Consider the following 52,380-nt stretch of genomic DNA (forward strand, 5'->3'; position numbering starts at 1 on the left):
GACCTGGAAGCCGTGGGGTCAGGGGACCTGGCCCTGGGTGGGGTAGGTGGGAAGGGCCGATTGTCTCATCCTGCGGCTCAGCTGAGCCCCGAGCCCCTCCCAGGGGCTGCACCCAGCAGGCACCCTTCAGGCTGGGCCATCCCCTCAGGAAGCACTCTGCCCCCAGACTCAAGGCTCGCTCTGGACCCAGGACCCTCTGGTCCAAAGCCCATTCAGGCCCCAAATGCCCCAGCCCCTGAGCCAGTGTCTCCTCCAGGGTCCTCCCCAGGCTCTTCCCGTGAATCACTCAGGCTGGAATCTGATGAGCTCAGGCCTCCCCACCCAGCGCTGCCTGCCTCTGCCTCCTGCCTGGCTAGTGGGGTCACCACACCCCTCATGGGGTCTTCTCAGCAACCCACATCTCTCACCAGGGTCTAGCATGGGCTGGGGTGGGTGAGTGGTGGTGGGACAGGCCAGGGCTGGAGTGAGGTGACTCAGGAGAGGGCATGGACCGCTTCTGTGTGCTTCAAAATATAAAAGTCTGTCTGTGTGTGTGTGTGTCTCTGTGTGTCTATGTGTGTGTGTCTCTGTGTGTTTGTGTGTCTTTGTGAGTGTGTCTCTGTGTGTGTTTGCACTTCCAATGCTTGGAGAGTGGGAAGGGGCAGCCGTGTGCTGTGTCTCGGGAGAGTGTGCGCCGTCACGTCTGAGTGGGGGATGGAGTGTGCCAGTGGCAGTTCTGCACAGGTAGGTCTACTGCATCATGGGATCCCAGTGTAGGTGGTCACCATGTGTCTCTGTGTCAGCCTGTCCCCGTGTGTGTGTGTCCGGGAGTCACACTCTGAACACAAGAACAAGGGTGCTGAAATATTTCAGTGTTTGCAAATCCAAGGATGTCTGAGTGGGTGGCTGGTCTGTGTGAGGGTGTGTCTGGGAGGAGGGGCGCCAGTGTGTCCCTGCGCCCTATCCCGCAGGAGTGAATGGCTGACAGTGTCAGGGTGTGCCTGTTAACCCTGGGGGTGCCCCAGGGTTGTTGCATGTGCCCGTGGCTGGCAGGGTGTGCACCCTGTGTGGGAATGTGGGTCAGACAGTGTCACTGTGTGTTAATTGTGGGTGTGAACATGGGTTGCAAGGCCATGGCAGGGTGCTAGACGCTCTGTGTTGAAGGTGTGGCAGGGTAGTGTGGGTCTCAATGACTGCCTTCTGCTGCACCCCTTTCAGGCCACCCAGTAGGCCCCTGGTTCCTGGAGCACCCTGGCCCACAGAACCAGGGATATGCAGCCCTTCCCTCACCCCCCCATTCGCAGGGTCCCAGGGACCCACCGCCGGGCGCTTTCCTCCTAGCAGCAGGCTGGGAGCACTGAGTCCCCTGGGTCCTCCGCCTCAGCGGAGGGGACCCTGTACGTGGCCAGGAATGAGGCGCGCTCTGCCCCCTGGTGGCAGCGATGAAGGATGCGCCACCCTGCACCCCAGGAAAGCGGAGGGACGGTTTAGGCTGCGTCTTTCCGAATCAGTCATTCCACATAGACTTACAAGTGCCAGTTCTGGCCCGGGCATTGTTCAAGGCCCTTGAGATTTAGCTGCGAACAAGGCGGGGTTGGCTCTGGAATTCTAGTGAGGGAAACAGACAATAAACTTGCATACAGAACCACTGTGACTTTAGGAGTGATAAGGGCAACGTTTCCAAGTAAGGAAATGACCCGGCTGCTCTTTAATAGATCCAAACGTCAGAGTTCCAGTCTTGCCTTGCAGCAGTGGACGCTGGGCCAGGCATGTCACCTCTTGGAGCCTTGACTTCTTTTTCCATAAGGACAAAGGCTGGGGAAGGGGTGGCATGGAATCCCTAGGACACAGTGAGCTTTCAGTTACCACCCAGATCACACCATGCAAATGGAGTGATGCGACCTGTTTCCCTTTGGCTGGAGCTGGGGGTGCTTGGTGCTTGGTCTATAACAGACACTTTTGTTGTTGTTGTTGTTATTGTTTGATTTTGTTTTTGGAGTCTTGCTCTGTCGCCCAGGCTGGAATGCAGTGGTGTGATCTCAGCTCACTGCAACCTCCTCCTCCCAGGTTCAAGCAATTCTCCTGTCTCAGCCTCCCAAGTAGCTGGAACTACAGGCGTGAGCCACCCTGCCCAGCTGATTTCTATATTTTTAGTAGAGATGGGGTTTCACCATGTTGGCTAAGCTGGTCTTGAACTCCTGACCTCAGGTGATCTGCCTACCTCGACCTCCCAGAGTGCTAGGATTACAGGCCTGAGCCACCTCACCTGACCTATAACAGACATTTGATAGATGTGCTGAGTAGACATATAAATCAGCCCCTCTGCTTTGAAGGACTGCAGAACCTGGTATCTGAGCCCTTTGTCCTGTAACAAGGCACTTTCCCTGAGCAAGTCTGAGTTTTCTCATCTGTAAAATGGGGCTAATGAGACTGGTCTTACACTGGCCTATCATTGTCTGCCTTGCCTGGAGGCTCTGCCCCAAGATCATAATCTTGTTGATGCTGATTTGGCCTGGACCCCTGACCAATCAGTTTCTTTTTTGTTTTCTTTTCTTTTTCTTTTTTCTTTTTTTTTTTGAGATGGAGTCTTGCTCTGTTGCCCAGGGTGGAGTGCAGTGGTGTGATCTTGGGTCACTGCAACCTCTGCCTCCCAGGTTCAAGTGATTCTCTTGCCTCAGCCTCCCCCAGTAGCTGGGACTACAGGTGCCTGCCACGACGCCTGGCTAATTTTTGTATTTTTAGTGGAGACGGGGTTTCACCATGCTGGCCAGGCTGGTCTTGAACTCCTGACCTCAGGTGATCCACCCACCTCGGCCTCCCAAAGTGTTGGGATTACAGGTGTGAGCCACCAGGCCCAGCCCAGAGTTTCTTGAGAAGAAAAACCACAAGACCCAGGCAGCAGCAGCTCCCTGTGGTGCCTCATCACTGGGGAGGGCAGGGAGGGGGTCAGGTCATGCTGAGCCTGGCAAGGGTGGGAAGGGCTTGCAGAGGCCCCAGAGCCTCATTCCCATGAGACCAGTTTTACATCCGGCCCCTGGGATCCTCCGAGCACCCTCTACAAACATTCCAGGTCCTTCCTCTGGGACTGAGCTTGACACATCCTGTGTTTGATTCCCAGAACCCAGTCCTCCCTTATACTCCCCAGGTTTCTGCCTCACTGTCCCTCACTCCTGGTTATCAAACTCCAATCAGTGAACAACATTTATTGAGCACCTATGGCATTTGTGCTCAGCATTGGACTGCGTGAGGCACTAGGGGTGCGTGGTGAAACAGGGAGGAAGGACAGAAGAGCCAACAGGACAATTCCTATCAGCGAGAACCTTGGGAGGGCATGGAAGTGGGGAGGGAAGAGCTGCTGGTGACCTAGTTACAAAAAAAGGGGAGCCCTGCAACTGGGCTGTATCTGGACTGCTCATCTGAAAGTCAATGTCGGGCTGGGTGCGGTAGCTCACGCCTATAATCCCAGTACTTTGGGAGGCCAAGGCAGGCAGATCACCTGAGGTCGGGAGTTTGAGACCAGCCTGGCCAACGTGGGGAAACCCCGTCTCTACTAATAACACAAAAATTAGCCAGGTGTGGTGGTGCACACCTGTAGTCCCAGCTACTCGGGAGGCTGAGGCAGGAGAATCACTTGAACTGGGAGGTGAAGGTTGCTGTGAGCCGAGATTGCACCACTGCACTTTAGCTAGAGCGACAGAGCAAAACTCCATCTCAAACAAACAAACGAACAAAAAAACCCAAAAAGTCAAAGTCCACGATTTCTACCTCCCAGTTGTCATGTCTGACATTTGGGCTGACGTCCCCTCTGTGCTCAGTGCCCGAGGAGAGAGCCTCTGGGGTCGTCCTCCATGGGGGGACAATTCCTTCCTTCCTGGGGATGGCCCCCAAGGGGCTGGCCTTACCCAGATCCCAGAATCTAAGGGACCTGGGGGCCAGCAGCCTTGGCCCCTGCGCTCTCCCCAGGTTGCCTGACGCTGCGGGACTACAAGGCCTGGGACCCCCCGTGCTGCTGCAGCCTTGGAGGCGCCTTCGCCCCTGGGTGGTCACCCTCTCGGCAGCTTCCCAGGCCGTGCAAGCCCCCTCGTGGTTGGTCGTAGGCACTTTTCCTTGTTTGGATTTGCTGCCTGCTCTGGGCTTCCTTGGGGGCTGCCCTGGCCTTTGTGGGTGGCTTAGAATGGAGGGTGGAGTTGAAACCTGATGCCCTGGTTTGGGTGGGGGAACCCTTAAGGACTTGCTGTATGACATCCTGGGAATCACTTTCCTGACCCTCAGCGGGCCCAACAAGCCATGGCCAAGTAAAGCTTTTGTGAGGGCCAAGAGTTTAGTGCAGAGAGCATGGTTTCTGAGCCCCCTCTCCATTCTGGAAGCTTATCTGCCAGCTGGTGGATCTCCCCAGAGATGCTGGAGGGGCTGGGAGGACTCCAAATCTTGGGGAGAGACTGTAACTTGGGTACTTTCTCCCCAGGGCCTGATTTCCAGGGGAATAACCTCCCTGAACTGGGCGTCAGCAGGTGGGAGCCTTGTCTGGCAGAGAGTGGACTCCGGGAGAGAGTTAGCAGCCCATCTCTCTCCCTCCCTTTCTGCCATGAGTTCTGCTTGTAGCAAAATCACCCATTTTGATTACTGGGACACTTCTGGGAGCCGAGCAGGGCAGCAATAGTGTCCCTACTTTACAGATGAGAGTACTGAGGCTTGCAGGTGCAGGTCCTTCGGGTGTCCAGGACAGGGGTGGGCCCCGAGCCTTTGCTGCTGTTGTGTGGCCTCTCTAAATCCTCCTGACACCTAAGAGCCATTGGAACCTTTTAGGGTGTGGAAGTCCCAGCCTGGTGGGGGATACTTGGGTGGAGCCCTGCCTCAGCCATGCCCATGAGGGGAAGGGTAAAAGGAACTGAGACCATCGCCCTCCCCACGTCAGAGGTTGGGCATCCGTCGGATTCACCCCCACTTGGCACACTCCCCATTGCAGGCTGGCTCACCCTCAGCTGGGGGAGAAGAACAAGAGGCAAGGGGTCTTGGGCACACAGTCTGGGGGTCCCCCAAGCCCCCTCATCTTTATTCCAGTTCCTCAGATGTGGCAGTTCCCCCAGCTTCCCTGGAGACGAGCATCAGACAAAGGTGGTGGCAGACACAGGACAGGGCCCTGGGTGGGGCTGCTGGCGCTAAAAGGATTTCTCAGCAGGCTCAGGGTCTCCCGCCCCGAATGACCCTTCTGGCCACTTCAAGCTACTCCTCTGCTGCCCGGCTTCCGTCTGCCTCTGGTTCCCCTGGCTGAGCAGGGCCTTCCCGGGCTTGACCCTGGCCCCCTTCAGCAGTTGTCTCAGACTGTTCCCGAATGTCCCTGGGGCTGGCTTTGACCCCAGCGTCCCCATCTCCCTGGCACCCTTGCTCCTCCCCTCTGCTTCTTGCCTCTGACTGCCCACTGCCCTCTTCCTCTGTCGCAGCCCCCTGGGTCTCAGGCCACTCTGCCCGGCGGTAGACAAGGTAGCCAGTGGTGGGCAGCCTGTGGGCCAGGGCTCCAGGGGGCAGGCGGTGGTAGCCCTGCTCCTTGTACAGGAAGAGGCCAAAAGTGTTGGGCTGGGTCACTCGGAACTTGGTGGCACAGAGCTGGTTGAGGGTGGCGATCGAGGCCTGTGGGGGCACGGCCAGGGTCTTGGAGGTGCAGCCACTGCTGGGATCCTGATAGGCTACTCGGAGGAGGTGCTATGCAGGAGGAGAAGCAAAAACAAGTACTCAGCCCTGGCTGGCATGCATCTGGCTCCAAAGCTGAGCCATCAGCTTTCTGGGCTGTGCAGGGACAGGGTGGGGAGGTGGAAATCCAGTGGGAGAACCAAGCAGCAAAAGCTCTGTGAGCTCCAGGGGTCGGCTTGTGGGCCACAACCGCAGGTGCAAGGACAGCCCAGTAGGGAGCTCACAAGCCTGAGACGAAGCTTTGATAGTGAGTACTTTGTGCCCCAAGCGCTCTCCTGCATTAACTCATTTAATCTTCACCTCAACCCCAGGAGGTAGGTCCTATTACCCCATTTTACTGATGAGAAAACTGAGGCACAAAGTAGTTAAGTAACTTGCCCAAGTCCCCACAACCCAGTGGCAGAGCCAGGATTAGAACCCAGGATCTGGCTACAGAGTCTGGACTCTTCACCAAGGACAGGAATGTGAAAGGCGGGGATGGTGTCTGGCTCTGAGGACACGGTGGAGGGCCTGTTACCTGGAAGCAGTGGGTGGCAGGCAAGCGGCGCTGCTCCCAGAGGCTGAGGGAGCGCCGTAGCTCCTGTGCGGGGCTCAGTGGGAGGGTGTGGGCCTGACCCAGGCCACTCAGCAGGGCCAGGCTGGCAGAGATGCTGGTCAGGTAGTAGCCACCTGGGACACAGGGTGGAAGAACACGGCTCAGGCTGGGTGTGGGGCACCCCATCCCCTCTCCCCTTCCCTGCTGATTCAGGGCCCACCCAGACAGGGAAGTGGATGGGGGTCCCTCACCCTCTCCGGTGAGCAGGCTGGGCTCCAGCAGCTCCGACATGTACTCGGTCTCTAGCAGCAGCTCAGGAAGGTCACAGTGGGCCAAGACGAGGCTCAGCAGAGGCAGGAACTCGTCGGCACCCGCGCCCTCCCCTGTGGGGACATGGTGAGAGGCAGTCCCCCTCCCCTGTGGGGACTTGCTTTAGGCAGTGACCCCTCCCCACGACCTAGCAACCATTGAGGGACTTTGGAGAGGATGCGCTCCTCTCTAGGCCTCAGTTTCACCATCTGCAAGAGGGGAGGGTGGGCTCATTCTCTCCCTCAGGGCTGTTCCAGGGTCCTGGGGACCTGCCGCTGGGGGGCCCGCCTCTGACAAAGGGGCAGGGCAGGGTGAGGTGGTGGCAGGGACATACCTTCCTGGGTCCTCAGGGCCATGTAGAGCAGCTTGCAGGCCTGCAGGAGCCGCTTGACCTGGGCGCTGGGTGAGTAGGTGCGGAGCAGCTGCAGCAGCTTCTGGCGCACCTGCTCCATCTCTACTGGGGAGGGCAGGCTCAGGTGGGACCCGAAGGCTCCGGGGCCCTGGGCCCGGGCCAGGCGGAGGCCCTCAGCTAGGCGGCCCAGGGAGCCGTCTGCGGCAAGCCGGCGCCGCAGGCGGGCTGCCAGGATGGGCCGGAGAGGCTTGAGCACAGAGCGATGCAATGACTTCTCCAGGACATGTTCTGCCGAGGAGGGACAGGGAGGGGTCAGGGGAAGACTGGGGGTATGGGGGGCAGAGGCCAGGGGGAGAAGGGAGCAGGGGTAGAATATGGGAGGAGAAGCAAGGAAAGCAGGAGGAGGTAGCCTGGGTGAGACAGAAGAGTTGGGGGAGAGAGGGGATGGAACTCTCTCGAACAGTGGTAAGACAAGGTGGGTTTATAAAGCAGCAGAACAGAATCAGACAGGCTGGCGCTGTGGAGGGGAGCAGAGGGTCGGATGCGGCAGTGCTGGAGCTATGGAGAGACGGAGCCTCACCCAGCCTCTTAGGTGACAGCAGCTTCTCAGGGCCCAGCTCCGCGCTCAGCATGGCCCGGGCCCGGCTCAGTGCCTGACGGATGCCCTGCAGCTCCTGGGGCTCGGGCCTGGCCCGCACCTGGGTCAGTAGGTCCTGCACCAGCTGGCCCACAGCTGTGTGTCGGTCCTGCATCAGTACTGCCGCCGCCCGGCCCACCTGCCGTTCCGGTGCCAGTAGGGAGCAGAAGGCGGCGCTCATGGACCTAAGTAGAGGCCGCCGGCGACCCAGGTGGGGTGAGGTCGCTGGGCTCCCCCGGGACCCTGGCGCCCCCTCCTCCTCGGAGCTGCTGGGGGAGCCACAGTCCACCTCCTGGAGGGAGGGCATAGGCGGAAGGCTAGGGCCACCGCCTGCTGGCACGCGGTACCCCACTGAGCTCTCCCTCCGTGGCAGCTGGCAAGGGGGTAGCCGCTCTGTCTGGCTGGGGACTGCCCCTGGCAGCACGGGGATGGGGGGAGGCGGCACGGCAGGTGGAGACAGGGGGCTGGAGGTCTCTGTGGACACGCGCACTTTGAAGCTTCTCTTGAATTTCTCCCGCTTGGTGGGCCCTAGGTCCCCCGGGAACAGGGGGTTGAAGAAGCACAAGGCGGCTCCGGTGCCCTGGTCCAGCTCTTGAGGGGACCGGGCCTTCAGCTGGGGCAACACTGGGCCTCCAGCCGGGCCCCGCTGAGCCTTGATGTTGAGGGAGGAGCTCCAGAACTCTAGAAAACAAGAAACTGACTGGGGCCTCCAGGATTGGTTAGGGGAAGTTTCCCAACCAAGGCAAGGCATGGGCTTCGGGCGGTGTGCTGCGAGCCTTCCCTTCCCCTCAGCCTCAGCTTGTTCGTCTGTGCAATGGGTGGCAGGGAGCCCTTACCAATGCCCAGATGTGAGATGGCCTCCAGCTCTTTGTGGGTGGCTGCGCGGTGGATGGCTCTGGGGAGCTGCAGCGGGAGGAGAAGGATGTCCCTGAGGCCAGAGAGGGGAGCAGAAGGGAGTGAGGGCCAAAGGGGGTGGGGAGGATGGGCTGTCCCAAGGAGCAGGGCCCGTGGACACCAGGCACCCTGCGGGCAGACTCACCGGGTGTGGCAGTAGGCACAGATGAGCTGGACTAGGTCCGGGAACATGAGCTCCGAGCCCTCCAAGGAGACGCCTGAGAGAGGAGGGAAGTGAGGTGCTTCTCTGGGGAACCTCCCTGCTTCCAGCCCCTTCCCGCCAGGCCAGCCCCTCACCGCCAGGGCTCTCCAGGATGTAGTGGCTGGAGACGAAGGAGGGGCCGCTGGCTTCAGGCAACCGCATGCACAGGGCCTGGCACTGGCGGGTGTTAGATTTCCGCACGAGGAACGTCTGCAAGTGGATAGGGCTCAGGCAGCTCAGGACCTTGGCGTCCCACCCCTCTCCCTCCCACCCCTGGCTGGCCAGTCCCTGAAGGTTGGGGCAAGACTCACCCCTGGGGGCTCGGTCCTCAGCATGTGCAGTGCGGCCGCTGCGTTGGCTTGCAGCTGCAGCCACACGGGCCGGGTGAGCAGCAGGCGCTCCCGCAGGCTCACAACGCGCCCTGGCCGCTGCGGCCCGCCTGCCTGCCCGCCGCTGGCACTGGGCACGTCATACAGTGGGTCCTGGGCTGGCCTGGGGGCAGGCACCCAGATCTGAGCATCGAGCCAGGGGCTGGGACCCTTGCTCTCCTCTTCCCCGCTCCCGGGTTTCCCACCTTCTCTATCCCCGGATAGGCCCTCCTCTCGCAGCCCCTCCCTGCCCCACCTGGCTGCCCTGCCAACTTCACTAACTTTTCTCTCGCCAGGTGCCCAGTAGTGAAGCTGGACGGGCTGGGGGCTCCAGGAGAGCCCGCGCCTGACTCTCCAGGGCTTTCCATGGCTGGGAGCTCCTTCGCTTCAGGAAGAGAATCCAGTCCCAAGGCAAGGCACGCACATCCCCAGTGAGTAACACTTCCTGAGGGCGGTCCGCCTGTCACACCCGCCAGTTAACTCTTGTGTGTCCACCCTGCCTGGCCAGTGCCCGCCTCCTCTGTTCTGGACCCTGCTTCAGGGGTCAGGGGTCCCCTCCATGCTAGCCCTGCTCTGAGGGCCCCAGCTGGGGGGATGCCACCTCCACACACAGCCTCCTGCAGCCTCACCAGCTCCTCATATTGCACAGGTGGGCGGGAAGTGGTTAAGCGGCCTCAGTCCCCACAGGCCCCAGCCATGCTCTGGGGGCATCTCTGGGTCTGTGGTCAGTTGCTCATCTGCCCCTGGCCTCAGGTCAGCCTTGTGGGACAGCACCCTCTACTGCCCATAGATGACTCATTCCTGAACCTGGGTTTTAGGATTTTAGGTTGCCATGGAGAAAATATGCCATGTCTCCATGGAAACCAACCTATTTGCTTAACTGAGGTTCTGGGGGTGGTTCTGACACTCAGCGCTAACCAGGGGGAGTCTGGCTGTGAGGTCGTCAGCACATGGTGGTGCTGCTGGCTGCCTCCCACGCACGCAGGCTCTGTCAGCCTGCCTTGCCAATCTGCCAGGCAACTGGGACAGGTGCAGACATGACCCAGGCTCCAAGCACACGCACCCACCCTCCCCACCGAGGCACTCTCCCGGTGCCATATGTTGACTCTGCCCAGCGCCAGGCAGCCCAGTGCCCACCTCCCCCTCCCCAGCCTGGCCCTACGCACAATGCTCCGGCCTCTGCTGGATAGTGCGAGGAGTGGCAATCTGCAGGCACCCCAGAAGTCGGCCTGGTTCAGGTGCTCCCCACGGAAGCCCTGATTCTCTTGCAAGGTAAATCACACACACACGGAGCATGCCCAGGAAAGGTTTTAATTCCAGTCCTTGGAATCTGAGAGGCAGACACCAAGAACTGCCCTGAGAAAACCTAGGGGGCCTGGCATCTTGCCTCCAGCTCCAGCCAGGGTGGACAGACCCCCATCCCACGTCTGACTCAAGAGTTCCTGCACAGTGGAAACTGGCTCCCTGGCCCTGAGGCCGGAAAGCCTGCATCCAAGGTCAGCAAGAGGATGTGGCTTCGACTTCGGCTGTCTTCTCTGTCAGGGGAGCCCCAAGAGGTGGATCTTCAGGAGTGGGAGGTGGCAGGCAGCTCAGGGATGGAGACAGCAGCCTTGCCTGGCCAGGTCAGCAACATGGCCACAGCTGTGCAGGCCTCAAGGAGGGCAGAGGAGGAGTCCAGGCCAGTGCCAGCTGGAGTGGGAGGGCCCAGCAGCACCACAGGAGCCTGGCTGGGCAGACCCTGAGGGGCCTGTGGGTCCGCCTGTCTGCAGGAGGATGAGAATCCTGGGTGCGGTGCCACCTGCTCTGAGGGTCCCTGTGGCTGTGAACAGCAGGGTCAAGGTCCTGTGCGTATGTGGGAAGGAGAAAACTGTCATCAGTGAGGAAGCTGAAAGGAGGGAGGCAGCCACTTACTGAGTGGCTTTGGGCTGGCCCAGGACAGGCCTCCTGGGCAGCTCCACGGCCCTCCCTGACCCCTCCTGAGTGCGAGCTCCATCAACCCAGAGCTTCCCCAGCCCCATCCTGGTTCCTGCTCCTCAAACTCCCACAAGCCCCTCAAATCTAGACCATCCTAACTTTCTTGGGCCACTGATTCTGAAACAGTCACAGCCTCTCTCTGGGCTCCTTCCTGGAGGCTGAGCTGAGGAAAGGGGATGGCAAGGGGGCAGGGGAGGCCGTGCAACAGCCATGGTTCTTACCATCCGATTTTCTCTTCCGAGGGGACACAGCTGCCCTAGCCTGGGTGGGTGAGAAGAAAAGCCCCCCTGAGAGCAGCCCATCTCCAGCTTGGCAATCCCCGCCCCAACCCCCACCTCTGTGGCCTGTCGGCTGCTGCCTCAGTGCTGTGCCCCCAGGGCCGGGAGCACAGGCCCCACCAAAGCAGAGCTCCCATGCTCCTGACCGCTGGCCAGCTCAGCGGCTCTCCCGCCTCCCCGCCACCCTCCCACCCCATCAAAACCTGCCCTGGAACAGGAAGGGGCTGACACAGACTAGAAATCCCTTTTCCCAGGGCCGCTTCGAGCAAGAGGACTTGTGAGCCAACTGCGGTCCAGGGACCCTGGGCTGAAGATGGGGGAGCCTTGGTGAGCAGAGAACTCCCAGGCCTGCAGATGGCAGAGCTGCTGCCAGGGTGGGGGGCCCTGAGGTGGGGCAGGTCACGTGGGCAGCAGTGGCCCCACCTTTTTGATGGCCGTCCAGTCCTCCAGGATGTCGATCTCTTGAAGCATGTACACGATGTATGGGCCTGTGGTGGGGGTCAAGGAAGCCCAGTGGAGGTGGCAGGTGACGAGGGCAGGGCCACCCACCTGACATTCAGGAGTGGGGGTACAGCGGACAGCATGGAGTGGGAGCTGAGGACCTGGGTCCGAGCTCAGGTTCCACCTCCTACCTCTTAGCCCCCTGGTTCCGGGGGTCCTCCTGGAACCAAGTCTATGGAGGACACCAAGTGTTATTCCCCGTCCCTTGCTCACCCTCACCTCGTCTTGAGGTCAGCTGGCTGAGGCCCATCCCATCTCACCCTGCAGCACTGGCCCTGACCTGGCCCCTTCCCTGATCCAAAGACAGACGCAGGGCTTGTCCCTTCAGAGACAACTCCCCCTCCCCCAGTGCTCCCTACCTGATGTCTCCATGCCTTCATCTTCCATTCGCTCAAGTCATGGCCTTCCAGATTCCTCCCTCCCTGCCTGGGCCTGCTCTCCAGCACCAGGTAGCCATAATGACTAAGACTGGCTGCTGCAGGAATGCCCTCGGGGGCGGGGTGGGGGGCAGGAGGACTCAGCTCTGCCAGGACAGATGAAAGCACAGTACGCCCTGGACTAAGCTTAAGCTAGCCCTGCCTAGAGAGGGGCGGAGGCAGCCGGTGCCCTCTGGCATGTGGGTACCCCATGGTAGGGCACAGAAGCGCACAGGAGAGTGAAGCCATAGGCACTAGCGTAAGACCAGAAGAGGCCTCACAGAGGAGGTAACGTTTGAGATGAGCCCTGGACAGTCAGGACAGGCAGGACTTCCAAGAGGAGGGTGGGATATGAGCAAAGACTCCCCAGGGAAAGCTGGGAACCCGCTTGGACAACCCCAGGAGATGGAAAGGCCTCAAAGGCCAAACCTCACTCAGGCTTGAGTGCAGTGGCACCATCACGGCTCACTGCAGCCTTGATCTCTCAGGCTCAAGCAATCCTCTTGCCTCAGCCTTCAGAGTAGCTGGGACTATAGGTGTACACCACCATGCCTGGCTATTTTTGTTATTTTTTTCTAGAAATGGGTTTCACCATGTTGCCCAAGCTGGTCTCGAAATGAACTCCTGGGCCCAAGCAATCTACCCGCCTTGGCCTCCCAAAGTGCTAGGACTATAGATGTGAGCATGGAGCCCAGCCCGTTTCTGTTTTCCTAGGGTCCACATAGCCCAGAGAGACCCAGGACCCCGTAAGAAATTGCTGACAGCTGGATTTGCCTGGACATGTTCACATGACACCAAGCAACCATGAGTGCATCTAGTGTGACTGTCCTCCATGTCCCCTCCAACCCCCTCCCCCGGGTCTGGAGGTGACCGAAACATCCTGCCCACTTTTAGGCCACGCTGGGTGAAAGGATACCAGAAACCAGAGGTGCCTTCTTCCTCTTGCTGGGTGGCAGGGAGTCCCAAGACCTGGAGCTGCCTCTGGCGTGCAGTTTGTCGTCCCACCATTCTGCCCCCAGACCCAGAGTTAGAATTGGGGTGCTGGCCCACAGGATACTCCCTTTTCTGTAGCCTCTGCCCGCACCATGGGCCAGCCTGGCCTCATCTCCCCTGCCCCATCACCACCCTGGGCTTGGGGTAGAAGCCCCTTAGGGCTGTTCAGGTCCTGCCTGCACAGCTTGCACAACCCTGGGAAGAGGCCGCTGCACTTCTGTGAGCCTCATCTGTTTAGTGGAGTGCGATGACGACAATTCCTGCCACCCCAGGACTCCACATGAACACAGGTACTATGAACATAGAGGGGACTAGAGCTATTGCATGTGACTGCATGTCACACTGATACCTGTTTTGGAAAGAGAAGGGGCAGAAGAGGACAGGGAGACCCACTCTGCCTGAGCCCCCATTGTGTGCCAGGCCCTTTCCAGGCCTGGTCTCCTTCAGTCCTCACACTGACCCCAAGAGGCAGGTCCTCTGACTGTCCCCTTGACTTCAGGACATCTAAAGTCCAAAGAGGGGTGGGCGTTGACAGAGCCTGGCCCAGTTCCGGGATGCCCAGGCTCTCGTACTCACCAGAGCTGAGGTCCAGGTTCTGGCGGTCCTCCTCCAGCCTCTGGATCCGCTCCTGCAGCTCCCCCTGCAGCGTGTCATAGAGCAGCAGCTTCTCACTCTGGAAGAGGGGGCAAAAGCTCAGCAGGGCGGATGGGGTGGGGCCACTTCAGGCCTTGCGCCCCGCCTCGCCCCCAGTGTGCCCAATCAGGCCCACCTCCAGGTGCTGTTTGGCTCCCTGCAGCTCACATTCATACTTATTCCTGATCACATCCAGACAGAAGCCCTTGTAGATCCCTGCAGAGAAAGGGAGGAGGGTCCCTGCTTGGCTGGGGAGCCCGGTGCCCACATAGGAGGGCTGAGAGCAAAGCGCAAGGCCGGGCAGGAACGAGAGAGGAAGGGGACAGGGTGCCATGGGTTCTGGGAGGGGAAGAGGGTGCAGAACCACCCACAGACCTGCCACCTGAATGCGAATCTTGAGGCTCCGCTGCAGCCCCCCAAGGGGCTCCGTGTATTCAGGGGCTCTCTCAGCCCCCACTTCCTCCAGCCGCAACCGCAGCTGACTCAGTCGTTCCCTGAACAACCTGGGTGGTAAAAAGGCAACCGTACACCCATTTGCTCACCCATCACTCCTGGGCAAACACGTACCCAGCACCCATTCCACAGCAAGCCCGCTGTTAGGTGTGCACTTCCTGGACACCAACCATACCTGCCCAGTACCAGGCCCGCCACCTCCTCATCCCAGATCCTCGCAGACCCAGCCCAAGGTGTCCCCATGCTTACTTCTCCTTTAGCTCCGAGAACTGCTTCTCTAGGTCCAGCATCTCACTGACACACTCGCTGCGGCGTCGCTCATAGTCCTCATCATCCATCTCTGGGACAAGAGGCCAGTAAGGGCTAGCTCTGGGGAGGAGTGGTGGGTACCCGCATGTGTGCATGTGCGTCCTGCATGTGTGTGTGTGTGTGTGTGCATGTGTGCATGCATGCCTGTGTGTAGGGCCTGTGTGTGTGTGTGCACGCATGCGTGCTTGTGTGAAGGGGCTCTGTGTGTGCTTGTGTGTAGGGGCTGTGTGTGCATGTGCATGCATGCTTGTGTGAAGGGGCTGTGTGTGTGTGCATGCGTGCTTGTGTGTAGGGGCTGTGTGTGTGCATGTGTGCTTGTGTGTAGGGGCTGTGTGTGCGTGTGCGTGCTTGTGTGTAGGGGCTGTGTGTGCATGCGTGTGCATGTGAGTGCATGCTTGTGTATAGGGGCTGTGTGTGTGTATGTAGGGGCTCACCAGAGCTCTCCTCTTCTGACTCTGTCTGGCTGCCGCTCCGCTCCTCCTCGCTCTCTTCCTCCTCCCCATTCATCTCAGCGGCAGAATCACCCTCTGCTTCCATCTCTTCTGTGTCTTTGCTTGGAGGCTGGATGGGCATCTGGACTCTGGGAGAAGGAATGGAGCTATCACTTATGGCTGCCCACAGCTCAGAGGGGGAAAGAGGCAGCAGGGAGCTGAACCCAACCTGATCCCAGATGGGGAAAGCCAGGGAAGTGACTGGCCTGGCCACACCTTGAGCACAAACTGGGTGGCAAGGGTGCAAATGGCCATCTGCCCCTCTCACAGAAGGCTGGGAGCTCTGGAACTGCTCCTGCTCTTGGATGTCACTGGTGATCCTAATCCTAGGAATACTGGCCAAGGCTGTGATCCACAGAAAGGAAAGGCCCACGGGGCACTCTCCACTGCCTTTGCAACTGGACCTAAATTTCTTTTCTTCTTATTTTTTGAGACAGCGTCTCGCTCTGTTGCCAGGCTGGAGTGCAGTGGCATGATCTCAGCTCACTGCAACCTCCTCCTCCTGGGTTCAAGCGATTCTCCTGCCTCAGCCTCCCGAGTAGTGAGATTACAGGCACCCACCACCACACCCGAACTGGACCTAAATTTCTAACTGGGGCTTTCAAGGTCTTTCCCAGACTGGATTTGACCTACCAGTCCAGCTCCTTCATCCCACCATATAATGGCTAGTGCTTGCACTTCTACCTTCCGCCCTCTGCCTCAGCTGTTCCTTCTGCCTATAATGCCCTCGGCTTCTCTTCCAGATAACGTTACAATCTCCTTGTCTTTCATTGTGCTCTGGATCAAATCCCATCTCCTTCTGCTTCCTCTTGGACCGCAGGTCATCAGTGCTCCCCTCTCTTTTCTGTGTCTTCAGCTTCTAACTCTTAGCAGCCTCCTTCCCATGAAACTTTAGATGTGCTTGGGTATTTCCTAGCATTAACAAAACACAGAAACACAAAACCTCATCCATTCCACCTAACTGCTCCGTTTGCCACTTCACAGTTACACTTTTCAAGGTCTCATGAACACTGGCTGTTCCTACTTTCACCTCCCACTTGTTTGATGTAATCAATCTCAGCTGAAACTGATCCCGTAGCATTAACCAATGACTTCCTTGTGGCTAATGCCAATATTTTTCAGTGCTTATTTTAATTGTATGCTCAGCAACACTGAACACTGGTAAGCATTCCTTCTTTTACTGACTCATCTAACATGTATTGAACATCTAACATATGCTAGGTACCGTCAGACGCTATGGTATGCAGGGGCCCAAGTGTGACTCTTTTACCTCACGGAGTTTACAAGTTCCTGGGAGAGTGGGGCAAAGGAGCACACTATAACCATGGTAGGAGGAGAGTTAAGACCAGGGGCATAAGGGAGGGGTATATAACCAGGACCTGGAGCCCGATGCAGCAGGGAGGCTTCCAAAGATGGACCAGCTGGGTGAGCTGCACTTATTGAGGGAATATTGCAGGTAGAGTCAGTAGCAAAGACCCTGAAATAAGAGAAGGAAAGCAGCTGGGGGAACATGGGTCTAAGTCTCAGTGAGAAATCTGAGCTGCAGGGATTTGGTTGTCAGCATACAGCAAGTTCTTCATGCCACAGGAGAAGGTGCGACTAGCAAGGCACAATGTGTGCGATCAGAAGACGCCCAGGGTCACCAAAGGGGCAGATGAGGAGACCCCTACAAAGGAGGAGGCAAAACCCGAAGTCGGAAGAAAGAGAGTTTTAGAAGAAAGCCAAGTACTGCCAAGTAGTAATTGTACTGATAGTGCCAAGTACTCCCAAGAGATCACCTAAGAAGAAAACAGTCCTCTCAGCAGATAATCTCTCAACCCCCTGCAGGCTTCTATTTTATTGTTCTTCCAACTTCTCTGGACACTGCTTTGTAGTCCTTTAGAACACTGCGGACACCACTCCCTCCAGGAAGCTGTGTTTATATCTATTTGCCTGTTCTCATGTCTGTCCCCCAAATCAGTCTATGAGCCTCACTAGGGCAGGGGCTGCACACATACCTTATTTACCTAGCACAGTGCTGGTTCACTTGATGACTGGAGGATTTGCAAATACAAATTTAACAAAAAATTTTTTTGTGAGGCAGACATTAGCTTTTACTTTTCGGTAGTCCCAGGTCCCTGTAATGGTAGCAAACTTTCCTTGACACCAGTTCAAGTTGTGTATAGTAAGCCTGGCCTAGGTGAGCGTTTAGTCATATTCCTCAACAATTTCACTAATAACCTGCACCTGACTTGAAAGGCTCGGTTCTCTAAACCAGCTTCATCTTTCCCGTTATCAAGCCTCAGTTCCCAACATTTGCAATGCCTCTTCACTGTTAGTATATTCACTTTGTAAGACGCAGCTTAAGTCTATCTCTTCTAGAAGCCTTTCTTTCCTCCAGCTGGTTCTGATTATGAGTGAGTTAAGTCACAACCTTCCCACCTTACCCCGGGTGCAAAAAGCGGATAACCATTCCTGCTCTGAGTGTGGAGGAGCTCGCAGGTGGTAAGGGATGGAAAAGCACACTGTAAAGCGCTGTACACAGGCAATTTATCTTTTCAGAATGGCAGCTCCTCCGGGGCAGTGCCCTAGGGTAGGCAGACCCTCCCCACTCTCGCAGAGGTCAACCCAGCTTCTCCGCAGCGCCCAGGGGGCCTCCCACTCCCTTCTAGATGCGCCGGAGCGGGCCGGATTATCGCTGGCTCGCCCGCAGCCCAGCACGCGTCAGGCCGGTTAAATCTCTGCTTCGGCCTCGGAGGAGGAGATTGTGCCGGCCCTGCTCAACTAACCGGAGAGGCCGAACCAAAAGCCATGCAAGGCGATACGCACCGCGGGGACTGGGGCCTCTGGCCTCACGACCGAGATTCCCTGAAAGGTGCCCGTGGTTGCCGGTACCGGCTGCTGCCGCCGGACTCCCGTAGGCGCTGCGCGGCTCCCTTTTCTCCGGGAGGCAGAGCCTATCGGTGCTTCCGTGTGCATCATCAGGAGGCGACCGTCGGGGATGCTCACAATTGGACAGTTTGGTCCCGAGGCATGCTGGGATACCGCGGGCCGGTCTCCATAGTAACTGGCCGACATTCGCGCAGGCCTTCGGCCTGCAGGGAAGGCCCTGATGTTTCAGTGCTTTGCAGACGGTGCCCTTCGTCCGTGGCCATCTCCCCACGGCTTGCAAGGGGAGAAACTGGCCCCGATCCCCCCACCCCCAGCTCAGGAGAGTAACGGAGCCAGCTGTGGGTGTGAACACGCATTTATTTACACATTGTCATCAGTAGGCACATACCCAGCCCAGCCTGTTGAAGGAACAGATCTCAGGCTGTCACCCATGGAGCCTGCAGACCCTTCCCTCCTCCAGAACCCTTGAGGGCGAAGGCCTGAGAGAACCAGGAATTTTAGCCTTCTGTTCAAGAGCTAAGAACTAAATTTTATGCCTTCATCTGATTTCTTTCCAAAAAGTCCATTTCATTAAGTATTCAGACTTTTTAGCTCCATCCCATTCATACTTTTTGCTCTCCTACTACCCACCCAAGATTGTTAATAACAACAATAATAATAACAATAATAATACTGCGATAATATTAATACTTCACATTTGTACGAAGCTTACAGAATGTTTTCACATATAGCATCTCATCTGAGCCTCCCAACAGTTCCGTGAGGTAGGTATTCTCACCTCCCTTTTTACAGACAGGGTAACCAAGGCTCAGAGAGGTAACGGGATTTACTCAAGGCCACACAGCTAGTTAGTGGTAAAGCTAGGACTCGATCCCAGCACCCCATATTCAAGTCCAGTGTTTCAACACCACAGCTACCTCTGTAAAATGGAGCGACATTTCTTACCCCAGTCAGGCCTAAATGGTGGCCTGAGGAGCCAAGAGGCTGACTTCTCAGATTAGGGGAGGGAAGGGCTCAGCAGCGTCGGGGAGAGTTGGGGTACTTGGCCTTCAACTCCTGTTTGAACTGGCGATAAAGGATCTTATTGTGCTGATTTTCAGCCTCCTTTTGGGGATGGAACTTCAACGCTTCTTTGAAGCCCTTATGAACCAAGAAACCTTCGTTCAGGACCTCAAAATCAAACCCCGCCACATGCAGCTCGCAGGCCTGTAGGAGGAAAGACAGGTTAGCAAAGTTTGATGACATCGACAGGGCTGAGACTGACTTCCCTAAAGCCACAGTCCAGCATCCTCAGCCCTCTGGAAGTATCCTGGATCTTCCACACCATCCACCCACCTCCTGAACTATGATCCCTCCTGCTTCATTGCCTCCTTTCCATCCAGGGCCACTCCTCATAACTCCCTGATCCCACCACCCCTCCTGCCCCATTACCCCTGCCCTCTCCCTTATAAGCACCTGGCTGATTCGGTTGAAGCCGTATTGCCGAAAGCGCTCGTCGAAGGTGGGCACCTTGCCTCCTGCCACGTAGAATGGCTCCCAGGGGTCCTGCCAAGGTACCACGTAGGCGGGCCGCAGCAAGCTCTCTTCCGGCAGGTTGACCCAGCGGGAATAGTTGGTGGGTGCCTGGCAGGGGGTGCACAACCCATAATAGAAGGGCCGCACCTCGCCAACCTGGTAGAGCTGCACCAGCTCGTTTTTGTTCATGGGCATGCGGCGGGCTCGTCGGATCTCGAAGGCAGGCACCACCAGCGCTGTGCCTCCCCACTGGTTGCTCTGATCCAGCATTTCCCGCAGGCCTCTCCACAGCCCCTCGCTGGGCACCATGTCCACATCGATCACCAGGGCATAGTTGGCCCCCTCACGAGCCAGATTCCTCAGCAGGTTATTGGGGTAGGAGACATTGGTGCCCAGCGCATAATTAATCCCGGGCTGGGCCACCCTGGCTAGCTTGTCAAAGACCTCCTGGCAGGACCGCAGCAGGGCAAACTCCCCCGGCTCCCGGGGGTCGGGCACGGCTGCCTCGTAACGCGAGGGGCACACGAGGTGCATGGCGACCCTGGCGCGCATGTCGGGGCAGTGGCTGCTCAGCGCGTAAGCCAGCACCGTGGCCAGCTGCGCCTCCTCCTTGGTGGCCGCGAACACCGACACGGACAGCGGGCCCTCCCAGCGCTCCAGCAGACCCGACAGGTGCAGCAGGTTGTCCACGCTGGCGTGCGTGGCCAGGATCACATCGTTGGGGTCCATGGTGGTCTTCAGCAGGCCCCTGTAGACGCGGTAATCGCCGCTAGCGTCCAGGACGCCTCCAGAGGCCAGCGCAGTGCGGAGCTGCGCCTTGACCTGGTCCACGGACCGTGGGGACGGGGGAAAGAACTCAAAATATTGGTCTTGCTCCTCCTGCCCGTGCAGTCCGGACAGCAGCGACAGGTAGAGCAGCTGTAGCATCGCCACCAGCATGAGCGCGGCCAGCAGCAGCTGGTAGAAGGCGCACCGGATGGCGTAGGACATCTGCATGGCTCTCGGGGCTCGGGGCGCGCAGCAAGGACCACCGGGCCACAGACTACGCCAGCGGCAGCAAGCCCGGATTTACCGCAGCCTGCCGAGCGCAGCCGAGGCGAGCCGAGGCCAGCCGAGCCCCGCCCGCCGCCCGCCGCCTGCCGCCCGCCGCAGCCCCCAGCCCCCGGCGCGCCGGCTCGCCCCCTGCGAGGAAGGAGGAGCCACGGCCCCGCCGCTCGGCCGCGCGCCGTGGAGACGCCCCGCTCGCTCGGGCCCCGCCGGCTTCCCGGGACGCAGTCCCCTCCCTCCCCGCCGGCGCGCGCACCCTGGACCGAGCGCGCTCTGAACGCGCGGCGCGCTGGGCCGGACTCGGAGGGAAACCGCGGCAGAGCTCGGCTGCAGCGTGGTAAAGGATGGCACGGGCTCAGCAGAAAGGAAATCAAAACGCTCCCTTCCTTCAGCGGCTTCTCCTTCCTCTGTGTCCGAAGAAGTCTGCGTTAAGAGGTAAGTGGTAGTGCTTGGAAGGTGCGGAGTAGATGAGAGAGAAGTGAATGTGGACAGATCTCTTTTACATAGGACGAGGTGGCCGAGTGGTTAAGGCGATGGACTGCTAATCCATTGTGCTTTGCACGCGTGGGTTCGAATCCCATCCTCGTCGGCCCTGTTTTATAGGGGTTGGGAGGAAGCATCTAAATTTTCACATCCTGCCTGTTTGGAGCAGCAAACTGGAGAAAACTCAAATGGAGGTGCGAGGGGTGAGGCATCTTAATTTTCACATCTTGCCTGTTTGGAGCAGCAAGCTGAAGAAAACTGAACTGGGGGTGAGAGTGGAATTCGATCCCAAGTCTCTCTGGTCTTTATCCACCACGCATCTCCTGCCTGCTCCTACTTCAGGTATCTGTAGCTCTGGGCAGAGGCCAAAGGTGTTTTCTTTCCTTCTAGAAAGAGGGCCCAGGGGTTGGTGGCACGGAAAAGACTAGAACCGGGATTCTGGTCAATGTGAAGTTGGGGGCCAGTGTATGATCTGCAGGAATCAGGGAAGCCCCCATTGGAGGCATCGCCCTCCCCGTCCGAAGTAGTGGTACTTGTCCTACTCTCCAGCACTTCTCCCAGGGCGGAGACCTTGTGTCCACACGCCCTGCTCCCCAACACACACAATCTCTCTTTTTTTTCTTTTCTTTTTTTTTTTTTGAGGCGGATTCTCGCTCTGTCGCCCAGGCTGGAGCGCAGTGGCGTGATCTCGGCTCACTGCAACCTCTGCCTTCCAGGTTCAAGCGATTCTCCCGCCTCAGCCCCCTGAGTAGCTGGGACTACTAGCGCATGTAGCACGCCTGGCTAATTTTTTGTATTTTTAGCAGAGACGGAGTTTCACCGTGTTAGCCAGGATGGTCTCGGATCTGCTGACCTCCTGATCCGCCCACCTCGGCCTCCCAAAGTGCTGGGATTACAGGTGTGAGCCACCGCGCCCGGCCACACACAAACTCTTAAGCAGAAGGCTTTGAACATTCCAATATCAGGCCACTATACTCTTAATAAGTATTTGTGGATTAATTCATCTGTGGACTCTTTAGAACAGGAGAGGCCGTGGGAAGGGCAGACACTGCCACTGCTAAATCAGTTACCGTATATTACTCAACTTTTTAGGCTGAGCCAGGGAGGCCCCTATAAGGTAGAGTGCTCTGAATTTTGGGATGTCAGGACAGACTGGGCAGGGCTTCAAATAAGGATAAAGTGTTTGTCCTGCTATTCCACAGGCAGTAGGATGCCAAGGTTGTTGAGTTGAAGAGTGATCAGGAACCCTTTATTTTGCAGCCCAGTGCAAAAACACACACTGAGTACCTGCTCTCTGCCAGGAACTGTGTTAGGCACGAGGGATGGGCCTTGGAGGAGACAAGGTATTGTCCTTGGGGGTTTCCACTGGTGACATTGGCTGTAAAGAGGAGAAAAGCAAGTGCAGATCCTTTCAGCACAGGCCTTGCAGACTGGAGGCTCAGAAGTCAGACATGCTGCCATGTGGATTTTCTTTGACCTCCTCAGTGTTTTATTTTTTATTTATTATTATTATTATTATTTGAGACAGAATTTTGTTCTTGCTCAGGCTGGAGTGCAATGACGCAATCTTGGCTCACTGCAGCCTCCGCCTCCTAGGTTCAAGTGATTCTCCTGCCTCAGCCTCCTGAGTAGCTGGGATTACAGGAGTGCACCACCATGCCTGGCTAATTTTTTGTATTATTTTTTAGTAGAGATGGGGTTTCATCATGTTAGCCAGGCTGGTCTTGAACTCCTAACTTCAGGTGATCCACTCGCCTTGGCCTCCCAAAGTGCTGGGATTACAGGTGTGAGCCACTGTGCCCAGTCCTATTATTATTATTATTATTTTGAGACGGAGTTTCGTTCTTGTTGCCCAGGCTGGAGTGCAATGGCGCGATCTCGGCTCGCCGCAACCTCTGCCTCCTGGGTTCAAGCGATTCTTCTGCCTCAGCCTCTGGAGTAGCTAGGATTACAGGCGTGTACCACCACGCCCAGCTAATTTTGTATTTTTAGTAGACACGGGGTTTTCTCCATGTTGGTCAGGCTGGTCTTGAACTCCCGACCTCAGGTGATCTGCCCACCTTGGCCTCCCAAAGTGCTGGGATTACAGGCATGAGCTACCAAGCCCAGCCAGTGTTTTGTATTTTCAATAGACAAGTTTTTTACTTCCTGGGTTAATTTTTTCCTAGGTATTTTATTCTTTTGTATCCTATTATAAATGGAGTTGTTTTCTTAATTTCCTTTTCACGTTGTTCATTGTTAGTGTATAGAAATATAACTGAATTTTTGTTGTTGTTGTTGTTGTTTGTTTTTTGAGATGGAGTTTCGCCCTTTCACCCAGGCTGGAGTGAAGTGGCGCGATCTCAGCTCACTGCAACGTCTGCCCCCCGGGTTCAAGCAATTCTCCAGCTTCAGCCTCCCAAGTAGCTGGGACTACAGGCACATGCCACCACATCCGGCTAATTTTTGTATTTTTAGTAGAGACGGGGTTTTGCCATGTTGGCTAGGCTGGTTTCAAACTCCTGACCTCAGGTGATCCACCTGCCTCAGCGTCACAAAGTGCTAGGATTACAGGCATGAGCCACTGTGCCCAACCTGAATTTTGTGTTTTAATTTTTTTTTTTTTTTTTTTTTTTGAGGCACAGTCTCACTCTGTCACCCAGGCTGGAGTGCAGTGGTGTGATCTCACCTCATTGCAACCTCCGCCTCTTAGGTTCAAGTGATTCTCCTGCCTCAGCCTCTCGAGTAGCTGGGACTACAGGCATGCGCCACCATACCCAGTTAATTTTTATATTTTTAGTAGAGACGGGGTTTCACCATGTTGGCCAAGCTGGTCTTGAACTCTTGACCTCAAGTGATCCACCCGCCTCAGCCTCCCAAAGTGCTTGGATTACAGGCACGAGCCACTGAGCCAGGCTATTGTGTGTTAATCTTTTTTTTTTTTTTTTTTTTGAGACAGAGTCTCGCTCTGTCGCCCAGGCTGGAGTGCAGTGGCCCGATCTTGGCTCACTGCAAGCTCCGCATCCCGGGTTCACGCCATTCTCCTGCCTCAGCCTCTCCGAGTAGCTGGGACTACAGGCGCCCGCCACCACGCCCGGCTAATTTTTTGTATTTTTAGTAGAGACGGGGTTTCACCGTGGTCTCGATCTCCTGACCTCGTGATCCGCCTGCCTCGGCCTCCCAAAGTGCTGGGATTACAAGCGTGAGCCACCGCGCCCGGCCTAATCTTGAATTCTGCAACTTTGCTGACTTTATTAGCTCTAAAAGTTTGTGTATGTGTGTACGTGTCTGTGTGTGTGTGTATGTGTCTCTGTGTGTATGCATGTATTCCTTAAGATTTTCTATATATGTATATATTATGTCAACTGTGACTATGAATAGTTTTACCTCCTTTGCAATTTGGTTAACTTTTGTTTCTTTTTCTTGCCATTTTTTTCCCACTCCAATGTAGAAGCTCATTTCTTGCCAAATTGCTCTAGCTAGAACTTCTAGTACAATGTTGAGTAGATGAAATGGTGAAACCACGTATCCCCCTCTTGTTCCTGATCTTTGGGGGAAGGCTTTAGGTCTTTCGCCATTAAGTATGATGTTATTTGTGGATTTTTCATAAATGCCCTTTATCAGGTGAAGGAAGTTTCCACCTATTCCTTGTTTATTCAGCATTTTTATCTTGAACGTGTGTTGGACTTTGACACATGCTTTTTATCTTGAACGAGTGTTGGACTTTGTCACATGCTTTTTATCTTGAAAGCGTGTTGGATTTTGTCACTTGCTTTCTGTTCATAAATTGAGGTGATCACGCGGTGTTTCCTCTTCATTCTATTAATGTGGTGTATTACATTGATTGATTTTCTTTTTCTTTTTTTGAGACATTCTTGCTCTGTTTCCCAGACTGGAGTGCAGTGGAGCGATCTTGGCGCACGGCAACCTCTGCTTCCTGGGTTCAAGTAATTCTCGTGCCTCAGCCTCCGGAGTAGCTGGGATTACAGGCATGCGCCATCATGCCTGGCTAATTTTTGTATTTTTAGTAGAGATGCCGTTTCACCATGTTCACCAGACTGGTCTCGAAATCCTGACCTCAAGTGATCTGCCTGCCTCGGTCTCCCAAAGTGCTGATATTACAGGTATGAGCCACCACACCCAGCCTTTCTTTTCTTTTCTTTTTTTTTTTTTTTTTTTTGAGATGGAGTCTCGCTCTGTCACCCAGGTTGGAGTAAGTGGCGCGATCTTGGCTCATGGCATCCTCTGCCTCCCAGGTTCAAGTGATTCTCCTGCCTCAGCTTCCCGACTAGCTGGGATTACAGGTGTGCACCACCACAACCAGCTAATATTTTTTGTATTTTTAGTAGAGACGGGTTTCACCATGTTGTCTAGGCTGGTCTCAAACTCCTGACCTCAAGTGATCCACCTGCTTCAGCCTCCCAAAGTGTTGGGATTACAGGCTGAGCCACCGTGCCCGACCACACTGATTGACTTTCGTATGTTAAACAATCTTGCATTTCTGGAATAATTCCTACTTGGTCATAGTGTATAATTCTGTTAATATGTTGCTGGGTTAGGTTTGCTAGTATTTTGTGGAGGATTTTTGCATCTATATTCATATGAGATATGGTCTGTAGTTTTCTTGGGATAGTCTGTATATTACTTTGGCCTCAGGTCACATAGAATGAGTTGTAAAGTGTTTTCTATTTTTTGGAAGAGTTTGAGAAGGATTGTTGTAAATTTCTTTTTACTTTGCACACTACACTGTTGTAGGATTGTTGTTAATTCTTTTTGTTTTGTTTTGTTTGTGACAGAGTCTCACTCTGTCACCCAGGCTGGAGTGCAGTGGCATGATCTTGGCTCACTGCAACCTCTGCCTCCTGGATTCCAGCGATTCTCCTGTCTCAGCCTCCAGAGTAGCTGGGATTACAAGTGTGTGTCACCACGCCCGGCTAATTTTTGTATTTTTACTAGAGACGAGGTTTCACCATGTTGGCCAGGCTGGTCTCAAACTCCTGACCTCAGGTGATCCGCCCTCGTCGGCCTCCCAAAGTGCTGGGATTACGGGCATGAGCCACCGCGCCGGGCCGGATTGATGTTAATTCTTTAAGTGATTGGTAGAATTCACTTGTGAAGCCATCTGGTCCTGGGATTTTCTTTGTTGGGAGGTTTTTGATTACAGATTAAATCTGGTTACTTGTTATGGGTCTGTTCAGATTTCCTGTTTCTTCTTGCATCAGTTTTGGTAGTTTGTGTGTTTTCAGGAATTTGTCCATTTCATCTGATTTGTTAGCATACAGTTATTCACAGTCCTTTTTACTTCTGGGTAAAGGCATACCTCACTTTTTTTTTTGGTTTTTAGATGGAGTCTTGCTCTGTTGCCCAGGCTGGAGTGCAGTGGCACGATCTACGCTCACTGCAAGCTCCACCTTCCAGGTTCACACCATTCTCTTGCCTCAGCCTCCCATGTAGCTGGGACTACAGGCGCCTGCCACCATGCCTGGCTAATTTGTTTGTATTTTTAGTAGAAACAGGGTTTCACCGTGTTAGCCATGATGGTTGCAATCTCCTGACCTTGTGATCCACCCCCCTCCTCTCCCCAAGTGCTGGGATTACAGGCGTGAGCCACTGCGCCCAGCCAGGCATACCTCACTCTATTGCACTTAGGTTTATTGCACGTCACAGATAATTGTATTTTCTTTTTTTACAGATTGAAGGTGGCAGGTGCCTGTAGTCCCAGCTACTCAGGAGGCTGAGGCAGGAGAATGGCATGAACCTGGGAGGCGGAGCTTGCAGTGAGCCGAGATCGCGCCACTGCACTCCATCCAGCCTGGGGGACAGAGCGAGACTCTGTCTCAAAAAAAAAAAAAAAAAAAATCAAAAAATCAGTAAGTGTTGTGTGTGTGCTGACTGCTCCACTGACTGACTGTTCTCCCCTTCCTCATACCTCCCTATTTCCTGAAACACAACAATATTGAAATTAGGCTGATAACTCTATGTTGGCCTCTAAGTGTTCAAGTGAAAGGAAGAGTTGCACTTCTCTCACTTTAAATCAAAAGCTAGAAATGATTACACATAGTGAGGAAGGCATGGTGAACACTGTGATAGGCTGAAAGCTAGGCCTCTTGTGCCAAATGGTCAGCCAAGTTGTGAACGCAAAGGAAAAGTTCTTGAAGGAATTAAAAGTGCTACCCCAGTGAACACACAAAAGATAAGAAAGTGAGGCCGAGCGTCATGACTCACGCTTGTAATCCCAGCACTTCAAGAGGCCAAGGCAGTCGGATCCCCTTGAGCCCAGGAGTTTGAGAACAGCCTGGGCAACATGGCGAAAACCCGTCTCTACTAAAAATACAAAAAAATCGCCAGCCATGGTGGCGCATACTTGTAGTCCCAGCTACTCAGGAGGCTGAGGCGGGAGAATCACCTGAACCCGGAGGTCTAGGCTGCAGTGAGCCATGATTGTGCCACTGCACTGGAGACCTTGGAATATGTTGATGACTTTGAAGGGTTCAAGACTTCAGTGGAGGAAGTAACTGCAAATATGATGGAAATAGCAAGAGAACTAGTATTAGAAGGTGAGTCTGAAGATGTAACTGAATTGCTGCAATATCATGAGAAAACTTGAATGGATGAGGAGTTGCTTCTTATGGATGATCAAAGTGGTTTCTTCAGATAGGATCTACTCCTGGCAAGGATGCGGTGAACACTGATAAATGACAACAAGGATTTAGAATATTACGTAAACTTAATTGATAAAGCAGCTGTAGGATTTGAGAGGATTGACTTCAATCTTGAAAGAACTTCTACTGTGGGTAAAATGTTATCAAACAGCATCGCATGTTAGAGAGAAATCTTGCATGAAAGGATCAATCAGTGCAGCAAATTTCATAATTGCCTTATTTTAAGAAATTGGCACAGCCACCCCCATCTTCAGCAACTACCATCCTGATCAATCAGCAGCTATCAACATCCAGGCAAGACCCTCCACCAGCAAAAAGATTACAACTTGCTAAAGGTTTCAGGATTATGACTTACTGAAGGTTCTGGTGATCACTAGCATTTTTAAGCAATAAGGTGTGTTTTTTTTTTTTTTTTCTTTTTTCTTTTGAGATGGAGTCTTGCTCTGTTGCCCAGGCTGGAGTGCAGTGGCGAGATCTCAGCTCACTGCAACCTCCACCTCCCAGGTTCAAGTGATTCTCCTGCCTCAGCCTCCCGAGTAGCTGAGATTACAGGCACTCATCACCATGCCCAGCTAATTTTTGTATTTTTAGTAGAGACAGGGTTTCTCCATGTTGGCCAGGCTGGTCTCAAACTCCTGACCTCAGGTGATCTGCCCTAGGCCACCGTGGCCTCCCAAAGTGCTGGGATTACAGGTGTCAGACACCGCACCCAGCCACAATAAATATTTTTAATTAAGGTATATACATTGTTTTTAGACACAATGCTATTGCATACTTAATAGACTACAATGTAGCATAAGCATTAACTTTTTTTTTTTGAGACAGAGTCTTGCTGGAGTGCAATCGTGCGATCTCAGCTCACTGCAACCTCTGCCTCCCTGATTCAAGCAATTCTCCTGCCTCAGCCTCCTGAGTAGCTGGGATTACAGGCATCTGCCACTGCGCCCAGCTAATTTTTGCATTTTTAGAAGAGACAGGGTTTCACCACGTTGGTCAGGCTGGTATCAAACTCCTGACCTCAGGTGATCTACCTGCCTCGGCCTCCCAAAGTGCTGGGATTACAGGCATGAGCCACCGCGCCCGGCCAAGCATAACTTTTATAAGCACCGGGAAACCCCAAATTATTGCAATATTTGCTTTATTGCAGTGGTCTGAAACCAAACCTGCAATATGTCTTAGGTATGCCTGTAATTGGTAGTAATGTTACCACTTGCATTTCTTAGTATTAGATTTTTAGTACCTTAAAGGCTTCTCTCTATTTTTGTTAGTCAATCTAGTTAAAGGTGTGTCAGTTTTGTTGATCGTTTCAAAGAACCAACTTTTGGTTTCATTAATTTTCTCTATTGCTTTTCTCCCTCCATTTTGTTTGTCTCTAATCTTTATTATTTATTTCCTTCTGCTACCTTTGAGTGTAGTTTGCTCTTCTTTTACTAGTTCCTTAAGTTATTTATTTATTTATTTATTTATTTATTTTTGAGATGGAGTCTTGCTCTGTTGCCAGGCTGGAGTGCAGTGGTGCGATCTCGGCTCACCACACTGCAACCTCTGCCTCCCGCGTTCAAGTGATTCTCTTGCCTCAGCCTCCCAAGTAGCTGGGACTACAGGGGTGTGCCACCACGCCCAGCTAATTTTTGTATTTTTAGAAGATACAGGATTTCACTATGTTGGCCAGGATGGTCTCAATCTCTGGACCTCGTGATCTGCCCACCTCGGCCTCCCAAAGTGCTGGGATTACAGGCATGAGCCACTGTGCCTGGCCCCTAGTTCCTTAAGTTCTAAAGTCAGGTTATTGTTCTGAGACCTTCTTTTTTAACGTAGGCATTTACAGCTATAAATTTCCCTCTAAACACTGCTCTTACTGCATCCTGCAAGTTTTGCTATGTTGTATTTTCATTTGCATTTATCTCAAAGTATTTCCTAATTTCCCTTTTGATGTCTTTGACTCATTAATTTTTAAGAATATGTTAATTTTTACATATCTGTGAATTTTCCAGCTTTTCTTCTGTTGTTGATTTCCAGTTTCATTCCATTGTGATCAGAAAAGACCCTTTATATGATTTCAGTCTTTTAAAATTTATTGAGACTGTTTCGTGACCTAACATGGGATCTGTCTTGGAGAATGTTTCACAAGCACTTGAGGTTATATATTCTTCTGTTTATAGGTAGAGTATTCTATATATGTCTGTTGTGGTTTGGGATCTAAAGTGAGTCTCTTATAGACAGTTTATAGTTGAATCACTTTTAATTTAATTAATTAATTAAGTTTGAGACAGGGTCTTGCTCTGTCACCTAGGCTGGAGTGCAATGGCACAATCACGGCTCACTGCAGCCTCTACTGCCTGGGCTCAATCAATCCTCCCACTTCAGCCTCCTGAGTAGCTGGGACTACAGGCGCACGCCACCATGTGTGCCTAATTTTTAAATTTTTTGTGTAGACATGAGGTCTCGCCATGTTACCTAGGCTGGTCTCAAGCTCCTGGGCTAAAGTAATCTGCCCTCCTTGACCTCACAAAGTGTTGGGATTACAGGCATGAGCCACTGTAATCCCAGTTGAATCTTTTTTTTTTTTTTTTTTGAGACAGAGTTTCGCTCTTGTTGGCCACGCTGGAGTGCAATGGTGCTATCTTGCCTCGCTGAAACCTCCACCCCCCGGGTTCAAGTGATCCTCTTACCTCAGCCTCCCAAGTAGCTGGGATTACAGGCATGCGCCACCATGCCCAGCTAATTTTTGTATTTTTAGTGGAGATGGGGTTTCTTCATGTTGGTTAGGCTGGTCTCGAACTCCCAACCTCAGGTGATTTGCCCACCTCAGCCTTCTAAAGTGCTGGGATTGGCGGGGCGCAGTGGCTCATGCCTGTAATCCCAGCACTTTGGGAGGCTGAGGTGGGTGGATCATGAGCCAGGAGATTGAGACCATCCTGGCCAACATGGTGAAACCCCATCTCTACTAAAAAAAAATACAAAAAATTAGCCAGGTGTGGTGGCGGGCGCCTGTAGTCCCAGCTACTCGGGAGGCTGAGCAGGAGAATGGCGTGAACCCGGGAGGCAGAGCTTGCAGTGAGCCGAGATCGTGCCACTGCACTCCAGCCTGGGTGACAGAGCGAGACTCCGTCTCAAAAACAAAAAAACAAACAAAAAAATTAAGTGCTGGGATTACAGGCGTGAGCCACTGCGCCTGGCCCCAGTCGAATCATTTTTTTTTTTTTTTTTTTTGAGACGGAGTCTCACTCTGTCGCCCAGGCTGGAGTGCAGTGGCGCCATCTCGGCTCACTGCAAGCTCCGCATCCCGGGTTCACGCCATTCTCCTGCCTCAGCCTCTCCGAGTAGCTGGGACTACAGGCGCCCGCCACCACGCCCGGCTAATTTTTTGTATTTTTAGTAGAGACGGGGTTTCACCGTGGTCTTGATTTCCTGACCTCGTGATCTGCCCGCCTTGGCCTCCCAAAGTGTTGGGATTACAAGCGTGAGCCACCGCGCCCGGCCCAGTCAAATCATTTTTAAAATCTATTCTTGGGCCAGGCACGGTGGTTTATATCTATAATCCCAGCACTTTGGGAAGCTGAGGCAGGAGGATTGCTTGAGCTCTAGGAGTTTGAGACCAGCCTGAGCAACATGGGGAGATCCTGCCTCTAAAAAAAATTTTTTTTTAATCCATTCTGACAATCTTGCCTTTTAATTGGAGGGGTGAGTCAATTCCATTTCAAGTAATTACTGAGGCTGGGCACAGTGGCTCACGCCTGTAATCCCGGCACTTTGGGCAGATCACTTGAGGCCAGGAGTTCAAGACCAGCCTGACCAACATAGTGAAACCCTGTCTCTAATAAAAATACAAGAAGTAGCTGGGTGTGGTGGTGCACACTTGTAGTCCCAGCTATTTAGGAAGCTGAGGCAGGGGAATTGCTTGAACCTAGAAAGCGGAGGTTGCAGTGAGCCGAGATCGCACCACGGTACTCCAGCCTGAGCGACAGAGTGAGACTCTGTTTAAAAAAAAAAAAAAGTAATTACTGTTAAGGAAAGACTTACTTGTGCCATTTTGCTATTTGTTTTCTACGTCTTGTATCTTTTCATTCCTCATTTCCTCCATTAATGCCTTCCTTTTTTAAAAGATAGGGTCTTGTTCTGCTGCCCAGACTGAAGTACAGTAGTGCAGTCACAACTTGGTGCAGGCTTGAACTCCTGGCCTCAAATGATTATCCTGCCTCAGCCTTCCAAGTACCTAAGACTACAGGCGTGTACCACCATGTGCCCTGCTATTTTATTTTATTTTTATTTTTGTAGAGACGGAGTCTTGCTATGTTGCCCAGGCTGGTCTCGAACTCCTGGCCTCAAGGGATCCTCCCCCCTTGGCCTCCCAAAGTGCTGGGATTACAGGTGTGAGCCACCACGCCTGGACTTCTTGAGTCTTTTGTGAGCATGCATCTTGCCCTGCATGTATATGGCTTTCTAAATTCCCTGATATTTGAGGGAGCTTTTCAGTTCCCCAAAGAATCTCTCCCCAGCTTTCCCTTACAAACTTTCAGCTTGTCTGTTGTTCATGTAAACTGTAATCTTTGATCTGGACAGCAGAGGTTTGTTAATTTGCCTTTCAGTGTTTTGGAGAACTGTCCTCTAAGTAGAAGCTTTTCCATCCTGAGAGATTTCTGAGTCAGGCAAAACAAAAGTGAGTGTCTGGCATCAGTTCTTTAGGTAGTCCCCAGACAGGTTGGAACTAACAGATACAATCCTTTGAAAACAAAGTCTGCTTTGCTCCCTTGAGAACCAAAGGCTAGGGTCCCACATTGGGAATGCCATCTTCACACCACCACTAACTGAGGAGGGAAATGGGGCAAGGGCAGGTAAAATACTGCAAAATTCTCGTTATTTTTAAGTTGCCACTTTCTTGATTCAGCACTTGCTTGGTTGTTGTAAATCTTTGATTATTTTCCAGAGTTCTAACAAAGGTGGTTCCAACAGTCGTTGCTCATTTTTTCAGTTTTTTTTTTTTTTTTTAAAGGCACAGGCCCTTGGAGCTGTCTGTTTTACTACTTTTGCTTACATTCTATTAATTTTGAGCCCCATGGAACCTCAGTTTATTCATCTGTAAAATGTGGTAGTGCTCAGGGCTTCTGCTTCACAAACTCTGGGGCTGCAAGAGTCCCCCCCAGCTATCATGTGGTCCAGAGGACCCAGCACAGAGATGCCACCAATCCCTACCCCTCTCGGGGCCTCAGTCATCCCACCCGTCAAGGGGGTACAATCTTTCCGACCCCACCCAGTTCACTGAGGCCAATAGAGCCAACAGCACTTAGGAAATAAAGACTTGGTGAACGCATCATACAAATAAATGGGGTTGTTATTAGACCCAAGAGCAGGGTCAGAAGGAGAAACAGCAAAAAGGGGGAGTAAGTGCCCAGGGCTCTTGCCCCGAACCCCTTGAGGAAAAGAGAAACAGGTGTTGGGCAGGAAGAACAGCACCTACAGGGAGGAGGGAGAGGGGGTTGGGTCCTGGCTCTACCACGGACCAGTCACTTTCCCCAGGACTCAGTTTCCTCACCTGTATAATGGGGGAAGCACAATCCTTGCCCGGCTCCTTCCAAGGGCCTCAATTAGGCTTCGGTGAGAGAATGAGTATGGAAGAGCTTTGCAAACTGTAAAGTGCAGTGCACACATGCAGGCTAGCTGCGGCTCTGGGGCCCAGGCCCAGCTGGGCTCTGCGGAGTGGGGACAGTAAGTGTTGGCAATGAAAACACTGCTTGAGGCTGAGCCCGGCCCTTTGAGCACCCTCAGGTCCTCCACACCTGTTCCTCCTCCCAGGTGCCCACAACTTCCCTGGCACCTTTTACCCTGGGTCGCTGAGGCCTGGGAGGGCGAGGAGCTCCTGCCCTGGGCTGGCCCCACCTCCCATTCTGAACCCTCTGGTCGCCTCTCCTCCTGGTGGCGATGAACAAATGCAGACCTGGCGGTGGGGAGCAGTCGTGCCCTGCACCCTCTTTTCCCTAGTCATCACCCTTTCCACGAGGTCTTGTGCGGCTCACCCCCATTCCTGGGTGAGGGTTAGAATGACCGGTGGTGAATTCTTCCCCGCAGCACTCCGAGTGGATGAAGAGCAGCTCCTGCCCCCTGCTGGCAGCCCCAGGCCCAGGGGCCTCCACCCAGCAGAGGCCTGAGCCAAGCTCACCATTCGCCCTGGACTAGATCTCAGCTCCGGAAGGAGATGTCGAGAAGAGGCTGCCAAAGAGCCTGGAGGGGCTGCTTCAGAGCAGCGCCTTGAAGAGGAAGGAGAGGGAGGCTCCACAGGAAAGTCCCAGGGCCAGGAAGAAGGTCATGAGGGCGCCGGCCACCTCCCTCTCGTGTGGCAGCACCTGCCTAGAACACCCGGGAACAGGAGCTCTTAGAAAACGCTGGGTCTAAATCTGGACCCAGCTCCACTGCCCTCTGCCCATCCAGTCTGGGCTCTGACCTAACCCCTCTGTCACCATAACTGGCCCCTTCTTTCTGGGCCTCAGTTTCCTGGTCTGTAAATGAGGTTGCTGGATAAGGACGTCTCTCAGGGCCTCTGGGTCGAACATGATGGGATTCCAGATTCCACAGCCTGCCCATTCCACAGTGCTCCCAGCCTGTCTGCCCTGCCAACTTCATTCTCTCTGGATTCTCCACTCCATTGCCCCTTGAGGAAATAGCCCATGACCTTGTTTTTGGTCAAAACCTTAGCTCTCCTTCGAGAATTTTACAGCTAGATGGGCCCTGAGGGATGACAGTCCAACCCATTTTTTTTTACAGATGTGGAAACTGAGGCGCATTGAGGAGGCCCCAGAACCAGTGCCCTGGGCTACTTTGCTGGGCAGATACCTCCCTAGCCCAGTTCTCCTCTCCCCTGCAGTTAAGGCCTGGCCCAGCAGGGGGCGCCAGCAAGGCCTGCAGACAGCTAGGGTTGGGCTGGCCAGAAGCAGGATGGGCCGTCCCTCCCTTGCAGGCGGTCCCTTCCCAAAGACTGAACCCACCTCCCCACTCCCAGCCCCCCACCCCACCCCATTTCCCCAGACCTGGGTGCCAGGCACATGGTGAGGGACACCAGGTAGCCGTTAGAAACGGCAAAGAGCAGCATGAAGGTGATGAAGTAGGCATCCTGCGGGAAGAGGATGGGCAGCCGGGACCTCTGGGGCACGTGGCACAGCATGAAGAGGGGCACGAACAGGAACCGCAGGCAGACCAGCAGGGGCAGTAGCCGGCTGTCCTCGTCTGGCTGTGGCAGAGGCTGGAGTCAGCATGGTCCCTGGAGCCGGGTCTCTGCTCCAGGGCATCTCAGGACACCCATAGAGTACTTTTTTTTTTAGATGGAGTCTCACTGTGTTGCCCAGGCTGGAGTGCAGTGGCCCTGATCTCAGCTCATTGCAACCTCCACCTATTGGGTTCAAAAAATCCTCCTGCCTCAGCCTCCTGAGTAGCTGGGACTATTGGCGCCCGCCACCACCATGCCCAGATAATTTTTGTATTTTTAGTAGAGCCGGGTTTCATCATGTTGGCCAGGCTGGTCTTGAACTTCTGACCTCAAGTGATCCACCCGCCTCGGCCTCCCAAAGTGCTGGGATTACAGGCGTGAGCCACCACACCCGGCCTCTATTTTTTTCATTAAAAATTTGTGTGTGTGTGCATGTGTGTGTGTGTACAGACAGGGTCTCACTGTGTTGCCCAGGCTGGTTTTGAACTCCTGAGCTCAAGCGATCCTCTTGCCTTGGCCTCCCAAAGTGCTCAGATTTTAGGGTTTCTTTTTTTGTTTTTTTTTGAGACAGTCTCGCTCTGTCTCCCAGGCTGGAGAGCAGTGGTGCGATCTTGGCTCACTGCAGCCTCTGCCTCCCTGGGATTACAGGCGTGCACCACCACACCTGGCTAATTTTTATCTTTTTAGTAGAGACGGGGTTTCACCATGTTGGCCAGGCTGGTCTCGAACTCCTGACCTCGTGATCCACCCACCTCAGCCTCCCAAAGTGCTGGGATTACAGGCGTGAGCCACCGCGTCCGGCCCCAGAGTGTTAGGATTATAGGTGTGAGCCACCACGCCTGGCCCACCCATAGGATAGACCCATCTGTCACCCCTTGACCTCCTCTGACCTGACCTACCCTGTGAGCCAGTGAGGGAGGACCCAGCGCTGGGGCCTGGGCCAAGTCCACCCAGCAATGAGGGACGGGCCTGGGGCTCACCTCTGCCTCTCCCAGGCTCCAGCTTGTGCTCTCCACAGCATCTACAGATTACATACTCAGTTCCTCAGAGCACCCCCTGGTGGTTCCACAGACCCCCCTGGGGGCAGATGGGGTTTCAGATGGGGTGGTTCCACCGACCCCCCTGGGGGCAGATGGGGTTTCTGAGTGGGATTGGAAGCTGTAGATCAGCTCCTGTCCTGACTTGGATGAGACCAGCTCCTCTTTCACCTGCTTTATGTATTGTCTCTTTGGAAGATTTCATTTAAAGATACAGCACCATGGCTAAAACCAACCCCAAAACTAAGACTCTTGTTCAGTCCCTCATCTGGTGCAGGAACCTCCATGTAACATTCTCTGAGCAGCGAAGGCTGGATGCTGGGGACACAGAGGTCAGCTGGACATGACTTTTGCTTTCAAGGAGCTCACAGTGCAAGCCCTGGCCTGCACGCCTCCAGGGCCCAAGTGCTCTCTGCCGCTTGGCCAGTGGTTCCATTGCCAGGCCACTTGGACTACCGGAAAATCACCTTCATGCTCTTTCAAGCCCTCGGATCCCAAACTGCTTCCTAAAACATCGGATTACCCAGCCCTGGTGTGCTTACCCACAGGAAGTAAGAGGTCAGGCTCCGTCCCAGCCAGTCCATGATGTTGAAGAGGAGGAAGCAGCAGATGGGGTTGAAGAACTGACCTGGGAGGGAAATGGCTGCAGCTCATACTGGTCCCCAGCTCCCCTCTCCCGTCCTCTCCCCTTTGTGCCCCCTGCCCTGCCGTCTTCTCCACCCTGACACTCACTCCACTTCCCAGGACTGGTGGAGCTGGTCACCATGGCTGTGATGGCGGGGAAGACGGACAGGGTGACTGTGAAGACCAACACAAGGCACAGCGCTGTCAGCCAGATCTGGGAGCCAGAGGCAGGGGTGTGAGCAGGCAGGGCAGTCCCAGGGCCCTACCCTCTTGCCCAAGCCCCACCTGGGAGCAGGACACTTGGGGCCTGGCCCAGCTGTGTCCCTGACCCACTATGACGCTATGACCTTGGGGGAGTCAATGTGAGCCCCATTCTTCCCCAGAGATGGTGGTTGGGGGCTATATCCAAGCCAAACCTTCTGGAAGACAGTGAAGACTGAAGGTTTTCCTGGCTTCTGGGGCTCATCTGGCTCTGATTCCGGCTCCTTCTCCAGGTCAAGATCCAGGGTCAGAGCTACCTTCTGGGGACTACTGGGAATCCCGTTCTCATCTGGGGTGAGGGGGGACGGGGAAGGATCATGCTTGTGACCCAGGTTTCCCGACAGCCAGGCCCAACGAGGGGAGATTCTCAGCAGTTAAAACAAGTGATCCTCAGCCAGGCATGGTGGTTCACGCCTGTAATCCCAACACTTTGGGAGGCCGAGGCGGGCATATTGCTTGAGCCCAGGAGTTCGAGACCAGCCTGGGCTACATGGTGAATCCCCATCTCTACAAAAATACAAAAATTAGCCGGGCATGGCAGCCTGCACCTATAGTCCCAGCTGCTCGGGAGGCTGAGGCGGATCTCTTGAGCCCAGGAGGTCCAGGCTGCAGTTGAGTTGATTGCGCTGCAGTGCAGCCCAGGTGACAGAGTGAGATCCTGCCTCAAAATAACAACAACCCCCGCCCCCCACAAAAAAGTGATCTTCCTCCAGCCCAGGCTGCAGGCGAAGGGAATTCATGATGGAAATATGCATAACTACCAGGAAGCGCATGCATGGGTCGGGCGATGAGCGAAGCACCTTAGATGGATGATCTCATTACCATTGCTTTACAAATGACACATTGAGGTTCAGAGAGGGGCAGTGGCTAAGTGGTTTGTCTCAGGCCACACAGCTGGGATATTGTGAAACCAGTATTCAAATTCAGAGGTCTTTGGATCCAAACTTTGCATGCATGGAAGCTCTATTGCCTCCCCATTTTATAGATGTGGAAACTGAGGCCCAAACAACAGCAGGGATGACTTTAACCCTACCAACTTCCCTTCATGATCTTCCTGTTTGCACAAGGCTACTAGGGGTGGGCTCTGGCTGGGAACAGAGGGAACGGCTTCGCAGGGGAGGTGGCTTTAGCTTCCTCTGCATCTCCCACCTCCCCAGGAGGGTCTCAGGGCTTACCAGACTGGAGGAGCTCAGCTTTGGTCTCCAGCTCCTGAGCTTGGCCCTGGGATGGTTTATTGGCCAGGTAGTAGCGGGCAAACTTCTGCAGAAGGACAGGAAAGTGTTGGGCCTGCCTGACTTGCCTGAGGTGTCTGGATCCCTCCCCACACCATTGGCCTGGAGGCTGGGGCCCCTCAGTGTCTTTTCTGGGGGTCAGTGCTGAGACCAGGTCTCCTCCACCTCCCCTGGCCTCTCTCAAAGCCTCAGGCTCAGGACTCTATCCAAGATGCTTTGAGGTGGGGCCTCGAGCCCAACAGCAGGCTCACCAGGTGAGGCAGGCTCAGGTAACACACGATGGACATGAGGATGCCCACACAGGGCGTGATAAAGTACCCCAGGGCGGAGGTCTCGGCGTCCACGCCACCTGCGGAGAAACTTCAGCTGCAGAAGAGAGGCACCTGGTCCCGCCTGCTCCCACAGGGCTTCCAGCTCTTGTCCCACTTCCCATTGTGCACTTCTCAGACCCACTCCCAGCCTCTTCCACTCCTCCCTTCACTGACAAATGGGAATCTTGTGCAGGGCCCCAGAGCAGTCCTGCACTTCTCTCACTTTCTCCTATGTGTTATTTTTGTTGAGCACGTGCTATGTGCCAGGAGCCTTCTCTTATTGCATGCTCATTACGATCTGAGCAGGGAGCTATACCAATCACTTCAGTGGGGAAACTAGCACAGAGAGGTGACAAGCCTTGTCCAACGCCCCTAGCTTGTAAGTGGTGAAGCAGATTCAAACCCAAGACTATCTGAATCCCAAACCCATCCCCTCATCCTTCAACTTCAACCTGCTGCCACATGCCAGTATTAGCCCCAGGAATCCTGCCCCCGTCCCTGAGTTAACTGTCCTCACTTGGTTATTACTCCTCACTGCAGAGCCCATGAGCCCCACTCCCTAGCCCCAGACCCAATCCCCATTTCCATATCACCCGCTTATCTCCATCTTCACCCAGAACCCATGTGTCTTGCTCTCACATGCCCTCTCTGTTCCCCAAACCTCAGAGGCCACCCCAGCCCTCCAGCCACCCAAGTGCACTCACTGGCCATGGACAGGAGCATGGCAAGGGCAGCAAAGATCCCAGCCAGGCCCTGGCCGCTGAGGAAGAGGGTGCTGTAGGTGGAGGGCATGGTGCCCAGCTGCCCGAAGAGGCTGCCCTGTAGGACTGCACTGAAGGCTGTGGAGGACAGGGATGGGGGCTGCTGCTCAACTAGGCAGGACTCAGAGGCTCCCTGGAGGAGGTGTTGGCAGGATACACAGGGGCCTCTGGACAAGGTTGCGTAGGTGTGAGCTTCCCTAGGGACTCTGGGCACTCGGGGGCAACACCCACCATTCAGTCCTCTTCTGAGGTGCAGTCATTGTTCTATTGGGCTGTTGACCAGGAGGCCTGCTCCTAGGTCACCGGACAAGTGACTCTTCCCCTCCCTGTGGGCCTCAGTTTCTTCACCAGGGATATGAGTGACCATGATGCTGTCTGCCCTTCTCAGATATGCTGGGCCCTTTCAGTGATGAGGCCAGGCTGAAGCCCTGCATGGGCTGGCTGGGGAGGGGGTGGAGGTGCTCACAGTTGATGAAGCAGACGGAGGCCATGGTGATGGAGAAGAAGGGTCCAGGGCTCATGTCCACCTTGACCAACGCTGCCGTCAGGGCAAAGAGCAGCAGTATGGCCAGCAGGCTGCCCAGAATGCGCACCGTCTCCGGGACACTGCTCAGAAGTGTGCAGAGTGGATCAGTGGGGCCCAGGCCAGAGGGGGCTGGGGAAGGAGGCTCGACACCTGGGGCTGGGCAGTAGGGCTGGGGGGCAGGGGGTGCGGGGGAAGGCCTCAGTGAAGCTGCCTCGGCAGGGGGCGCAGGAGCCAGAGCAGGCCTCTCACCACTGGTACAGGAAGGAGTTGAGAAGGGTGAAGAGCAGCAGGGGCAGCTGGGACAGCAGCGTCACCCAATTGTTGAAGTTGAAGGCATCCTCGGGGCCTGTGTGGTTGGTGCTCAGGATCCTGGCTGTGCCGTTGCTGGCCCCGGCCAGTCGCGCCTGGAAGTACTGCCAGGTGGGAAGGTGGTGGAGGGTCAGCACCTCTCAGCCTTCCCCCGCTGCCTTCCCCCTCACTTGTGATTGCTTTCTAATGTCTGCCGGGACTTGTCTGCCTTGTCTTTGTTCTGTTCCCAGCACCCGGCACAGTCGGAGCTCCATGAATGTGCGCTGTTAAATGGCTGAAGTCTGGAACACAGCCCAAGCGTTAAGAGCCCCCAGCAAGGGCCTCCATCCAGCCTTGGACAGCCCCTCCTCTTCAGTGCCCTGGTTCCAGCCCCCATCCCCACTCCTGCAGCAGCTGCTAGATTCATTCATTCCACGGGTGTTTATTGAGAACCTACTGTCAGCCAGGCTTTGGCCTAGGTGCTGAACAACTGCATTCTCTCTAGAGCACATAGCCTGCCACTCCTCTGCTTAACCTCCTCACTCCTCAGCACCCCGCTTCATGCCTCCCTATTGCCTGCAGGGCAAAGCCCCAAATGGAACAGCCCTTCAGAATCAGATCCCAGTCTCCCTTTGTGCCCCATCTTCTGCTCCATCCTGCTAAGCTCCAGGCAGCCCTGGCTGTGGATCTCTCTCTAACCAGGCTCATCCTCTCTTGCCTGTCTGCCTTTGGCATGGCTGTCGCCTCCACCTGGAGTGCCCTACTGACCACACCCCTCCATATGCACTCTGCCTACCCTACTCCCAATTTACAAATCTCCTCTTCCATGAAGCAGAAGGAACTTTCTCCCTCTCCTGGGGACCCACTGCACTCTGCTGCAAGCCTGGAATGTCACGCATCATGTTACATTATTAATAGCTCTTTGGCCCCCTCTTGCTCTCAAGACCAGGGGCTGATTCATCTCTGGGTTTCCAGGGCCCAGCACAGAGCCAGTACCCAAGAAGCATTTGCAAAGTTGTTGTAGTGAATACAGATGAATAACCCGGTCCCAAAGACAATGCAAACCCCACAGTTCTGCCTTCCCTGAGGAGCCTCCCTGCTGTTTCCTCCTGTGTCCCCAGTGCCTGCTCCACAGTAGTTGCACATTGAAAGTTTGTTGAATGAGGCCGGGCGCGGTGGCTCACGCCTGTAATCCCAGCACTTTGGGAGGCCAAGGCGGGTGGATCACGAGGTCAGGAGATCGAGACCATCCTGGCTAACACGGTGAAACCCCGTCTCTACTAAAAGTACAAAAAAAAATTAGCCGGGTGTGGTGGCGGGCGCCTGTAGTCCCAGCTACTCGGGAGGGTGAGGCAGGAGAATGGCGTGAACCCGGGAGGCGGAGCTTGCAGTGAACCGAGATCGCACCACTGCACTCCAGACTGGGCGAAAGAGCGAGACTCCGCCTCAAAAAAAAAAAAAAGTTTGTTGAATGAATGAGTGAATGAATGAAATTCATGGTATTTCAAAGAAAATCAAACGTTCGATAACCGACTTTTGGGGTGACTGACTCGGGAAAAACGACACACAGAGGTGGGTAGGCAGCGCCTTTGCTCATTCCAGACCCTGTGGGCTGGTGGCCTTGCCCCTCCGAGATGTGGGCATTCCTGAAGTTCTGCTTTCCTAGCCACGGGGGAAGCATTCCCCTTTCCGAGCTTCAGCCCATAATGAGCTCAACGAGGGGTCACAGGTGCGCGGTGAGGAAGCGCCCGGTAAGCCTCATCCAAAGGGCTGGAGGGAGGGGTGCTGGCTGTGGCCACGGGGCTGCCACGCCGCCAGAAGTCTCACCGGGATGGCGGTGATGAAGAAGTTCCAGGGAAGGAGGGTGCCCAGCCCCAGGATGAAGAAGCTGATCCCGACCAGGTGGTAGCTGTGGGGATCGGTGGGAAGGTCACCCCGAGGACGCACCCGCCTCCGCGGGCCCTCCCGCCTCCCAGGCCACCCCCTCCGGGGCGGACTACAACCCCCATCATCCCGGTTCCGGCGGCCGAGGGAGTCGGCTGATGGGAATTGTAGTTCGATCCGGTCTTCTCTGAGCCTCGGAGCGCCTTCAGGGAGCGGGTCTGCAACGTCCCCGGCCACTTGCAACGCACCCGGGCCCACTCACCTGTCCCGCGGGGCGTCTCCTCGCGCCATGGCCGCCGCGGCGGATGTGTCTGGGGTGAAAGGGACAGAGAAGCCGCGCCTGCACCTGCGCTGGGGCCGAGGGCCGCAGACCGGTGGGGCGGGGGGCGGGTCTCCCCAGATTCGGGTGCAGGGCGGCTGGAGCTGCACAGGTAGCCTCGGGCGGACTTCGGCGTGTCTCGCCCTCCGCAGGCTGGGACCTGGGCTCCGCCCCCGAGGCGGGGACAGAGGGTCGCGCCACCCGTCTCTCCTTCCCCCACCCGCCTCAGGGACTCGACTCCGGCTCGGGCCCCGCCCTACCTCAGGGCCTCCGGAACCCGCCCGCTCCCCGCACAGCCCCTCCCCGCAGCCCCCCGTCCTCTCCGCGGGCGCGGGTCCTGGATCCCTGCGGCTGAGGGGAAGGCGGGGGTAGGGGCGAGGTGTAACCTCACCTCCACCCCCCGCCGAGAGCTCTGTAGGGGCAGCACTGGTGCGGGGCTCTTCCCGCTTCGTCAGCTCCGAGGTGATGCCAGAGCCGCTTCTGCGACCCCTAACGCTGGAACCCACCGGGGCGTCCCCTAACTAGGGAGCCGCTGCGGAGTCCCCGCCCAGAGCGTAACCCGAGCCGGGCCCGGGCCGGGGAACCGGAGCTGCCACAGGTCGCCCGCTATCCTGGCGGGCTTCGCCGCGCTGGGTCCCCGGGAGTGCCTGGAAAAAAACAGCATTACTTTCAACTCCCCACTCTTTTTCTGTTAAAAAAAAAAAAAAAAAAAAAAAAAAAAAAAAAAAAACTTTGGAAAGACTATAAATCATTAATTTGCTCCTACTCTCATAATCTACGAATAGGTTGGGTTCTCTGCAATCCCCGGGCGTATCGGGGACGCCGGAGAAGTGAGAGGCTCCAAAACACAAACTGCATTTTCTTTTTGAGACGGAGTGTCGCTCTGTCGCCCAGGCGGAAGTGCAGTGGCGTGATCTTGGCTCACTGCAACCTCCCCCTCCCAGGCAGGTTCAAGCGATTCTGGTGCCTCAGCCTCCGGAGTAGCTGGGACTACAGGCGCATGCCACCACGTCTGGCTAATTTTTGTATTTTTAGTAGAAACGGGGCTTCACCATCTCTACTAAAGAGGTGGCCAGTCTAGTCTCGAACTCGTCTTTTGACCAGGCTGGTCTTGAACTCTTGACCTCAGGTGATCCACCCGCATCGGCCTCCCAAAGTGTTGCGATTACAAGCGTGAGCCACCACGCCCGGCCACAAACTATTTTCTTAAGCAATGACATTTTACAGCCATTCCCAGGTTGCTTATGTTTTTCCTCCAGCCGACTGAGAGTCTGTAGGGGCAAAGGCTGTGCTTGTCTGGTCCATTGGTTTACTGGCAGCATCTAGCGCCGTCGAGTGATAAATGGGTTGCAGTAAAATGCAGGTAATTTTAGGGAGAACAGGGACAGCATTAAATTACACCGAAAGAGAAAATTATTCTTTCCATTTTCTTTCAAGCCTCTGAATATGTCAAGGGTGTTAACAGGTTGCTAACACTTCTTAATCTGCCTTCCCATCCCTTCCCCTCAGTTAGCCTCAGAGGGTCTGCTGACAATTTTATCAAAAGTTATTAACTTGTATATTTCTTTTATTTATTTTTATAGCAACTTTATTTTCAGGGCTACTCATACTGGTTTCCTATTTATGATTATGATATCAACTTTTCTTTGACAAATCAATTTATTTATGGAAAATGAGTTATTTAAAGAAAATCAAGCGAGGCCGCTGATGCAGCACAGCTATGGCAGAGGTTGTGAAGGAAGGACTTGAGAATGGAGGCTAGGGAGCACTGAATTTGTTGAGACAGTGAAGCGAGAGGATGAGGGCATTTCAGGGAGAGAACAGCCTGTCCCAAGACAAGGGACAAGAGAGTGCTGACACATTCTGGGACATACAAATAGATCCCTTTGGCTGGCATTGGTGGGAGGAGGGGACAGAGCCTCTACAACAGCCAGGCTGGTTATGGCAAGCCTGAGGGCTGATTAAGGAGTTCAGATTTCATTTCAAAGCACAGACGGTCAGCTGGAGCTGATTCCATCATCCTTGTAATACATATTTTGTTACTATCCTGCAATGAAATTAATATAAAACAAAACCTACCTATACACAATAACATTTGATGTTGAGATAATATCCTGATTTTACTGCAGAGGAATCATAAAGGAAAGTATTTAGTAGTAACATGGTATGTGTGAATGTGTTAATATTCATGGTAAGTGAAGCTATCAGATGCTTACCCCTCTTTATAAAACTGCAGTGAATCCACGGCTACAAACTGACATGCGATACAGGCATGCAGTGAAACTGCCACTCAGAGACCCACTAGTTTGTCATGATTTTCTTTTCTTTTCTTTTCTTTTTTTTTGAGATGGAGTCTCGCTCTGTTGCCCAGGCTGGAGTGCAGTGGCACAATCTCGGCTCACTGCAAGCTCCACCTCCCGGGTTCACGCCATTCTCCTGCCTCAGCCTCTCCGAGTAGCTGGGACTACAGGCGCCCGCCACCACGCCCGGCTAATTTTTTTTTGTATTTTTAGTAGAGACGGGGTTTCACTGTGGTCTCGATCTCCTGACCTCGTGATCTGCCCGCCTCGGCCTCCCAAAGTGCTGGGATTACAAGCGTGAGCCACCGCGCCCAGCCCATGATTTTCTTTTCTTATCTTTTCTTTTTTTTCTTTTCTTTTCTTTTTCTTTTCTTTCTTTTTTTTTCTTTTTTCTTTTTTCAGACGGAGACTCTCTCTGTTGCCCAGGCCAGAGTGCAGTGGCAGGATCTCGGCTCACTGCAACCTCCGCCTCCTGGGCTCACACGATTCTCCTGCCTCAGCCTCTTGAGTAGCTGGGATTACAGGCATGTGCCACGATGCCTGGCTAATTTTTGTATTTTTAGTAGAGATGGGATTTCGCCATGTTGGCCAGGCTGGTCTCGAGCTCCTGACCTCAGGTGATCTGCCCGTCTCAGCCTCCTAAAGTGCTGGAATTACAGGCATGAGCCACCACACCCAGCCTCTTTTCTTAAAAAACAAAACAAAACAAAACAAAAAAACACTTTTATTTATTATTATTATTATTTTTTTGAGACACAGTCTTGCTCTGTCACCTAGGCTAGAGTGCACTGGCACGATCTCAGCTCACTGCAACCTCTGCCTCCCAGGTTCAAGTGATTCTCCTGCCTCAGCCTCCCCGAGTAGCTGGGATTACAGGAGCAAGCCACCATGCCCGGCTAATTTTTGTATTTTTTAGTAAAGACGGTGTTTCACCATCTTGGCCAGGCTAGTCTTGAACTCCTGACCCCATGATCCACCCACCTCAGCCTCCTAAAGTGCTGGGATTACAGGCGTGAGCCACAGTGCCCGGCCTAAAAAAAAACTTTTTTCCTCATTTATGTTTTAAATTTTATTTTTATTTTATTTTATTTTATTTATTATTATTTTTTAAGATGGAGTTTTGCTCTTATTGCCCAGGCTAGAGTGCAGTGGTGCAATCTTGGCTCACTGCAACCTCCACCTTCTGGTTTCAAGCAATTCTCCTGCCTCAGCCTCCCAAGTTGCTGAGATTACAGGCGCCCACCACCACGCCCAGCTAATTTTTTTGTATTTTTAGTGGAGACAGGGTTTTGCCATGTTGGTTAGGCTGATCTCGAACTGCTGACCTCATGATCCACCTGCCTTGGCCTCCCAAAGTGCTGGGATTACAGGCATGAGCCATCACGCCCGGCCCTATTTATTTTTTTTGATACATAATAGATGTACATATTTTCAGAGTGTATGTGATCATTTAATCTACTCATATAATAATGTGTAAAGATCAAACTAGGACAACTGAGATGTCCATCACCTTAAATATTTGTCTTTTCTTTATGCTAGGATGTGATTTTCTGAAATGTGACCAAGTCCTGGTCAAGTTCCAAAGAAGTCAAAGTGCAGCTGTCCGTCAACACAGACAGTAGCTGTGTTACTGAAGAATGCTGCGTATATTCAAGCCTTGCAAATAATACATTTTGTCTAAATGTAAAAAGGATTTAGAGTCTAGGCTCAGAAAAATTATCCACATGGTTTTAAAAAATAAATAATAGATTTTATTTTTAGGTTGTGGTTAATCTGATGTTAAACTTGTGTACTGAATTTCATTCAACATTATTATTATTATTATTATTATTATTGTTATTATTATTTGAGATGGAGTTTTGCTTTTGTTGCCCAGGCTGGCGTGCAATGGTGTGATCTCGGCTCACTGCAACCTCCACCTCCCAGGTTCAAGCAATTCTCCTGCCTCAGCCTCCCGAGTAGCTGGGATTACAGGTGCGAGCCACCACATCTGGCTAATTTTTGTATTTTTAGTAGAGACAGGGTTTCACCACGTTGGCCAGGCTGGTCTCGAACTCCTGACCTCAGGCAATCCACCGGCCTCAGCCTCCCAAAGTGCTGAGATTACAGGCATAAGCTACCGCGCCCAGCCTGGCTTCTTTCATTTATATGTGTGCTTAAGGTTCCTGCATGTCTTTTCTTGGCATGATAATTCATTTCTTTTTTTTTTTTTTTTTTTAATTTTTGAGATGGAGTTTCACTCTTGTCGCCTAGACTGGAGTCCAGTGGCATGATCTCGGCTCACTGCAACCTCCCTCTGCCTCCCAGGTTCAAGTGATTCTTCTGCCTCAGCCTACCAGGTAGCCGGGATTACGGGTGCCTGCCACCATGCCCAGCTAATTTTTGTATTTTTAGCAAAGAAGGGTTTCCCCATGTTGACCAGGCTGGTCTCGAACTCCTGGCCTCAAGTGATCTGCCTGCCTCGACCTCCCAAATTGCTGGGATTACAGGCATGAGCCACCGTGCTGGGCCAACTCATTTCTTTTTATTGCTAAATAATACTCCATTGTATGAATTGCCACAGTTTGTTTATCTGTTTACCTATTTCAAGACAAATTGGTTGCTTCCATGTTTTGGTGATCACAAATAAAGATGCTATACACAATTGCGTGGAGGTTTTTGTGTGGACATAAGTTTTCAATTTATTTGGGTTAAATACCGAGGAGCACCATTGCTAGATCATATGATAGGACTGTTTAGTTTGGTAAGAAACTGCCAAACTATCTTCCAAAGTGCCTGTACCATTTTTTGTTCCCAGCAACAATGAAACAATTCTTGATGCTCCACATTTTTGTGGGCACTTGGTGTTAATGTTTTAGAGTTTAGCCAGTCTAATAAGTATGCAGTGATATCTTGTTTTATTTATTTGTTTGTTTGTTTTTTATTTTTTTGAGACGGAGTCTCACTCTGTTGCCCAGGCTGGAGTGCAATGGCTCGATCTCGGCTCACTGCAACCTCCCCCTCCCGGGTTCAAGTGATTCTCTGCCTCAGCCTCACCAGTAGCTGGGATTACAGGTGCACGTCACCACGCCCAACTGATTTTGTGTATTTGCAGTAGAGATGGGGTTTCACCATGTTGGCCAGGCTGGTCTTGAACTCCTGACCTCAGGTGATCCACCTGCCTCGGCCTCCCAAAGTGCTGGGACTACAGATGTGAGCCACCATGCCTGGCCCTTTTTTGTATATTTTGGATAACAGTCTGTTATCTGATGTGTGCATTGAAAATATTTTATCCCAGTCTGTGGCTTTTCTCTTAATTCTCTCAACAGTGTCTTTCTCAGGGCAGAAGTTTTTAATTTTAATGAAGTCCAACCTATACTACTTATTTCATGCATTGTGCCTTTGGAGTTGTATCTAAAAAGTTATCACTATACCCAAGATGACCTAGGTTTTCTCCTATGTTATCTTCTAGGAGTTTTATATAGTTATGTACAGTTTAGGTGTTTTATATAGTTTTGTGTTTTACATGACCAATTTTAAGCTAATGTTTGTGAATGATTTAAGGTCTGTGTCTAGATTCAATTTTCCCATGTGGATGTCCAGTCATTCCAGCACCATTTGTTGAAAAGACTGTCTTTACTCTGTTGTATTTCCTTTGCTCCTTTGACCAAGATCATTTGACTATATTTATGTGGCTCTATTTCTGGGCTCTGAGTTCTGTTTCATTGATCTATTTGTCTATTCTTTCACTAATAGCACACTCTCTTGATTACTGTAGCTATATTAATTTTTTTTTTTTTTTGAGATGGAGTCTCGCTCAGTCACCCAGGCTGGAGTGCAGTGGTGCGATCTTGGCTCACTGCAACCTCCACCTCCTGGGTTCAGGCGATTATCCTGCCTCAGCCTCTTGAGCAGCTGGGACTACAGGCACATGCCATCATGCCCGGCTAATTTTTGTATTTTTAGTAGGGACGGTGTTTCACCATATTGGTCAGGCTGGTCTTGAACTCCTGACCTCGTAATCTGCCTGCCTCGGCCTCCCAAAGTGCTGGGATTACAGGCATGAGCCACCGCGCCTGGCCATTGTATTAAATACTTAACTTGGGTAGTGTCAGTCCTTTGAGTTTGCTCTTTTCCTATATTGCGTTGGCCATTCTGAGTCTTTTGCCACTTCACCTAAGCTTTAGAATCAGTTTGTCAATATCCACAAAATAATTTTCTGGGATTTTGATTGGAATCATGCTTAATCTATAGATCAAGTTGGGAAGGAGAGATATCTTAACAATATGAAGCTTTCCTATCCATGAACAGGGAATATCTCTCCATTTTATTTATTTATTTATTTATTTATTTAATTTTGAGACAAGGTCTCACCCAGATGTCCAGGCTGGAGTGCAATGGTGCAGTAACAGCTGACTGCAGCCTCAACCTCCTGGGCTCAGTCGATCCTCCCTCCTCAGCCTCCTGATTAGCTGGAACCACAGGCACGTGCCACCACGCTGAGCTAATTTTTAAAATTTTTTTAGAGAATAAGTCTCACTATGTTGCCCAGACTCATCTCAAACTCTTGGACTCAAGTGATCCTTCTACCTTGGCCTCCCAAAGTGCTGGAATCCTTGGCATGAGCCACCGGTCCCAGGCCTCTCCATTTATTTAATTCTTCTTTGATATCTTTCAACAGAGTCTTACAGTTTTCCTCATATAGATCCTGCATATTTTGTTATATTCATTACACCTAACTATTTCCATTTCTGGGATGGTAATGTAAATTAGAATGTGCTTTCACGTATGTTTATTGTGGCACTATTCACAATAACAAAGACTTGAAACCAACCCAAATGTCCATCAGTGATAGACTGGATTAAGAAAATGTGGCACATATACACCATGGAATATATGCAGCCATAAAAAAGGATGAGTTCAGCTGGGCACGGTGACTCACGCCTGTAATCCCAGCACTTTGGGAGGCCAAGACAGGCAGATCACGAGGTCAGGAGATCAAGACTATACTGGCAAACACGCTGAAACCCCGTCTCTACTAAAAATACGAAAAAATTAGCTGGGCATGGTGGCGGGCGCCTGTAGTCCCAGCTACTCGGGAGGCAGAGGCAGGAGAATGGCGTGAGCCCGGGAGGCGGAGCTTGCAGTGAGCCGAGATCGTGCCACTGCACTCCAGCCTTGGGACAGAGCGAGACTCTCTCTCAAAAAAAAAAAAAAAAAAAAAAAAAGATGACTTCATGTCCTTTGCAGGGACATGAATGCAGCTGGAAAACATCATTCTGAGCAAACTGTCACAAGGACAGAAAACCAAACACCGCATGTTCTCACTCATAGGTGGGAATTGAACAATGAGAACACTTGGACACATGGTGGGTAACATCACACCCAGGGGCCTGTCGTGGGGTGAGGGGCAGGGGGAGGGATAGCATTAGGAGAAATACCTAATGCAAATGATGAGTTAATGGGTGGAGCACACCAACATGACACATGTATACCTATGTAACAAATCTGCACGTTGTGTGCATGCACCCTAGAACTTAAAGTATAATAATAAAAAAAAAGAAAAGAAAAGAAGAGGCAGAACCCACTAAAAATGTTTGGTTGATTTGGCAAAGCAGTTTGTAACTTCTGAAATGTACAAGTTGCTAAGAAATTGCATTTTTTTCCTCTTTTTATAGAGTACATTCTTTTTTTTTTTGAGACGGAGTCTCGCTCTGTCGTCCGGGTTATACGTAGATACATAGATACATATATATGTATATATACAGATACATAGATACATATATATGTATCTATGTACATACACATATACATACATATATACATACATATATGTGTATATATACGTATATACGTATATGTACACGTATATATGTATATATACATATATACGTATATATACACATATACACATATACATATATATACACGTATACATATATGTATATATACACATATATACACATACACACACACACACACACACACACAAGCAGAGGGACAGGAACCAGGAACATCACACGATTTCACATCCTAGGGTCCTTCAGAGCTCAGATTATAGATGGATGGCCGGGAGGGGGTGTCTACCACTCTAATTTGTTAATCTCCAGAGAATCGCTTGAACCCGGGAGACGGAGGTTGCAGTGAGCTAAGATTGCACCATTACACTCCAGCCTGGGCAACAGAGCGAGACTATATCTCAAAGAAAAACAAAACAGATTGGCTAAACGACCAGCTCGGCCTTGCCCGGAGTGTCCACAAGGGGGCAGTCGAATATTTGCTTATGAGTTCCCCAAGGGAGAAAGATTGGTTTTTAACCTCATTCAGAACAGAAGATGGAATCTCGGGCTTTGATGGGCGATAAATTAGAAATAAGATCCTTGCACAAAGCCAGGACCCTTGAAGGGCTGCAATCACTTTGTAAGGAAGACCAATAAACTTCCCACTGGCTAGGGAGGCAACCAGGAAACTCATCTCAGCTGTTGCCTTGGCTGGGAATAAAACAAGGTTTCCTAATCTCCAGGCAAGCAAGGAGTCTAAATCAGTCTATTCCGTGGGAAATTCAAGCTGATACATTATCATAAAAATTAATCCCAGGCTGTTTCTATACCATGGTCTGAGTTTTTGTCCTCCTATTCCAATTAATGTGTTGAAACATAATCATCAATGTGATACTACGGAGGGGGGTGATTAGATCATGAGGGTAGATTCCTTATAAATCTGAGGCAGGAGCACAGTTTGACTCCAGGAGTTTGTACAGTGAACACCACTGCATTCCAGCCTGGGTGACAGAGTGAGACCATTTTTTTTTTTTTTTTGAGATGGAGTCTCGCGCTGTCGCCCAGGCTGGAGTGCAGTGGCGCAATCTCAGCTCACTGCAACCTCCGCCTCCCAGGTTCAAGCCATTCTCCTGCCTCAGCCTGCCTAGTAACTGGGATTACAGGCACGAGCCACCATGGCTGGCTAATTTTTGTATTTTTAGTAGAGATGGGGCGTCTCTTTAGCAGAGATGAGGCATCTGTATAAAAGAGGCCTCAGGGAGTTCCCTCACGCCTTCCATCATGTGAGAACACGTGAGAATGTGCAATCTATGAACCAGGAAACAGGTCTTCACCAGATACAGAACATGAGAGTGCCTTGATCTTAGACTTCCCAGCCTCCAGAACTTTGGGAAATAAATTTCTGCTTTTACAAGCCACTCAGTCTATGGTATTTTGTTGCAGCAGCTCTAACAGACTAAAACAGCAGAAGCAACTACAAGAACACTTCGGTGGAACACAGCCCTTCTCAACATGCTCACAGACAAATGAAGAAACAACTTCCCATGAGCAAGAATGAGCAGACAGCCATCAAGAGCATTACCTCCTTTAGGGGCTAACTCATGTTTCTGGGTAGAAGCTTTATAATAAGTCTCAACAGGCTGGGCCCAGTGGCTCAGGCCTGTAATCCCAGCACTTTGGGAGGCTGAAGTGGGAGAATCACTTCAGCTCAAGAGTTCGAGACCAGCCTGGGCAACATGGCAAAACCCTGTCTCTACCAAAAATACAGAAAATTAGCCTGGCGTGGTGGTATGCACCTGTAGTCCCAGCTACTTGAGAGGCTGAGGTGGGAGGATTGCTTTTGAGCCTGGGAGGCAGAGGTTGCAGTGGGCCAAGATCTCACCACTGCACTCCAGCCTAGGTGACAGAGTGAGACCCCATTTAAAAAAAAAAAGTCTCAACAATTTAACTTGTTATTTTCCCAACAACTTAACATGTTATTTTAATCTTATAATTAAACTCTTAGGGTTATTTTATAGCATATGAAAATTGCTTTTGAAATTCATCTTGGAGAAGACATGAGAAAGAATAACTAATGACAGATTTAATTTTTTTTTTCTGAGACAGAGTCTCACTCTGTTGCCCAGGCTGGAGGGCAGTGGTGCAATCTTGACTCACTGCAACCTCCGCCTCCTGGGTTCAAGCGATTTTCCTGCCTCAGCCTATCGAGTAGCTGGGATTACAGGTGTCTGCCACCATGTCCAGCTAATTTTTGTATTTTTAGCAGAGACAGGGTTTCACCATGTTGGCCAGGCTGGTCTTGAACTCCTGA

The 52,380-nt window shown here is 52.8% G+C and overlaps 4 protein-coding genes and 1 non-coding gene across 13 annotated transcripts; 1 reads left to right on the forward strand and 4 right to left on the reverse strand.

Moving 5' to 3' along the window:
* Positions 1-4,991: 4,991 nt before the first annotated feature.
* RIN1 (Ras and Rab interactor 1) lies at positions 4,992-9,459 on the reverse strand. Of its 4 annotated transcripts, none has more exons than XM_003273893.4 (10): positions 9,247-9,459; positions 8,908-9,088; positions 8,692-8,806; positions 8,540-8,612; positions 8,337-8,428; positions 7,444-8,181; positions 6,846-7,151; positions 6,454-6,585; positions 6,185-6,336; positions 4,992-5,679 (listed from the first exon to the last, which is right to left on the reverse strand). In XM_003273893.4, the coding sequence occupies exons 1-10, from the start codon at positions 9,330-9,332 to the stop codon at positions 5,203-5,205; spliced, it is 2,352 nt and encodes a 783-aa protein (XP_003273941.2). In that variant the 5' UTR covers positions 9,333-9,459; the 3' UTR covers positions 4,992-5,202. The 4 variants fall into 4 exon arrangements, with proteins under 4 accessions (XP_003273941.2, XP_030667117.1, XP_030667119.1 ...); XM_030811257.1 differs by having other exon boundaries at positions 6,846-6,965; positions 9,247-9,372; XM_030811259.1 differs by having other exon boundaries at positions 8,908-9,108; positions 9,247-9,347.
* Positions 9,460-10,261: 802 nt separating this feature from the next.
* Positions 10,262-17,974, reverse strand: BRMS1 (BRMS1 transcriptional repressor and anoikis regulator). Of its 3 annotated transcripts, none has more exons than XM_003273894.4 (10): positions 17,821-17,974; positions 14,956-15,101; positions 14,462-14,552; positions 14,135-14,262; positions 13,896-13,975; positions 13,703-13,799; positions 13,050-13,142; positions 11,640-11,704; positions 11,160-11,199; positions 10,262-10,806 (listed from the first exon to the last, which is right to left on the reverse strand). In XM_003273894.4, the coding sequence occupies exons 2-10, from the start codon at positions 15,092-15,094 to the stop codon at positions 10,799-10,801; spliced, it is 741 nt and encodes a 246-aa protein (XP_003273942.1). In that variant the 5' UTR covers positions 15,095-15,101; positions 17,821-17,974; the 3' UTR covers positions 10,262-10,798. The 3 variants fall into 3 exon arrangements, with proteins under 3 accessions (XP_003273942.1, XP_030667125.1, XP_030667124.1); XM_030811265.1 differs by lacking the exon at positions 17,821-17,974 and adding an exon at positions 16,392-17,773; XM_030811264.1 differs by lacking the exon at positions 17,821-17,974 and adding an exon at positions 15,697-17,773.
* Positions 17,975-18,222: 248 nt separating this feature from the next.
* On the reverse strand, positions 18,223-20,562 carry B4GAT1 (beta-1,4-glucuronyltransferase 1). The gene is made up of 2 exons (XM_030811263.1): positions 19,339-20,562; positions 18,223-19,089 (listed from the first exon to the last, which is right to left on the reverse strand). The coding sequence occupies exons 1-2, from the start codon at positions 20,392-20,394 to the stop codon at positions 18,898-18,900; spliced, it is 1,248 nt and encodes a 415-aa protein (XP_030667123.1). The 5' UTR covers positions 20,395-20,562; the 3' UTR covers positions 18,223-18,897.
* Positions 20,563-20,952: 390 nt separating this feature from the next.
* TRNAS-GCU lies at positions 20,953-21,034 on the forward strand. The gene has a single exon. It is a non-coding gene; the product is annotated as a tRNA-Ser (tRNA).
* Positions 21,035-32,856: 11,822 nt separating this feature from the next.
* On the reverse strand, positions 32,857-42,912 carry SLC29A2 (solute carrier family 29 member 2). Of its 4 annotated transcripts, none has more exons than XR_004029695.1 (14): positions 42,777-42,912; positions 41,954-42,657; positions 41,635-41,716; positions 39,769-39,932; positions 39,460-39,599; positions 38,937-39,071; positions 38,173-38,270; positions 37,865-37,949; positions 36,845-36,978; positions 36,537-36,642; positions 36,347-36,432; positions 34,592-34,791; positions 33,727-33,914; positions 32,857-33,259 (listed from the first exon to the last, which is right to left on the reverse strand). XR_004029695.1 is itself a non-coding variant. In XM_030811261.1 (14 exons), exons 3-14 carry the CDS (start codon positions 41,980-41,982, stop codon positions 33,803-33,805), a joined length of 1,371 nt encoding a protein of 456 aa, XP_030667121.1. In that variant the 5' UTR covers positions 41,983-42,002; positions 42,402-42,657; positions 42,777-42,877; the 3' UTR covers positions 32,884-33,802. The 4 variants fall into 4 exon arrangements, 2 of the variants coding, with proteins under 2 accessions (XP_030667121.1, XP_030667122.1); XR_004029694.1 differs by having other exon boundaries at positions 32,884-33,023; positions 33,103-33,914; XM_030811261.1 differs by having other exon boundaries at positions 32,884-33,914; positions 41,954-42,002; positions 42,402-42,657; positions 42,777-42,877.
* Between the last annotated feature and the right edge of the window lie 9,468 nt (positions 42,913-52,380).

This window comes from Nomascus leucogenys, chromosome 4 (assembly GCF_006542625.1).
Source record: "Nomascus leucogenys isolate Asia chromosome 4, Asia_NLE_v1, whole genome shotgun sequence".
Classification (NCBI taxonomy): Eukaryota; Metazoa; Chordata; class Mammalia; order Primates; family Hylobatidae; genus Nomascus; species Nomascus leucogenys.

What these genes read in the sequence shown, in the direction of transcription:
- RIN1 (XM_003273893.4), bottom strand. Translation starts at nt 9,332, where the DNA reads ATGGAAAGCCCTGGAGAGTCAGGCGCGGGCTCTCCTGGAGCCCCCAGC. An exon ending in TGAGGACCGAGCCCCCAGGG is followed by an intron (nt 8,807 to 8,907) that starts GTGAGTCTTGCC and finishes ATCCACTTGCAG; the next exon opens with ACGTTCCTCGTGCGGAAATC. An exon ending in GCTGTCACCTAAGAGGCTGG is followed by an intron (nt 7,152 to 7,443) that starts GTGAGGCTCCGT and finishes CCTCCTCGGCAG; the next exon opens with AACATGTCCTGGAGAAGTCA.
- BRMS1 (XM_003273894.4), bottom strand. Translation starts at nt 15,094, where the DNA reads ATGCCCATCCAGCCTCCAAGCAAAGACACAGAAGAGATGGAAGCAGAG. An exon ending in GTCAGAAGAGGAGAGCTCTG is followed by an intron (nt 14,553 to 14,955) that starts GTGAGCCCCTAC and finishes CTCTTGTCCCAG; the next exon opens with AGATGGATGATGAGGACTAT. An exon ending in GAACCTGGACCTCAGCTCTG is followed by an intron (nt 13,143 to 13,702) that starts GTGAGTACGAGA and finishes GTCTGGGGGCAG; the next exon opens with AATGGTGGGACGACAAACTG.
- B4GAT1 (XM_030811263.1), bottom strand. Translation starts at nt 20,394, where the DNA reads ATGCAGATGTCCTACGCCATCCGGTGCGCCTTCTACCAGCTGCTGCTG. An exon ending in GCTTCAACCGAATCAGCCAG is followed by an intron (nt 19,090 to 19,338) that starts GTGCTTATAAGG and finishes TTCCTCCTACAG; the next exon opens with GCCTGCGAGCTGCATGTGGC.
- SLC29A2 (XM_030811261.1), bottom strand. Translation starts at nt 41,982, where the DNA reads ATGGCGCGAGGAGACGCCCCGCGGGACAG. An exon ending in CTCCGTCTGCTTCATCAACT is followed by an intron (nt 39,072 to 39,459) that starts GTGAGCACCTCC and finishes TGTCCTCCACAG; the next exon opens with CCTTCAGTGCAGTCCTACAG. An exon ending in TCTTCACTGTCTTCCAGAAG is followed by an intron (nt 36,643 to 36,844) that starts GTTTGGCTTGGA and finishes TCTGGCTCCCAG; the next exon opens with ATCTGGCTGACAGCGCTGTG.